The sequence below is a fragment of the Lagopus muta genome, chromosome 20 (genome assembly GCF_023343835.1).
Source record: "Lagopus muta isolate bLagMut1 chromosome 20, bLagMut1 primary, whole genome shotgun sequence".
In the NCBI taxonomy this organism is placed as follows: domain Eukaryota; kingdom Metazoa; phylum Chordata; class Aves; order Galliformes; family Phasianidae; genus Lagopus; species Lagopus muta.
Window position 1 is genome coordinate 9,940,851 of NC_064452.1, and position 59,487 is coordinate 10,000,337.

The 59,487-nt window shown below is 49.9% G+C and overlaps 4 protein-coding genes across 10 annotated transcripts in view; 1 reads left to right on the forward strand and 3 right to left on the reverse strand.

The window, feature by feature from the left end:
* Nucleotides 1-3,553, reverse strand: part of LOC125703019 (outer dense fiber protein 3-like) — a 3,571-nt gene extending 18 nt beyond the window's left edge. Inside the window, exons 1-7 of the mRNA XM_048966971.1 lie at nt 2,794-3,553; nt 2,359-2,488; nt 1,875-2,075; nt 1,384-1,485; nt 939-1,060; nt 632-772; nt 1-399 (exon numbers count right to left, since the gene is read on the reverse strand). The exon at nt 1-399 is cut by the window's left edge and continues 18 nt beyond it. Of these exons, the coding sequence (XP_048822928.1) occupies nt 319-399; nt 632-772; nt 939-1,060; nt 1,384-1,485; nt 1,875-2,075; nt 2,359-2,488; nt 2,794-3,276 (1,260 nt within the window). The 5' untranslated portion in view covers nt 3,277-3,553 and the 3' untranslated portion in view covers nt 1-318. The remainder of the gene's footprint in view (nt 400-631; nt 773-938; nt 1,061-1,383; nt 1,486-1,874; nt 2,076-2,358; nt 2,489-2,793) is intronic.
* A 4,359-nt stretch (nt 3,554-7,912) lies between these two features.
* LOC125703017 (outer dense fiber protein 3-like) lies at nt 7,913-11,911 on the reverse strand. The gene is made up of 7 exons (XM_048966969.1): nt 10,840-11,911; nt 10,405-10,534; nt 9,897-10,121; nt 9,406-9,507; nt 8,961-9,082; nt 8,654-8,794; nt 7,913-8,421 (listed from the first exon to the last, which is right to left on the reverse strand). The coding sequence occupies exons 1-7, from the start codon at nt 11,320-11,322 to the stop codon at nt 8,341-8,343; spliced, it is 1,284 nt and encodes a 427-aa protein (XP_048822926.1). The 5' UTR covers nt 11,323-11,911; the 3' UTR covers nt 7,913-8,340.
* Nucleotides 11,912-16,136: 4,225 nt separating this feature from the next.
* Nucleotides 16,137-20,938, forward strand: LOC125703187 (ATP-dependent RNA helicase DDX25-like). The gene is made up of 7 exons (XM_048967319.1): nt 16,137-17,545; nt 17,653-17,755; nt 18,119-18,233; nt 18,820-18,997; nt 19,328-19,565; nt 20,112-20,274; nt 20,778-20,938. Exons 1-7 carry the CDS (start codon nt 17,484-17,486, stop codon nt 20,936-20,938), a joined length of 1,020 nt encoding a protein of 339 aa, XP_048823276.1. The 5' UTR covers nt 16,137-17,483.
* A 5,756-nt stretch (nt 20,939-26,694) lies between these two features.
* On the reverse strand, nt 26,695-54,595 carry LOC125703016 (ATP-dependent RNA helicase DDX25-like). 7 transcript variants are annotated; one of them, XM_048966962.1, is made up of 12 exons: nt 53,481-54,595; nt 34,588-34,872; nt 33,986-34,033; nt 32,028-32,163; nt 31,865-31,957; nt 31,655-31,757; nt 31,177-31,291; nt 30,413-30,590; nt 29,845-30,082; nt 29,136-29,298; nt 28,444-28,632; nt 26,695-27,396 (listed from the first exon to the last, which is right to left on the reverse strand). In XM_048966962.1, exons 2-12 carry the CDS (start codon nt 34,820-34,822, stop codon nt 27,335-27,337), a joined length of 1,560 nt encoding a protein of 519 aa, XP_048822919.1. In that variant the 5' UTR covers nt 34,823-34,872; nt 53,481-54,595; the 3' UTR covers nt 26,695-27,334. The 7 variants fall into 7 exon arrangements, with proteins under 7 accessions (XP_048822919.1, XP_048822918.1, XP_048822921.1 ...); XM_048966961.1 differs by lacking the exon at nt 53,481-54,595 and adding an exon at nt 38,166-38,282; XM_048966964.1 differs by lacking the exon at nt 53,481-54,595 and having other exon boundaries at nt 32,028-32,197; nt 34,545-34,703.
* Between the last annotated feature and the right edge of the window lie 4,892 nt (nt 54,596-59,487).

Consider the following 59,487-nt stretch of genomic DNA (forward strand, 5'->3'; position numbering starts at 1 on the left):
CAATTGCTAACAGTTGTTCAAGTAAAATGGGCAAAAGCCCAAGTCCATAGATGGAAATGGCATCAACTCCATAGATGGAAATGGCATCAAGTCGATAGATGGAAATGGCATCAACTTCATAGATGGAAATGGCATCAAGTCGATAGATGGAAATGGCATCAAGTCGATAGATGGAAATGGCATCAACTCCATAGATGGAAATGGCATCAAGTCCATAGATGGAAATGGAATCAAGTGGAAACCGGCAGTTGATTGGTGTCTTCCCGTCCCCTGCCATGCCAGGAAAGCAGAGGCGGCCTTCCAGACGTGGCTGTTTTATTACACAATCAGAGGGGTTGTGTAGAGGGAATGCCGGATTCCAAAAGTGGATGCAGGCGCCCGGGGCTTGATCAGCGTCACCTGCAAGGGCAAAAAAAAGGAAAGGCAGATCAGCAAGGGCCCTTCTCTTCTCTGCTGCCCTCCCTTCCTCTGCTCGGAGGTGGCACGAGGGCAGGGAGCAGGCCTGCTCTCCGGCACTTGGTCCCTGCGGCCAGAAGCTCTTTGGCCGGAGGAAGCCTCAGGGCAAGGGGGAGAGGCGTGAAGGCTGTGCTTGTGAAACAGAGGGGACGAGCAGAGCAGCGAGCTGCCTTACCCGGCCTATGTTGTAGTCTGCGGGCCCGGGCTTCACTGCTTTGCCCTCTGCAGGCTTTGGTCGGGCCGCCATGGTGTACGCGGGCGCCCTGGTCTTGTAGGCGTCCACAGCTACCTTGGGAAACGCCGCGGGACCCGGAGTCTGCAAGAGAGTCATGGGTGCACGGGGCTGGGATCACACGCAAGGCTCTCTCTTTCCCTGGAAGCCTGCGTTGAGCAAAGGTGCTTGGGGCTTGGAAGCCCCCTGGCACAGGGAGAGCAGCCCAGCTTCGGATGCTAACATGGAAAAGAGGAGCAGCAGAGCTCACCTTGGCAAGGTCTTCGTCAAAGCGGCCGCGCTGGCTCCTTCCCCTCATGGAGTAGCAGGGGCTGGCCGCCGTGTAGGCTGTATTGGGGCCCATCAGCTTGGGCAGGTTGTAGGTGCCCGGACCTGCAGGAGGAGCAGCAGAGAGCGTGTGCGTGAGGGGCTGGAGGAGACGGAAGCAGCAGAGAGAGGCAGCCCGCCCAGCCTGCTGGGGGGAGGGCTCGCCCCTCTGCCAGTTCCTGCCTCTACTCCGGCACTGGGCCAGTGCCGGCAGCTCCGAGCCCGAGCAGCCGGAGCCGCTGCGGGCCGAGAGGTGCTGGTCACGCCAGAAAGCTTGCGGCCCCAGCGCTGCGCAGGCTGCGCGGTCGGCCCGCTGCTGGTGCTGAGCAGCAGCCCATCCCTGCAGGATGCTCAGGATGAAGGGTCTGCCTTTGCCGGGGTCAGCGTACCTGGAGGGCGGTCTGTGCGCAGGGGCTCCCGCCGGAAGGCCATGGACTGCACCGGTGGGCACTTGAAGATGTGCCTGTTGGCTGCCTCGGTGCGGTAGTCACCTGGGGTGGAGGAGAAGAGGAAGAAAGCCGTGAAGTGCTGGTCTCCTGCAGCCGCAGAGACAACGTCCCGAGGAAAGGGTCTTCTGAAGGGCTGCAGGATTGCTGAGGGGCGCAGGCAGCACGCGGGGACGCTTTTCCGTGCCCCGCCACTATGTCCTGCCTTGCTGTCCCTCCTGTCAGCCCCTGGCTCTCTGTTCTTTTCGGACGCGGGGTCCTTGTGCCCTCAGCCCGTTGTGCTGGGCAGCCGTCCTTCTCCGAGGGGAGGGCGTGTTTATCGCTGCTCACAGCGGTTTGTGCTCTCTCACAAAAGACCGACGGCTCCATCAGGGCACGAGCTGACCCAGGGCAAACGCCGCGTGTGGGGGAAGCGCTGCAGAAGTGGTACTCACTGGGTCCGGGGGTGACGGTGGTCTTCGTCGTGGGGCGTCCACAAATGTGGGCGCTCGGAGCCACTTGCTTCCCGTTCCTGGTGATGGCGGGCTGCACAAAGTAGCAGGGACCTGGCCCGCAGCTCTCGGCCGCAGGCGGCTTGGTCCCGCGAAACGTGTACGCGGGGGCACGGGCTTTGGTGGGGCTGTGGCCCACGAAACCTAGGAGGAAAAGCAGAAGAGTCAGTCCCTGAGCGCAAACGCCTGCGCCAGAGCCTTGCGAAGCCGCCGGAAGGAGAGAGCGGAGCTTTGGCCAGCGCGCTGCCTGTGGCCAGCAGTTTCCAAAGGCCTGCCCACACCACGCGCGCAGGCACTCCGCAGCGAGAGCCCCCAGAGCGCCGAGTCTGCGGGAGGCTCCGACGGCACGGGGAAAGGCTCGGGAGCTGCTCTGCCCCGCCACGGCCCCGACGCGCGTCCCCCTGCACCCCGGCGATGGCCGCCGTACCTGTTGTCCCCGGGATGGAGTACTGGGGCCCGGGGCTGGGGAACTGGGCCGAGATGAGGCCGCGCGGGCGATGCGGTCTCCACGTCCCCACCCAGGCTCCGTCCATGCTGGCAGGCGCGTGCCTCCAAACCTACAGGCAAGAGCAGAGGAGTCAGTGCCGGGCTGCCCCGGCAGAGGCCGCGGGTGAGCTCCGCTTGCCGCCGCCCGCCGCTCGGAGCCCGGAGGGGCCGGCAGGAGCGGGCTGTCTCCTCCGCTCAGCCGCGAGCTGTCCGCCGCGTGGCTTGCGGCTCCCGAGCCAGAAGGGCCGGCAGCGATTTCTGCTGCTCACGGCGGTCCTGCCGCTCTCGTGCCGCACGCCCCTCGCGCGCGGCGGAGCTCAGCCCGCACCCCGCGGCCGGGCTCTGCGGCCCAAGGCGTGCCGGAGCTCTCCCTCACCTCTGTGAGCCTTGGAGGACGAGCGCGACGAGGCTGAGCTAGTCTGCTGCTGGGGCTGCTCTCGGGCACGGGGCACGGCGAGCGGCTGCGGGCAGCGCAGCTCACGAATGGGGCGCCTGGAGCCGGCGGCCAGCTGCCCTCGGGGAGGGCCCGGCGTCGGCATTGTGACGGCACGCGGGCTCCGGGGACGTCATCGGTGCTGGGACGTCTCCCGGCCGGCCCGGAGCCGCGCCCTCCACGCCTTTTCGGCCGCGCACCCCAGCCCGGAAAAAGCTGGAGCGCACGCTGCCGACCCCTGCAGATGGACCGAGCTCTCAGTGCCAGCCCCGTGCCGCCCGGGGCTCCTGGGGCTTGATCAGCGTCACCTGCAAGGGAGAGAATCCCAGCGGGGAAATGCACTGAAAGGCCCTTCCGCCTGGGAAGGCGCAGCCACCAGCTTGATGATTTGGTTGCCCTCTCCTTTAGCTTGTTCCAAAAATACATCTAAATGAAGTGCACGTGTTGTTGCCGTTCACTCTGTTCTAGAGCGCATCCGTGGCACCAGGCAATTCCTCTTCGCCCAGTCCGGCCCAGACAGGCCAGGACCAGATCATAGAATCACAGAACAGGCTGGGTTGAAAAGGACCACAATGACCATCTCGTTTCAACCCCCTGCTGTGTGCAGGTCGCCAACCAGCAGCCCAGGCTGCCCAGAGCCACGTCCAGCCTGGCCTTGAATGCCTGCAGGGATGGGGCATCCACAGCCTCCTTGGGCAGCCTGTTCCAGTGCCTCACCACCGTCAGAGTGAAAGGCTTCCCCCTTACATCCAACCCAAGCCTTCCCGTTCGCCCTTCTCCTATCGCTAGGAGACTTGCAGACAGACATTCCCCCTCCTGTTTATACACTCCCTTCGAGTATTGGAAGGCCACAGTGAGGTTTCCCCCGGAGCCTTCTCTTCTCCAAGCTAAACAAGCCCGGTTCCCTCAGCCCTTCTTCATAGGAGAGCTGCTCCAGCCCTCTGATCCTATTAGCGGTCCTGCTCTGGACCCGTTCCGAGAGCTCTGCGTCTTCGTTGTGCTGGGGGCCCCAGGCCTGGGCGCAGCGCTGCAGATGGGGCCTCACAAGAGCCGAGCAGAGGAGGACGACCACCTCCCTCTCCCCGCTGGCCGCCCCTTTTTAATGCAGCCCAGAACACAGCTGGCCTTCCAGGCGGCGAGCGCGCACTGCTGGATCCCGCCGCACCCCCGCCTCACCCTGAAGAAGAATAGGATCCCCGATGGCAACACCGAGCTGTGCAGCCTTTCCCCGTTATTCTGAGGATGCCGCCACACCTCCTCAAAACCCTCCCAAAATGCCCAGGACGCCCCAAGCTTCGCCCCCTGCCCCCCCCAAAATCCCCAGGGGCCCATCCCCCCAACACTCCCCAGAGCCCTTCAGCTGGCCACAAATTTTCCCAGGACCCCAAAGCTCACCCAGGGCGCCCAAGCTGCTTCCAGCGCGCTTCTTTTCCAGCTCCGCAGGGACGCCTCCCCTGCCCTGAGCCACGGGCAGTGCTGCGGGGGCATCGCCCCGTGCTGAACTGCAGTCCTGGTTCTGCACCGCAATAGAACCGTCACAATCTGGTCCAGGCTTCAGAACAACCACCGTACTGTCCTATTCTCAGGACAGGTGCGGAACAAACGCTCGCTGTGCCAAGCGCGATGGAGAAGCCAGGAGTGAGTCGTCTCGCTTCTCAGCTTCTCCCCCCGCCAGCAACGCCCCCCCGTTGCTATTGGAGTTGCTGTTACTGGAACAGTTGATCAGTTAGTAGAGAGTGCCCCAAAGGCTGCTTGCCTCCAAACGACGTATGATAGAAAGCTGCAGCCACACGGTGAATCACCGGTGATGGTGCCTGTTGATCCTGAGAGGATGCCTGCTTTAACCTGGGCGCTTCAGAACCACTGAAAGCCATAGGCACACAACTGCAAGATGAGATACAGGCTACGTCTCAGGGAGAAAGAAGCCGGGCACTGTTAGAAGAGGCTGTAACCTCTAACCATCTGCAGTCGGGATACAAAGCACGGACGTGGGGGGAGGTTGCCCAAGAGTCAATTGACTACGGGAGAAAATATGGTTTCTTCCAGCGGTTTCTTCCTCCAGGAAATTGGAGCCAAGGGAAGTGAGGCTTGCCGCGGCCAGCCTTGCCCCCGGCCACCTAGCCCAAAGCTCAGTGGGACTGGGAGGGTCTCACTGTCAGTAAAAGCAGGGAGGCGAAATATCGATCATAAGCGTAGTTGTCTCTGGACACTGGGCTGGCACAAGGCTGTTCCACGAGATCTGATGAACGGAGCAGCCACTGCCAGGTTAGAGGCATTCGTTGAGCGGTGGCCGGAACAGAAGCTCAGGAATCTGGAGGAAAGCAAAAGCCCAGGTGCGAGGGCTTCTCCCGAGGAACCCGAGCGGCTCTCCAAGCCATTAGAAAGCTGCTGTCTTTGCCCCTCCCAGGTGAGGGGTGGATGCATGAGAAAGCTCACAGCCAAGGGAAACAAAGAGATCCTCGATGTAACACCTTCTGTGCAAAGGCCTCACCACTCTTGCCACTTATCCCTGGGAGTCACGGTTCAGTGGCTGAGAAGCTAGGGAAAGCCTCTTATCTCCCTGGCCAGCCTGTGTCGATTGACCCGGCTAACCTGCGGCCAGTTTCCCTAACCCTAATGGAATCCCTGAACGAATGTGCTTGGAAGGCTAAAGACACCCCGAGAAAGGAATAGAAAAGCAACACTTGCTGGACTGTGCCCTCCTTTGTTAGCCGTATTAACAAAGCCCCAGAAGGGCGAGTCGGTGTCTTGTTGTATGTTACAGAAGATCCCCGTGGGACCTGGATTGGACACAGGAAGGCTGATAGCTGATTTTAACAGCTGTGGTTTGTGACAGAAGATGCGATCACGCTAGAATCCTGAATACACCTCTTGATGACACGTTCTGGTTGCAGCAGTGTTATGTTTTGCGTTGCTGTGGGTGTGGGTGGTGATTGGTATCGGTCCTCGGACCTGTTAAACTTCACAACTGGCTTCAGAGTTCTTAGAGGTCATCCTAGCTTCCTGGTGCTCCCTGCACAGTGATAGCCTTTCTTTTGAGCCCTTCTTTCACCCCTTTTTATCAAACTGATCATGACTGGCATGTAAGTCCTCCGCAGCCTTTCCAAATTCCTAACAAACTGGGAAATGAATCAGGGGACCCATCTAATATCTGTCAGACGTGGGCACAAAGGAAACGTGTCATAAAGCCTTTTGCACTGATGCTTTTCAGTGTCACACCAGTCCAGGAGCTCCATCCAAAGCGTGGCTGTTGGAAAGCGCCTAAGCTTTGGTAGGAGACGTGTACGTCTCTGGGATTACTCCTCTTTGATGCTTCCTCCTGTGGGCTATCCTGCACACGCTCTCCTGTGAAAGCCTCTGTAGACTGTAACAGTACTCAAACTTGCCAAGCTAGGATTTCACTCTCCCAGCATTTGAATTGCTTTGGAAATGCTCAAGTGGAGAGTTCTCATGGCACGAAATCATCTCAGAGAACACTCCATGGCAAGTCCACATACTGTCAGATTGGACTAGGTACGCTTTTGGTGAATTAACTGAAGCGTGCTGTTGTACGGCTCCTGAGAAACACCACAGCTCTGCTGAAGAATTCCCACCTGGATCCTGGCTTCCGCTGGGAGTTCCTGGCTGCTGGGGAAAGCAGCTGAGCCAAATAGCTCTGTTTGTTTGGCTTACTGATTTGTCATTACTGGTTCTTGTGCAATGCATGGCTGTTGCCAAATGTATGGTTGTCCCTTTTCACTTTCTACCTTTTCTTCATTGCGTAACATTGGTGCCATCACTGCTGAGGAGTCACCGGGTGGTGTCTGTGGCAAATTGGGTGGCTCTAATTGTTGCCTACAAATTGGATGGCAATGAAGAGGTTGCTAAACAAATTGCCCGTGGGTGAAACGCCTCCTATTCTGTGTGCCGTTGCCACTCCCGTGTTTGTTCCTTGCGTGGTTCCATGGTGGATTCAACTTATACAAGGACTTGTATCCTCCATGTGCTTTGTAACCACTTCAACTGATGATGAACAAGTCCAACGCATCAGGGCAACCTTTGTAACCAAGCCCAAGAAATCCTTTCTAACAACTGTGTAACGTTTAACCCCCCTTCCTCCCCACCCCTCTTTTCCCTTCCGCTTACTTTTTCTCTTTTCTTCCTTTCTCTTTTCTCTTTCCTCACCACCACGAACGGTCGCTTGCACATCAGTTTCAAGCAGCCTTGTTCTGGCTCCAAGCTTGCTGCCAGGCGCATTTCTTGTGATGAGACTGACTTGTCTAGGAGATGAGTGATGGGTGTTGCCGTGGGGCAACCAACATCACTGTGTGGACAATTGTAGCTGTTTGCCTTCGCAAGAGAGTGCTCAGGACCGTTTGCTGGCGGAAGATCTAGCCTGTGACCAAGTGACTCCAGCTTGCCGTGGGAGACTGGGGGATGATCCCACTGTACCCTGCAGGTACAAGGCGAGATACAAGTGGGCGCCTCCCTGCTCCCTCTTATCTGCTGGCAAGGCCCGGAAGATGGGAACCAAAGGAGTTCCTGCCGAGATCCAAAAGCCAGAAGCTGTCACTCCAAAAACAACTGACTCAACCCCTCTGGACTCACAGATAAGGTGGGACTGCCACGTGGTCACCGTCGTCGTCGACAGAACAACAGTGCCCGACGACCCACCACCACTGAAGATCAAGGACTGAACTATGAACCACGCTGGATCCACGGTGGTGACCATCTATCTCCCTCATGCTTCCTGTAGAGACTCCTTGCTTCTCCTTTCCTATGTTTCCTATCGCCCTCCTTCTCTTCCCCATCCCCCTCATTCAAAATACTGTTCGTCCTCCCCTTCCCCACCTCCCTGATTAAGATCTCTAATAAACTGGTCGGAACAACATTTCAGCCGTTGTCCTGTAAGCCCCGGGCACCTCCCTAAAATCCTCCTGTCGGCGCTGGAAGGGATGCACTGCCCGCGGCCGGCCTCCCTTTGCTATTTCCTTCGTTTATTCTTTACTTCAGCACGTGGCAGACATCAGCACTGCAAACGGCTGATCAAGCAAGCATCGGCGGTTTCCAACGCACTGATGTTTGAAAGGCTTCGGGAAGCGCTGGCGCATTCCTGTGTGCAGCGGGGAGGAAAAAGGAGTAACAAGAAAGCACACATGTTGGTGTTGGGTTGGTTTTATTGATGACTTACTCCAATTGCTAACAGTTGTTCAAGTAAAATGGGCAAAAGCCCAAGTCCATAGATGGAAATGGCATCAACTCCATAGATGGAAATGGCATCAAGTCGATAGATGGAAATGGCATCAACTTCATAGATGGAAATGGCATCAAGTCGATAGATGGAAATGGCATCAAGTCGATAGATGGAAATGGCATCAACTCCATAGATGGAAATGGCATCAAGTCCATAGATGGAAATGGAATCAAGTGGAAACCGGCAGTTGATTGGTGTCTTCCCGTCCCCTGCCATGCCAGGAAAGCAGAGGCGGCCTTCCAGACGTGGCTGTTTTATTACACAATCAGAGGGGTTGTGTAGAGGGAATGCCGGATTCCAAAAGTGGATGCAGGCGCCCGGGGCTTGATCAGCGTCACCTGCAAGGGCAAAAAAAAGGAAAGGCAGATCAGCAAGGGCCCTTCTCTTCTCTGCTGCCCTCCCTTCCTCTGCTCGGAGGTGGCACGAGGGCAGGGAGCAGGCCTGCTCTCCGGCACTTGGTCCCTGCGGCCAGAAGCTCTTTGGCCGGAGGAAGCCTCAGGGCAAGGGGGAGAGGCGTGAAGGCTGTGCTTGTGAAACAGAGGGGACGAGCAGAGCAGCGAGCTGCCTTACCCGGCCTATGTTGTAGTCTGCGGGCCCGGGCTTCACTGCTTTGCCCTCTGCAGGCTTTGGTCGGGCCGCCATGGTGTACGCGGGCGCCCTGGTCTTGTAGGCGTCCACAGCTACCTTGGGAAACGCCGCGGGACCCGGAGTCTGCAAGAGAGTCATGGGTGCACGGGGCTGGGATCACACGCAAGGCTCTCTCTTTCCCTGGAAGCCTGCGTTGAGCAAAGGTGCTTGGGGCTTGGAAGCCCCCTGGCACAGGGAGAGCAGCCCAGCTTCGGATGCTAACATGGAAAAGAGGAGCAGCAGAGCTCACCTTGGCAAGGTCTTCGTCAAAGCGGCCGCGCTGGCTCCTTCCCCTCATGGAGTAGCAGGGGCTGGCCGCCGTGTAGGCTGTATTGGGGCCCATCAGCTTGGGCAGGTTGTAGGTGCCCGGACCTGCAGGAGGAGCAGCAGAGAGCGTGTGCGTGAGGGGCTGGAGGAGACGGAAGCAGCAGAGAGAGGCAGCCCGCCCAGCCTGCTGGGGGGAGGGCTCGCCCCTCTGCCAGTTCCTGCCTCTACTCCGGCACTGGGCCAGTGCCGGCAGCTCCGAGCCCGAGCAGCCGGAGCCGCTGCGGGCCGAGAGGTGCTGGTCACGCCAGAAAGCTTGCGGCCCCAGCGCTGCGCAGGCTGCGCGGTCGGCCCGCTGCTGGTGCTGAGCAGCAGCCCATCCCTGCAGGATGCTCAGGATGAAGGGTCTGCCTTTGCCGGGGTCAGCGTACCTGGAGGGCGGTCTGTGCGCAGGGGCTCCCGCCGGAAGGCCATGGACTGCACCGGTGGGCACTTGAAGATGTGCCTGTTGGCTGCCTCGGTGCGGTAGTCACCTGGGGTGGAGGAGAAGAGGAAGAAAGCCGTGAAGTGCTGGTCTCCTGCAGCCGCAGAGACAACGTCCCGAGGAAAGGGTCTTCTGAAGGGCTGCAGGATTGCTGAGGGGCGCAGGCAGCACGCGGGGACGCTTTTCCGTGCCCCGCCACTATGTCCTGCCTTGCTGTCCCTCCTGTCAGCCCCTGGCTCTCTGTTCTTTTCGGACGCGGGGTCCTTGTGCCCTCAGCCCGTTGTGCTGGGCAGCCGTCCTTCTCCGAGGGGAGGGCGTGTTTATCGCTGCTCACAGCGGTTTGTGCTCTCTCACAAAAGACCGACGGCTCCATCAGGGCACGAGCTGACCCAGGGCAAACGCCGCGTGTGGGGGAAGCGCTGCAGAAGTGGTACTCACTGGGTCCGGGGGTGACGGTGGTCTTCGTCGTGGGGCGTCCACAAATGTGGGCGCTCGGAGCCACTTGCTTCCCGTTCCTGGTGATGGCGGGCTGCACAAAGTAGCAGGGACCTGGCCCGCAGCTCTCGGCCGCAGGCGGCTTGGTCCCGTCGGCCGCAGGCGGCTTGGTCCCGCGAAACGTGTACGCGGGGGCACGGGCTTTGGTGGGGCTGTGGCCCACGAAACCTAGGAGGAAAAGCAGAAGAGTCAGTCCCTGAGCGCAAACGCCTGCGCCAGAGCCTTGCGAAGCCGCCGGAAGGAGAGAGCGGAGCTTTGGCCAGCGCGCTGCCTGTGGCCAGCAGTTTCCAAAGGCCTGCCCACACCACGCGCGCAGGCACTCCGCAGCGAGAGCCCCCAGAGCGCCGAGTCTGCGGGAGGCTCCGACGGCACGGGGAAAGGCTCGGGAGCTGCTCTGCCCCGCCACGGCCCCGACGCGCGTCCCCCTGCACCCCGGCGATGGCCGCCGTACCTGTTGTCCCCGGGATGGAGTACTGGGGCCCGGGGCTGGGGAACTGGGCCGAGATGAGGCCGCGCGGGCGATGCGGTCTCCACGTCCCCACCCAGGCTCCGTCCATGCTGGCAGGCGCGTGCCTCCAAACCTACAGGCAAGAGCAGAGGAGTCAGTGCCGGGCTGCCCCGGCAGAGGCCGCGGGTGAGCTCCGCTTGCCGCCGCCCGCCGCTCGGAGCCCGGAGGGGCCGGCAGGAGCGGGCTGTCTCCTCCGCTCAGCCGCGAGCTGTCCGCCGCGTGGCTTGCGGCTCCCGAGCCAGAAGGGCCGGCAGCGATTTCTGCTGCTCACGGCGGTCCTGCCGCTCTCGTGCCGCACGCCCCTCGCGCGCGGCGGAGCTCAGCCCGCACCCCGCGGCCGGGCTCTGCGGCCCAAGGCGTGCCGGAGCTCTCCCTCACCTCTGTGAGCCTTGGAGGACGAGCGCGACGAGGCTGAGCTAGTCTGCTGCTGGGGCTGCTCTCGGGCACGGGGCACGGCGAGCGGCTGCGGGCAGCGCAGCTCACGAATGGGGCGCCTGGAGCCGGCGGCCAGCTGCCCTCGGGGAGGGCCCGGCGTCGGCATTGTGACGGCACGCGGGCTCCGGGGACGTCATCGGTGCTGGGACGTCTCCCGGCCGGCCCGGAGCCGCGCCCTCCACGCCTTTTCGGCCGCGCACCCCAGCCCGGAAAAAGCTGGAGCGCACGCTGCCGACCCCTGCAGATGGACCGAGCTCTCAGTGCCAGCCCCGTGCCGCCCGGGGCTCCTGGGGCTTGATCAGCGTCACCTGCAAGGGAGAGAATCCCAGCGGGGAAATGCACTGAAAGGCCCTTCCGCCTGGGAAGGCGCAGCCACCAGCTTGATGATTTGGTTGCCCTCTCCTTTAGCTTGTTCCAAAAATACATCTAAATGAAGTGCACGTGTTGTTGCCGTTCACTCTGTTCTAGAGCGCATCCGTGGCACCAGGCAATTCCTCTTCGCCCAGTCCGGCCCAGACAGGCCAGGACCAGATCATAGAATCACAGAACAGGCTGGGTTGAAAAGGACCACAATGACCATCTCGTTTCAACCCCCTGCTGTGTGCAGGTCGCCAACCAGCAGCCCAGGCTGCCCAGAGCCACGTCCAGCCTGGCCTTGAATGCCTGCAGGGATGGGGCATCCACAGCCTCCTTGGGCAGCCTGTTCCAGTGCCTCACCACCGTCAGAGTGAAAGGCTTCCCCCTCACATCCAACCCAAGCCTTCCCGTTCGCCCTTCTCCTATCGCTAGGAGACTTGCAGACAGACATTCCCCCTCCTGTTTATACACTCCCTTCGAGTATTGGAAGGCCACAGTGAGGTTTCCCCCGGAGCCTTCTCTTCTCCAAGCTAAACAAGCCCGGTTCCCTCAGCCCTTCTTCATAGGAGAGCTGCTCCAGCCCTCTGATCCTATTAGCGGTCCTGCTCTGGACCCGTTCCGAGAGCTCTGCGTCTTCGTTGTGCTGGGGGCCCCAGGCCTGGGCGCAGTGCTGCAGATGGGGCCTCACAAGAGCCGAGCAGAGGAGGACGACCACCTCCCTCTCCCCGCTGGCCGCCCCTTTTTAATGCAGCCCAGAACACAGCTGGCCTTCCAGGCGGCGAGCGCGCACTGCTGGATCCCGCCGCACCCCCGCCTCACCCTGAAGAAGAATAGGATCCCCGATGGCAACACCGAGCTGTGCAGCCTTTCCCCGTTATTCTGAGGATGCCGCCACACCTCCTCAAAACCCTCCCAAAATGCCCAGGACGCCCCAAGCTTCGCCCCCTGCCCCCCCCAAAATCCCCAGGGGCCCATCCCCCCAACACTCCCCAGAGCCCTTCAGCTGGCCACAAATTTTCCCAGGACCCCAAAGCTCACCCAGGGCGCCCAAGCTGCTTCCAGCGCGCTTCTTTTCCAGCTCCGCAGGGACGCCTCCCCTGCCCTGAGCCACGGGCAGTGCTGCGGGGGCATCGCCCCGTGCTGAACTGCAGTCCTGGTTCTGCACCGCAATAGAACCGTCACAATCTGGTCCAGGCTTCAGAACAACCACCGTACTGTCCTATTCTCAGGACAGGTGCGGAACAAACGCTCGCTGTGCCAAGCGCGATGGAGAAGCCAGGAGTGAGTCGTCTCGCTTCTCAGCTTCTCCCCCCGCCAGCAACGCCCCCCCGTTGCTATTGGAGTTGCTGTTACTGGAACAGTTGATCAGTTAGTAGAGAGTGCCCCAAAGGCTGCTTGCCTCCAAACGACGTATGATAGAAAGCTGCAGCCACACGGTGAATCACCGGTGATGGTGCCTGTTGATCCTGAGAGGATGCCTGCTTTAACCTGGGCGCTTCAGAACCACTGAAAGCCATAGGCACACAACTGCAAGATGAGATACAGGCTACGTCTCAGGGAGAAAGAAGCCGGGCACTGTTAGAAGAGGCTGTAACCTCTAACCATCTGCAGTCAGGATACAAAGCACGGACGTGGGGGGAGGTTGCCCAAGAGTCAATTGACTATGGGAGAAAATATGGTTTCTTCCAGCGGTTTCTTCCTCCAGGAAATTGGAGCCAAGGGAAGTGAGGCTTGCCGCGGCCAGCCTTGCCCCCCGGCCACCTAGCCCAAAGCTCAGTGGGACTGGAAGGGTCTCACTGTCAGTAAAAGCAGGGAGGCGAAATATCGATCATAAGCGTAGTTGTCTCTGGACACTGGGCTGGCACAAGGCTGTTCCACGAGATCTGATGAACGGAGCAGCCACTGCCAGGTTAGAGGCATTCGTTGAGCGGTGGCCGGAACAGAAGCTCAGGAATCTGGAGGAAAGCAAAAGCCCAGGTGCGAGGGCTTCTCCCGAGGAACCCGAGCGGCTCTCCAAGCCATTAGAAAGCTGCTGTCTTTGCCCCTCCCAGGTGAGGGGTGGATGCATGAGAAAGCTCACAGCCAAGGGAAACAAAGAGATCCTCGATGTAACACCTTCTGTGCAAAGGCCTCACCACTCTTGCCACTTATCCCTGGGAGTCACGGTTCAGTGGCTGAGAAGCTAGGGAAAGCCTCTTATCTCCCTGGCCAGCCTGTGTCGATTGACCCGGCTAACCTGCGGCCAGTTTCCCTAACCCTAATGGAATCCCTGAACGAATGTGCTTGGAAGGCTAAAGACACCCCGAGAAAGGAATAGAAAAGCAACACTTGCTGGACTGTGCCCTCCTTTGTTAGCCGTATTAACAAAGCCCCAGAAGGGCGAGTCGGTGTCTTGTTGTATGTTACAGAAGATCCCCGTGGGACCTGGATTGGACACAGGAAGGCTGATAGCTGATTTTAACAGCTGTGGTTTGTGACAGAAGATGCGATCACGCTAGAATCCTGAATACACCTCTTGATGACACTTTCTGGTTGCAGCAGTGTTATGTTTTGCGTTGCTGTGGGTGTGGGTGGTGATTGGTATCGGTCCTCGGACCTGTTAAACTTCACAACTGGCTTCAGAGTTCTTAGAGGTCATCCTAGCTTCCTGGTGCTCCCTGCACAGTGATAGCCTTTCTTTTGAGCCCTTCTTTCACCCCTTTTTATCAAACTGATCATGACTGGCATGTAAGTCCTCCGCAGCCTTTCCAAATTCCTAACAAACTGGGAAATGAATCAGGGGACCCATCTAATATCTGTCAGACGTGGGCACAAAGGAAACGTGTCATAAAGCCTTTTGCACTGATGCTTTTCAGTGTCACACCAGTCCAGGAGCTCCATCCAAAGCGTGGCTGTTGGAAAGCGCCTAAGCTTTGGTAGGAGACGTGTACGTCTCTGGGATTACTCCTCTTTGATGCTTCCTCCTGTGGGCTATCCTGCACACGCTCTCCTGTGAAAGCCTCTGTAGACTGTAACAGTACTCAAACTTGCCAAGCTAGGATTTCACTCTCCCAGCATTTGAATTGCTTTGGAAATGCTCAAGTGGAGAGTTCTCATGGCACGAAATCATCTCAGAGAACACTCCATGGCAAGTCCACATACTGTCAGATTGGACTAGGTACGCTTTTGGTGAATTAACTGAAGCGTGCTGTTGTACGGCTCCTGAGAAACACCACAGCTCTGCTGAAGAATTCCCACCTGGATCCTGGCTTCCGCTGGGAGTTCCTGGCTGCTGGGGAAAGCAGCTGAGCCAAATAGCTCTGTTTGTTTGGCTTACTGATTTGTCATTACTGGTTCTTGTGCAATGCATGGCTGTTGCCAAATGTATGGTTGTCCCTTTTCACTTTCTACCTTTTCTTCATTGCGTAACATTGGTGCCATCACTGCTGAGGAGTCACCGGGTGGTGTCTGTGGCAAATTGGGTGGCTCTAATTGTTGCCTACAAATTGGATGGCAATGAAGAGGTTGCTAAACAAATTGCCCGTGGGTGAAACGCCTCCTATTCTGTGTGCCGTTGCCACTCTCGTGTTTGTTCCTTGCGTGGTTCCATGGTGGATTCAACTTATACAAGGACTTGTATCCTCCATGTGCTTTGTAACCACTTCAACTGATGATGAACAAGTCCAACGCATCAGGGCAACCTTTGTAACCAAGCCCAAGAAATCCTTTCTAACAACTGTGTAACGTTTAACCCCCCTTCCTCCCCACCCCTCTTTTCCCTTCCGCTTACTTTTTCTCTTTTCTTCCTTTCTCTTTTCTCTTTCCTCACCACCACGAACGGTCGCTTGCACATCAGTTTCAAGCAGCCTTGTTCTGGCTCCAAGCTTGCTGCCAGGCGCATTTCTTGTGATGAGACTGACTTGTCTAGGAGATGAGTGATGGGTGTTGCCGTGGGGCAACCAACATCACTGTGTGGACAATTGTAGCTGTTTGCCTTCGCAAGAGAGTGCTCAGGACCGTTTGCTGGCGGAAGATCTAGCCTGTGACCAAGTGACTCCAGCTTGCCGTGGGAGACTGGGGGATGATCCCACTGTACCCTGCAGGTACAAGGCGAGATACAAGTGGGCGCCTCCCTGCTCCCTCTTATCTGCTGGCAAGGCCCGGAAGATGGGAACCAAAGGAGTTCCTGCCGAGATCCAAAAGCCAGAAGCTGTCACTCCAAAAACAACTGACTCAACCCCTCTGGACTCACAGATAAGGTGGGACTGCCACGTGGTCACCGTCGTCGTCGACAGAACAACAGTGCCCGACGACCCACCACCACTGAAGATCAAGGACTGAACTATGAACCACGCTGGATCCACGGTGGTGACCATCTATCTCCCTCTTGCTTCCTGTAGAGACTCCTTGCTTCTCCTTTCCTATGTTTCCTATCGCCCTCCTTCTCTTCCCCATCCCCCTCATTCAAAATACTGTTCGTCCTCCCCTTCCCCACCTCCCTGATTAAGATCTCTAATAAACTGGTCGGAACAACATTTCAGCCGTTGTCCTGTAAGCCCCGGGCACCTCCCTAAAATCCTCCTGTCGGCGCTGGAAGGGATGCACTGCCCGCGGCCGGCCTCCCTTTGCTATTTGCTTCGTTTATTCTTTACTTCAGCACGTGGCAGACATCAGCACTGCAAACGGCTGATCAAGCAAGCATCGGCGGTTTCCAACGCACTGATGTTTGAAAGGCTTCGGGAAGCGCTGGCGCATTCCTGTGTGCAGCGGGGAGGAAAAAGGAGTAACAAGAAAGCACACATGTTGGTGTTGGGTTGGTTTTATTGATGACTTACTCCAATTGCTAACAGTTGTTCAAGTAAAATGGGCAAAAGCCCAAGTCCATAGATGGAAATGGCATCAAGTCTATCATTATTAGTCGTTCATATTTCATATCACTGTATCACATCAGATCACTATGTTGGCTTTTCATGAATTCATTCCATTTTTTCTCCCCAATTTCTTCCTGATTTTTTAACTTTTTTTTTCAAGATTTCATCATGAATTCACCCAATTCATTCACAAATGTGTGACCAGTTTTTGATACTATTCATTTTTTAAAGAATGCATCATTTTTTCACACATTCATTGAGTCCTATTTCACTTTCTTTTCACAAATTTACGTCTTTTTTTCATACAAATTAATTGAACTTTACCTTTTTTCAGTCTTTTTCTACATTTTTTACTTTTTTTCCACGATTTTTTTCACTTTTTCACAAATTCTTCACCTTTTCCTACGGATCCATGTATTTTCCCCTCACATTTATTTTTTTTTTCACCTGTTTATTTCTTTTTTCACAACCTTTTTCATGAATTTATTATGTTTTTCATTTTTCACCTTTTTCACATTTTTTCACTTCTTTCCAAATATATTGCTTCTTTTACACTAATTCATGCTCTGTTCTCCCTGTTTAGAAGACGTGAATGAGATCTTGCTGCTCACCAATTTTTTCTCTTTGTACACAATATTTTCATTAGGTTTTTCATTATTTTTTTCCAAACATTCCAAACATTTTTCACAATTCCATTTGTTTTTTCATGGATTCATCACTTTTTTACATGAATTTGTTGCATTCTCTTCAGAAATTTTGCAAGAAGTCATTATTTTTTCATGTTATTCTTTTATTTTACAAATTCATGGCGCTCTACCTAAGGAATTGTCACGGATATGTCTTGCTTTTAGTTGGTTTTGGCTTTTTTTTACTGAATCCCGTTTTTTTCTTCCACAATTTCTTCATGAGTTTTTTCCTTTTTTCTTTTTTCCCCACAATTTTATCATGAATGAACCTTTTTTTTTTTTTTTTTTTTTTTTTTTTCCAAATTTTATCATCAGTTTTTTTCATGCTTCTTTTTTTCCCATCTGATTAGTCCCTTTCTTCATGGATTCACCGCTTTACATATTCTTCTCACAAATTTATCCATTTTTTCCACAATTTCATAGTTTTCTGCTACGCACGTTTGTCCCCACTTTGCAGAGGACCTGGCTGAGAGTTCACTGCTTAACAAGCTGCTCCACACCTCGCTGGTAGAGAACAGCCACCACGTGGAGGTGCTGCAGCAGGACCCCTCCTCTCCGCTCTTCTCCATCAGAACCTTCGAGGAGCTGCACCTGTGAGTCCCCCAGCACCTGGCCTCGCATACCCCACTTCCTATAGAACGCCCTGGTTGTGCTTTTTCGCAGGAAAAAGGAGCTTCTGCAGGGCGTGTACACCATGGGCTTCAACAGGCCATCGAAGATCCAGGCTAATGCTCTGCCCATCCTGATGGCGCATCCGTGAGTCCTGACCCCGCAGGAAGGGATGAACCAGCCCAGCCCAGCTGCTCCGAGTCAGGTGCCCGCGCACAGACCCCAGACTTTTACTGCTAACGTTTCCCTTGCAGACCCCAAAATCTGATTGCGCAGAGCCAGTCTGGGACGGGCAAAACAGCAGCGTTTGTCCTGGCCATGCTGAGCAGAGTGAGAGGCACTGAGAGGTACCCGCAGGTGTGCAGCAGGGGCATGGCCGCTGGGAGGGGCAGAGATCTGGGTCTGCTGCTGTTGTGTGTGGCTTTGGGGTGTTGCAGGCAGAGCTCTGGGTTTGTGTCCGTTTTGTCATTGCTGTTGATTATAATCTCAAGTATCGTCATTGCTGCTCATCGTAAACTCAAGCATCCTGGTTACTGCTCACTGTAATCTCAAGCATCCTGGTTATAGTTTTTTGAAGTCTCTAATATTAAACATCCAAATTGATGCTCATTATAATCTGCAGCTTCCTGGTTGCTAGTTGCTAGTCATTCGTACTTTTCAATGCTTTTTGATGCTTTTTGATGCCTGCCCGTTGCCTAATACCTCTCCCCCCCCTCCCAGTGCCTTTGTCTGGCTCCCACTTATGAGCTGGCCCTGCAGATTGGCCATGTGGCAGAGAAGATGGGGCGGTTCTGCAATGACATCAGGGTCACCTATGCTGTGCAGGGCAACAGAGGTTAGTCCAGCCCTGATGAGTGATTACAGCAGTTAGCAATCCCTAAGTGAATATAGGAATGCCTCATAAGCCTTGAAGTGCCAGGGCTTGCTGAAGCTTGCAGAGCTTGCTGAAGGAGCCTGCATTCATGTGTGCTGCTGATAAGGAGCCACCCTGATGACTACTGTCTTCTTTTTGACACAGACACCCATTTTGCTGGTATCTAACCTCAAAAAGCTGCAGGCAAGCACTAAGCTTAAAAGTTGCTGCCTGCAATAGAGCTTCCCTTTGGAACTGAGAAAGTGAGGGACAAACTGACATGAAACACATCAAACTGACAGAAGCACATAATTTGTGGAGTTTCCCGCTGGAAACCCCTTTGCACATCGTTTTGCCCATGCCTTGTCCGTTCCTTCCTTCTTCCTTGTCCCTTTCTTTACTGTTCCTTGCTTGTTCCTTGTCCATCCCTCTTCTTGTTTCCATTCCCATGTCCTTCCCATTTTTTTTGCCCACCCCTCACCCGTCTCCCATTTTTTGCCTGTATCTTTTTCCTTTTTTTGGCACCCTTTGCCCCTCTCCTTCCCTTCTTTTGCAACCCCTCTGGCAGTGTCCCCAGGCACCGTGCTGGAGGAGCAGATTGTCATTGGCACGCCAGGCACCATGCTGGACTGGTGCTTCAAGCGGAGACTGCTCAACATGCGGAGGATCTGCATGTTTGTGCTGGATGAGGCTGACATCATGATTGACACGCAGGGATTCTCCTCCCAGAGCATCCGCATCCAGAGGTGAGTCATGGAAATCTGCTTTTGGCATGGGAAGATGCAAAAGGAGGGAGGAGGAAGGTAAGATCTTTCACAAAGGGCTTGCTTTCTCTAAAATGTGCTGGTTTGTTTGTGCTTTTCCATAAGATTCACATTCATTGTTAAATTGTAAAATTTTCACCAAAAAGTGCTAATGTACAAAGTCCTAGAGTAAATGAGTCCCAGTGCTATTGAATTCCATGGGCTAACAAACTATCAGTGCTCTTGAGTCCACTGTGCTATGTAGTTCCTCTTTTTAATGAATCCTTAGTGCTAACAAGCTGCTAAGTCTGACGAGTTCTTCTCCTGCCCCAGGGCTCTCCCCAAGAACTGCCAGATGCTGCTTTTCTCCGCCACCTTCAAGGAAAATCTCTGGAAATTTGCCCTGCAAATTGTCTCCAGGCCCATCATCATCAAGCTGCGACAGGAGGAGCTCACTCTGACCAACATTAGGCAGTACTATTTTGTCTGCAAGAACTGGGAGCAGAAGTATGAGGCCCTCTGCAACCTCTATGGCAGCATCACCATTGGCCAGGCCATGATCTTCTGCCAGGTACCTCTCATCTGCAAACTAGTGAGTAACTAGTATTCTGTCTGGCATGTTCAACCCAAGAGTGACCTCAGTGCTGCTCCATAGATTGCCACAATGAATGCAGGGGAAGGATGGAAAGCACACAGCATTCAAAAGTCAGTGTGGTAACAGTGCCTAATAGTTGAGACCACCAATGCCTTGGTGGGCATTGCATGGAAACCATGCTCTGTTTCTTTAACATTTATACTTTGTGTCTAGCAAAGACACTTTGTGATCCAACTTCTTGCCCTGCTGCTTCATTTTTGCTCCTTTGTGTCCCAACTTTCTGCTTGTTGTTGCCTTATTTCGAGGCTCTGTCTATTCCAAAGCACCAGGGGCTCAATGGAAAGGAGCACAGGCATTGGGAATGTGAAGGACTGGCACTGAGCAAGCAAGGATTTGGTAAAGTGATGTATTGGCATTAAGCTAGATGAGTGGTAGTAAGGATTTGGGGAAGTTGAAGGGTCGCTGATTGAGAGCAGCAGATGCAGAGCTGCTGGGAAGCTCAGCTTTTTCTCACGTACGCAGACCCGCCGGAGTGCAGACTGGCTCTCGGTGAAGATGATTCAGGATGGGCACCAAGTGGCCATGCTGACAGCAGAGCTGTCCATCGTGCAGAGAGCTGATGTCATCCAGAGGTTTCGTGATGGCAAGGAGAAGGTTCTCATCACCACCAATGTCTGTGCGAGAGGTCAGTCCCAAAAACAGACACACTGAAGGGTGAAAATCTGCTTGCTTCCCCTATGAAAATTCCTTTGCTCTGAGCCCTGTTGTGTGGAAATCCCCTCGCTTTGAACAGTTTTAAGCACTTAGGTTTCATGCTTCAAGTTTCCAACCATGCAGTGACAGGCAGAACTTTATCATGAAAGCTGAGGCTTTTCTCAGTATGATTCTGTGAATTAGGAAAAATTGACCACGATGGGGACTCGAAGGCAAAAGGGATGATAAATGCAAGTTTATTACAGAAATGATCACAAAAAGAAAACAATGATCAGAAATGCAAGGAAAAATTGGTCAGAAAGGCAAGGAAAGAGGGATTAGAATGGGAATTTGAGAGAAAAAGTGATCAGAAACGCAGGTGAAGCAGTGATCTCATCCAATGTGCACAGCAATTAAGAAGTAGCCTTCAGAAGGGGTTGGGAGATGGCTTTTAGGGTGATAAAAAGCTGTTTCTGAGAATCCTCTGCCACTCAGGGATTGATGTGGCCCAAGTCACGATTGTGGTGAACTTCAGCCTTCCCAAAGACAGCACGACCTGCCAACGAAAGCCAGCTTCCAGCGTCAGCGGGATGATCAGCAAGCAACAGCTTTTGGAAAGCCACCCTTACAGCATCCTGCACGCTGTTCCCCCATAGGCATCAGCATCGTCTCGGTACATAGTTTATATCCCAGGAATAAAAGCCATCACAAAGAGCAGCTGCTTACCTTTCCGTTTCTTGGATTAGTACTTGCAGCTGCTTGCTCCAGAAGAAGTTGGCCATCGTGTTTCGCTTTCTTTGCTGGAGGAAGCAAAGGAACCTCTGCTGCTTCTTCAGTAGCTTCAATACCCTGTTTAGATTTTTCTATGAAAAGAAGAACGCATTATTCAGGTTGACAGGAAAAAAAAACTAACATGACGTAACTGACCATTAGCTAAGGTAAGGAAACACACTACAAGCTTATTTCGGCAACAGTTTGCTTCTAAAATCTGAATTCTGATGACAACAGTAAAGAGAACATGGCTGTGAATTATCCAGAATGCCTTAATTAAAGCAAGTAAAACTACTTCAGGTCGCAGGAGTAAAGGCAGAATTACGTCCTTGTCTTCACACGTAGCAAAGGCTGTAGCTAAGAACCAAACCAGCATTCACAGAATGTTATCTACTGACCTTTCGTGACGATTTTCAGAGGAGTCTGGATAAATTCTGCTGTCAGCTTGTTTATTTCTGTTATTCCCAAGTCTGCCTAGGATTAAGAAGTCATAATATTGTCGGGATGATCAGTACTGCGAGTTTGTGATAAGTCAAAGTTGCAGGCAAAATCTTTGTAACTATTTCACACACACAACTGTCTAACATAACTGTATCTTCGCGTTCTTCTGCTGTGCTAAAAGAGGTCCTTCCTCGTTGTTCCGGACACAATGGATCTCGTGCCCTTCAGCGCCAGCACGCCCTGCTGGGCAGCTGTGAGCACGCTTCACCTACTACTCCCTGCTGCTCAACAGCACAGCAGTGCTTCAGCTTACTGAGAGGCGCGTGCTCTTCCAGAGGCCTAGGAGCAAACCCCCAAGGCGTGGGGCCCCGCAAAATGACTCCAAGGGAGGAGAGCAACCTTACAGATAGCAGGAGAGAAGGGCTGGTGCGTTAGGGAACAGCGACCTCCGTGTGTGATGATGGAGCAGCCAATGGAGAGCGATTATATCGTGTTTAGTTCTTTTTTTTCCTTTATGACCATCCCTGAAGAATGTTAAAATGCAAAGAGGACTGGGAGAGGTGTACTGGCAGAGGCTGCCCAGAGCATGCCCCTGGCTGTAGGGTGTATATGCACAACAGCCCTAGAAGCACAGCTGGGTCACCCGTCTGGGGTTTGTATACAATGCAGCACGGTTTGAGCCTCAAAAGCTACGCTCCTGAAGGTGCTAATGCTTGTATGCCCCTCACTGCCTTCCCAGGGAATCTGTCGATGGGCAGAGAGATGATTCAACAGGTTTCCAAGCTTCCCTCCTCCCACGCTTTTCCTTTTCTCCCCCCCAACATTTCTGGACATTCTGGAACGTCCCAACCAACACAGTCACATTGTTCACACTGTCGTGTTTTCAGAACGTGCTTTTCATGATCGGTATCGGCCGCCGACCTCCCCCAAAGCCGGGTAACAGCGAGTGGCAGAGGGTGTGGAGGAACTCAGGAGAAAACTCAGAGAAGCGGACGGACATTCCCGGTGCCACGGAACTCCCCTCCCAGACTCCCGCAGAACCCGGAGAGGTCAGGCAGGTATTGAAGAGAGGAGATTATCTGCGGCCCCAGCAGACCCATGGGGGCACAAATTATTTGGGGCCCGGCCCAACAGAGGGAGTTTGAGGAGCTGCTTCGTCAACAATCAGCACTGAAGCACGGCTCCCCTTAACACCTTGATTACCAGTTCAAACTGCATGTTTCAAGGAAAGGCCCCCTCCACACGACGTGCTTCTGATGCCACTTGGAGTAAGCGGCTGGTGGTGATTACACAGCGGGCTCAGAGGGGAAACCGTGACCATCCCGGAAGTCGGGAAACGGCCCGGGAGGTCTTTTCCAACCTCGGCGATCCCTTAGCATGAAACTAAGCAGGCCCGCAAAGCCGGGCAAGGAGCAGCACGAGCACGCAAACCCTGCAGGGGACACCGCAGCATCTCCTCCCGCTAAGCCTTAACAGTTCAGATCCGCGGGCACAACCCGCGCTATCGCAGCGGCGCTCCTGCGGATACACAAAGCCTTCGTCTCCTCCAGGAACGCACCGCGCGCCGGGGAAAGTTTCCCATTCGCGCCGGATACCTACCGCCACCGCCTCCTCCAGGACCTTCCGGCTTCCCCCTTCAGCTAGAAAGAAGACATCTCGGTTGGAAGCGTCGCTGCTGTCCGCAGCCGGGACAGCTCCCGCAGCGCCCGCAGCCCCGCCGTAACGCCGCCGCAGGAGCGCGCAGCGCACAGCAGGCGTTCCGGCGGCGAGCGAGCGGCCCCGGGCAGAGGGGGCGCCGCATCCGCCCGCGCCCACCCGCGTTCTGCTCGCGCGAGCCTCGCGCGCCGCGTCCCACCGCTCCTCAGCGACGGCCTCCGAGCGCCGCTCCAGGGGCAGCCCGCGCCCCCCGGAAATTAAGAGATTTCTTAAGGCATTACACATGGTTCATAGGGAACACTAGCCAGACAGATCAAATTTCTATTGAATTCATGAACTTTAGCTTGATTGGGATTTAGCTTTGTATTGCCTTTGGCTTCATCCCATTGTATTACTTACGGGTTAGGGTTAGGCTAGAGTTAAGGATAGGATTCGTGTTGGGATTGGGGTTGGTGTTAGGGTTAGAGTTAGGGTTAGGTTTAGCATTAGGGTTTGGGCTAGGCCTAGGATTAGGAGAAGGGTTACGGTTAGGGTTAGGACTGCATTGCATTCCACTGTCATGCATTTAACTGCCTTGCTGTGCGTTACTTTTCATCCCACTGTATTACTGGTTTGGTTTAATGCTTGTGGTAGATTACACGTAGTGAAAAGTTTAGGGTTAAGTTAGGTTTATGGTTGGGGTTGTGACTGTATTACATTCCATTATTGTTGCATTTCATTTCAACCCACTGCACTGTATTTCATTACACTGTATTGTGTTTGGTTTATGGTTAGGGCTAGGGTTACACTGGATTTCATTCCATTACATTGGATTGCATTTAATTTCGTATCATTACTTTGAATTGTGTTGCAGTTTGAAGAGTTAATCACGTGACACCCCTCCCAATGAGAGAAGGGTGGGAGATAGAAGAAAAAAAACAGCTGAGATAAAATTGATTTTTTAAAAGGATTGTGAGAGAATGTAGAGTAGTTAAGAATAATAAATCAAACAACAACAACAAAAAAAAAACTCAGAACTTCTGATTGCACTGCTCCCTGTGCTGCTGGAAACTGGAAAACAATAAAAAGGAGGAAAAAAATGGGAAACTAAGGAACATAGGGGAAAACGGCTGTAACGGTATAATGTGATAGAAAACAAAGCCATGATAGCAGGGTAGCAGAGTCCCAAGCTGAAGCAAGTGAGGATAAGCTTAAGTGCAGCAACTGGGGATGCAGAAGCAAAGGAAAAAGGCTGCTTACATTCAGAAGGTCTCAGGTAGGCAGAGATCTCCAGAAAAACATTCTTGCCTCCACTGCCAACCCTTACATGAGGTCTGGGAGGGGGGGGCTGCCACGTCCCGGCTGCATTTAAGAAGGTCGATCTTCCACAGGGAATATTTGCAGAAGAAATGTATTAGTTGGAGACAGGAAGGGGGGTTGGTCTTGGACCAGTGCTCTTTAATATCTTCATCAAGGACACAGATGATGGCACCAAGTGCAGCCTCAGCAAGATTGCAGATGACACCAAGCTGAGCGGTGCAGTCGATAACTGGAGGGAAGGGAAGCATCCAGAGGGACCTGGACAGGCTGGAGAAGTGGGCCCATAAAAACCTAATGAGATTCAATAAGGCCAAGTGCAGGGTGCTGCACTCAGGTCAGGGCAATCCCAGGTGTTGATACAGACTGAGGGAAGAACTCCTTGAGAGCAGCCCTGTGCAGAAGGACTTGGGGGTCCTGGTGGACGAGAAGCTGGACATGAGGCAGCAGTGCGCGCTCGCCGCCTGGAAGGCCAGCTGTGTTCTGGGCTGCATTAAAAAGGGGCGGCCAGCAGGGAGAGGGAGGTGGTCGTCCTCCTCTGCTCGGCTCTTGTGAGGCCCCATCTGCAGCGCTGCGCCCAGGCCTGGGGCCCCCAGCACAACGAAGACGCAGAGCTCTCGGAACGGGTCCAGAGCAGGACCGCTAATAGGATCAGAGGGCTGGAGCAGCTCTCCTATGAAGAAGGGCTGAGGGAACCGGGCTTGTTTAGCTTGGAGAAGAGAAGGCTCCGGGGGAAACCTCACTGTGGCCTTCCAATACTCGAAGGGAGTGTATAAACAGGAGGGGGAATGTCTGTCTGCAAGTCTCCTAGCGATAGGAGAAGGGCGAACGGGGAGGCTTAGGTTGGATGTGAGGGGGAAGCCTTTCACTCTGACGGTGGTGAGGCACTGGAACAGGCTGCCCAAGGAGGCTGTGGATGCCCCATCCCTGCAGGCATTCAAGGCCAGGCTGGACGTGGCTCTGGGCAGCCTGGGCTGCTGGTTGGCGACCTGCACACAGCAGGGGGTTGAAACGAGATGGTCATTGTGGTCCTTTTCAACCCAGCCTGTTCTGTGATTCTGTGATATGGTTCTATGATAAACACAATTAAGCAGTTGACTAAAGAGTTCATTAGACTTTCAAGATGGGACAAGTTTCTAACTCATACAGCAGCCAAATAGTTGGGAAGTATATGAATGAATAAAGAGAAAAGGGAAAGGAAAATGTGGAGAGCAGTGGAAAGGACATGCGTACAGACTGCCTGCTGAAAAGATACCCTTAACCAGAGTCAGGAGAGCTGGAAGCACCGCGAAGGTAAGGGAGATCATGTAAGCAGCAGAGTAGAGCTGAGGTGGAAGCTGAGTGTGGGTTGCAGGGCATGAACACTGGCCCCATGTGTCGGTGCCCCTGTGCCTGAAGGCATCTATGTCCTCCAAACACAGTGCTGGAAAACATTTTGTACTTTTTGTAAAATAAAAAAGAAAAAAAAAAAAGAGAAAGGAAGAAAAAAGACATTAAATCTTCTCCCAAACTATCGCCTCTGAGTCAGGAAATAACTGTCAGGGCGTCCTGCTGTACAACTGTTGACTTCCTGCTGACCTGTCTGCTGTTAGAGTACTGGGAGACAACGCAACTGGCAAAATGAAAGCAAACATTCAGTCCCAGAGGAAAAATTGTCTTCCTTCCCCTCCCTTAAAACCTAAAACTTAAAAAAAAAACAAACAAAACCTGTAAACGTTAACAACAATATTCTGAAGGTGAGAGATGCAGGTGCCTGGCATGCTGAAATTCAGCTCAGTTAGTAATCTCTGTCTGTATTTGCTAAGTCTGTTCTGGTTAAACCTTTATTATGTGACACTACCTGCCTTAAGATTGACAACCCAGTAAACAATGCACCACCAACAAAAAAGGTGAAGTTAATTCTCAATTAAAGTTTTGTAATAATAACTGGAGGGGTGAGAGCAGGTAACTTTTAGGAATTTCCTGCAGAATTTGTAGGAAATGCAGATGAAAGAGGCTTTTAGTGTTACTACCTTCATGTGGCCACAGCAGATTTCTGTGGTATAACCCCATTTATTGCAATACTGCAGTGCAAATCCATAGTCTTCCATTAATTTAATCCTGATGTCAGTGAGAGGAAAATCAGGCCCACCATTAAGAGCCGAGACTTACCAATAATGTAAAACATTTTGGTGCTGACCTGAGAAAATTACTGGAGTAACTGAATGCTTTTGATGTTGTATGCTGAACACCCTCTAAAACAAAGGGATCATTTAGCACCAAACTCTTTTATTTAAATGGAAAAAAAGAAACTAGGAAAAAAAATAGCATTTTCCCCTCGTGTTTATAATCTTTAATAAACTGTTTTTTGGTTCCCCAGAGTTTCCACACTCCTTGAAATTAACACATTCCAGAACAGTGCTTCCACTCTTCAGGACTACTTTCTGCACAAATCTTAGACACCAAGATGGCTGAACTGGGACTTGTCTGCTTTAAACTTATTTCCTTCAGAGAAAAAAACAACAACAACAACCAACAAAACAAGGAATTGTACCCTCAGCCAACAAACAGTGCCCCAGAACCACAAACCACCACCTCAAAACAAGGAACAGAGCTCAGAACAGGGCAGCAGTATCCCAAACAGAGCAACAGTGCCCAAAACAGGCAAACACTGCCCGAAAATCAAGGAGCATTTCCACAAAACACCAAGATTCCTTCCCCCAAAACACCAAAGAAACCAATCAGAATAATTTTTTTAGGCTGAGGGTTTTTTCCCGTACTCTCCTTCTAAAATGTCTCAACAAACCAAGCACCTCCAGGAACTCAGAAAACTGGGAGATTTTCTCCTGGATTTCCCATACACTTTAAACCAAAACGTGAGTTCTTTGAAGCTAAGCCATGTTTTTTGCTCAGTTTTCCAGCTCCTCAAGCTTGTCCATGCAATCTGGGTCCAGCCTCTTGATCTTAGTCTCTGTAAAAAGGAAAAAAATGTCAGTGCAAGAAGGAAAAATGTCCCGGGCAATGGCAAGGTGCCGCTGCTTTGGGGCTGCTAAAAAAAAGTAAGATTTGTACAGAGGGTTTAAGTGAAAAGCATCAGTTTGGGTTGGGGTGAGATGTGATCTGGGCTCCCACATCAATTTTCATCACTCACTAGGAATTAAGGCACAATTTTCGAAAGACTTTTTGTCCCCAAAACAACAAACATTTATACAATGTTTTAATCTAAAAAATGGAAGATTTGGAAGATGTTCTATCCTAAAAGCAAACAACATTTGGAAGATGTTTTATCCTTGTAAGACAGTCCTGTCCCTTCAATCTCAACATGAATATTGACTGTAGAGAATGAAGAAATAAGATCAGATAATTGAGGTTACTCCACCACTTGGGTTTTTCATCTTGCAAACTACATGCTGGTCTCTTTGCCACATTAAGTCTCATCTTTGGGAAACAAAGAGAAAAGGGGAAAAAAGAGAAAGAAAACTGAGAGAAACAAACAAACATCGAGACAACTACAAGGAACAAAGCTCATTCATTGTTGTTATTTAGGAAATCACAGGGACCACTCCAGGGGGCTCACCCTGCATTTTATAACTGGGAAAAGCGTGAGAAAAACACAGCTGTGGTGGGAAGGGTAAGGGAACTGAATCACAGAATAGAATTGTTAGAAACCTGTAACAGAATATGGATGAGGAGGCAGCAGGAAGAAACACAGAGAAGAGAGGCCAAAGAAAGCAGAAAATGGGACTGCAAAATGGGGCAGATCAGCGTGCTCAGCCCTGCTTCTAATCCTTGTAGTCTGTCTTCTAATTTTGTATCATTATATCTTATTAAATTATATATTCTTATTAAATCATTTCTCAGCTCTGTCTCTGCAAAGTCCCACTCCCTGTTTGCTTTTTTTAACCAAAAACGAAATTCCAGCTACTGCAGAAGAAGTGAGAAGTGGACGACCAAGTGGTGAGCTTGTAGTCCTTGGCTGCACTGGAGGAACAGAGGAACAAGGGAACACTGCACTCACGGAAATGCTCCTCGATGCAGCGCACGAGGTGCGTGCTGTGGCTGTCCACCATATTGAAGGCAATGCCCCTCTTCCCGAAGCGCCCTGTGCGCCCGATGCGGTGCAAGTAGGTCTCAAAATCTGGTTGCTTCTGACGGTTGACGGGAAGGCTGAAGTTCACCACAATCGTGACTTGGGCCACATCAATCCCTGAGTGGCAGAGGATTCTCAGAAACAGCTTTTTATCACCCTAAAAGCCATCTCCCAACCCCTTCTGAAGGCTACTTCTTAATTGCTGTGCACATTGGATGAGATCACTGCTTCACCTGCGTTTCTGATCACTTTTTCTCTCAAATTCCCATTCTAATCCCTCTTTCCTTGCCTTTCTGACCAATTTTTCCTTGCATTTCTGATCATTGTTTTCTTTTTGTGATCATTTCTGTAATAAACTTGCATTTATCATCCCTTTTGCCTTCGAGTCCCCATCGTGGTCAATTTTTCCTAATTCACAGAATCATACTGAGAAAAGCCTCAGCTTTCATGATAAAGTTCTGCCTGTCACTGCATGGTTGGAAACTTGAAGCATGAAACCTAAGTGCTTAAAACTGTTCAAAGCGAGGGGATTTCCACACAACAGGGCTCAGAGCAAAGGAATTTTCATAGGGGAAGCAAGCAGATTTTCACCCTTCAGTGTGTCTGTTTTTGGGACTGACCTCTCGCACAGACATTGGTGGTGATGAGAACCTTCTCCTTGCCATCACGAAACCTCTGGATGACATCAGCTCTCTGCACGATGGACAGCTCTGCTGTCAGCATGGCCACTTGGTGCCCATCCTGAATCATCTTCACCGAGAGCCAGTCTGCACTCCGGCGGGTCTGCGTACGTGAGAAAAAGCTGAGCTTCCCAGCAGCTCTGCATCTGCTGCTCTCAATCAGCGACCCTTCAACTTCCCCAAATCCTTACTACCACTCATCTAGCTTAATGCCAATACATCACTTTACCAAATCCTTGCTTGCTCAGTGCCAGTCCTTCACATTCCCAATGCCTGTGCTCCTTTCCATTGAGCCCCTGGTGCTTTGGAATAGACAGAGCCTCGAAATAAGGCAACAACAAGCAGAAAGTTGGGACACAAAGGAGCAAAAATGAAGCAGCAGGGCAAGAAGTTGGATCACAAAGTGTCTTTGCTAGACACAAAGTATAAATGTTAAAGAAACAGAGCATGGTTTCCATGCAATGCCCACCAAGGCATTGGTGGTCTCAACTATTAGGCACTGTTACCACACTGACTTTTGAATGCTGTGTGCTTTCCATCCTTCCCCTGCATTCATTGTGGCAATCTATGGAGCAGCACTGAGGTCACTCTTGGGTTGAACATGCCAGACAGAATACTAGTTACTCACTAGTTTGCAGATGAGAGGTACCTGGCAGAAGATCATGGCCTGGCCAATGGTGATGCTGCCATAGAGGTTGCAGAGGGCCTCATACTTCTGCTCCCAGTTCTTGCAGACAAAATAGTACTGCCTAATGTTGGTCAGAGTGAGCTCCTCCTGTCGCAGCTTGATGATGATGGGCCTGGAGACAATTTGCAGGGCAAATTTCCAGAGATTTTCCTTGAAGGTGGCGGAGAAAAGCAGCATCTGGCAGTTCTTGGGGAGAGCCCTGGGGCAGGAGAAGAACTCGTCAGACTTAGCAGCTTGTTAGCACTAAGGATTCATTAAAAAGAGGAACTACATAGCACAGTGGACTCAAGAGCACTGATAGTTTGTTAGCCCATGGAATTCAATAGCACTGGGACTCATTTACTCTAGGACTTTGTACATTAGCACTTTTTGGTGAAAATTTTACAATTTAACAATGAATGTGAATCTTATGGAAAAGCACAAACAAACCAGCACATTTTAGAGAAAGCAAGCCCTTTGTGAAAGATCTTACCTTCCTCCTCCCTCCTTTTGCATCTTCCCATGCCAAAAGCAGATTTCCATGACTCACCTCTGGATGCGGATGCTCTGGGAGGAGAATCCCTGCGTGTCAATCATGATGTCAGCCTCATCCAGCACAAACATGCAGATCCTCCGCATGTTGAGCAGTCTCCGCTTGAAGCACCAGTCCAGCATGGTGCCTGGCGTGCCAATGACAATCTGCTCCTCCAGCACGGTGCCTGGGGACACTGCCAGAGGGGTTGCAAAAGAAGGGAAGGAGAGGGGCAAAGGGTGCCAAAAAAAGGAAAAAGATACAGGCAAAAAATGGGAGACGGGTGAGGGGTGGGCAAAAAAAATGGGAAGGACATGGGAATGGAAACAAGAAGAGGGATGGACAAGGAACAAGCAAGGAACAGTAAAGAAAGGGACAAGGAAGAAGGAAGGAACGGACAAGGCATGGGCAAAACGATGTGCAAAGGGGTTTCCAGCGGGAAACTCCACAAATTATGTGCTTCTGTCAGTTTGATGTGTTTCATGTCAGTTTGTCCCTCACTTTCTCAGTTCCAAAGGGAAGCTCTATTGCAGGCAGCAACTTTTAAGCTTAGTGCTTGCCTGCAGCTTTTTGAGGTTAGATACCAGCAAAATGGGTGTCTGTGTCAAAAAGAAGACAGTAGTCATCAGGGTGGCTCCTTATCAGCAGCACACATGAATGCAGGCTCCTTCAGCAAGCTCTGCAAGCTTCAGCAAGCCCTGGCACTTCAAGGCTTATGAGGCATTCCTATATTCACTTAGGGATTGCTAACTGCTGTAATCACTCATCAGGGCTGGACTAACCTCTGTTGCCCTGCACAGCATAGGTGACCCTGATGTCATTGCAGAACCGCCCCATCTTCTCTGCCACATGGCCAATCTGCAGGGCCAGCTCATAAGTGGGAGCCAGACAAAGGCACTGGGAGGGGGGGGAGAGGTATTAGGCAACGGGCAGGCATCAAAAAGCATCAAAAAGCATTGAAAAGTACGAATGACTAGCAACTAGCAACCAGGAAGCTGCAGATTATAATGAGCATCAATTTGGATGTTTAATATTAGAGACTTCAAAAAACTATAACCAGGATGCTTGAGATTACAGTGAGCAGTAACCAGGATGCTTGAGTTTACGATGAGCAGCAATGACGATACTTGAGATTATAATCAACAGCAATGACAAAACGGACACAAACCCAGAGCTCTGCCTGCAACACCCCAAAGCCACACACAACAGCAGCAGACCCAGATCTCTGCCCCTCCCAGCGGCCATGCCCCTGCTGCACACCTGCGGGTACCTCTCAGTGCCTCTCACTCTGCTCAGCATGGCCAGGACAAACGCTGCTGTTTTGCCCGTCCCAGACTGGCTCTGCGCAATCAGATTTTGGGGTCTGCAAGGGAAACGTTAGCAGTAAAAGTCTGGGGTCTGTGCGCGGGCACCTGACTCGGAGCAGCTGGGCTGGGCTGGTTCATCCCTTCCTGCGGGGTCAGGACTCACGGATGCGCCATCAGGATGGGCAGAGCATTAGCCTGGATCTTCGATGGCCTGTTGAAGCCCATGGTGTACACGCCCTGCAGAAGCTCCTTTTTCCTGCGAAAAAGCACAACCAGGGCGTTCTATAGGAAGTGGGGTATGCGAGGCCAGGTGCTGGGGGACTCACAGGTGCAGCTCCTCGAAGGTTCTGATGGAGAAGAGCGGAGAGGAGGGGTCCTGCTGCAGCACCTCCACGTGGTGGCTGTTCTCTACCAGCGAGGTGTGGAGCAGCTTGTTAAGCAGTGAACTCTCAGCCAGGTCCTCTGCAAAGTGGGGACAAACGTGCGTAGCAGAAAACTATGAAATTGTGGAAAAAATGGATAAATTTGTGAGAAGAATATGTAAAGCGGTGAATCCATGAAGAAAGGGACTAATCAGATGGGAAAAAAAGAAGCATGAAAAAAACTGATGATAAAATTTGAAAAAAAAAAAAAAAAAAAAAAAAAAAAGGTTCATTCATGATAAAATTGTGGGGAAAAAAGAGAAAAGGAAAAAACTCATGAAGAAATTGTGGAAGAAAAAAACGGGATTCAGTAAAAAAAAGCCAAAACCAACTAAAAGCAAGACATATCCGTGACAATTCCTTAGGTAGAGCGCCATGAATTTGTAAAATAAAAGAATAACATGAAAAAATAATGACTTCTTGCAAAATTTCTGAAGAGAATGCAACAAATTCATGTAAAAAAGTGATGAATCCATGAAAAAACAAATGGAATTGTGAAAAATGTTTGGAATGTTTGGAAAAAAATAATGAAAAACCTAATGAAAATATTGTGTACAAAGAGAAAAAATTGGTGAGCAGCAAGATCTCATTCACGTCTTCTAAACAGGGAGAACAGAGCATGAATTAGTGTAAAAGAAGCAATATATTTGGAAAGAAGTGAAAAAATGTGAAAAAGGTGAAAAATGAAAAACATAATAAATTCATGAAAAAGGTTGTGAAAAAAGAAATAAACAGGTGAAAAAAAAAATAAATGTGAGGGGAAAATACATGGATCCGTAGGAAAAGGTGAAGAATTTGTGAAAAAGTGAAAAAAATCGTGGAAAAAAAGTAAAAAATGTAGAAAAAGACTGAAAAAAGGTAAAGTTCAATTAATTTGTATGAAAAAAAGACGTAAATTTGTGAAAAGAAAGTGAAATAGGACTCAATGAATGTGTGAAAAAATGATGCATTCTTTAAAAAATGAATAGTATCAAAAACTGGTCACACATTTGTGAATGAATTGGGTGAATTCATGATGAAATCTTGAAAAAAAAAGTTAAAAAATCAGGAAGAAATTGGGGAGAAAAAATGGAATGAATTCATGAAAAGCCAACATAGTGATCTGATGTGATACAGTGATATGAAATATGAACGACTAATAATGATAGAATGAAAAAATGTTAAATTCATGAAAAAAGTGAAAATGAACTTTTGCAAATTCTGTTTAAATGTATTTGTTTGGAAAATCTGAAATTTGACAAAACCGTGAAAGAAAAAAGATCAATTCTAAAAACAATTGTGAAAACAATGAATTTGACAGATTTGTGAAAAAAAAAATGAATTCACAGAACAAAAGGGATAAGCTTGGGAAAATATGTGAGAAAAAGCAAGAAATTTGTTTTTCAAAGTCTTGAAAAATGTCCCTGATCTGTGAAAAAGTAGTGGGACCAACGAATTCATTTAAAAAGCAAAAAAATGTTAAAACAGAAATTATTAATTCAAGAAATGAGAAATATTTGGGAAAAATACGTGGAAAAAAATCAATGAAGTCGTGAAAGAATTGTAAAATAAATTCTTGAAAACAGTGACGAATTTCTGAAAGCTGTGAGGAAAAAGAACGAATCCGAAAACAATCGGCAGAAAGTATTTGGGGGGGGGGGGAAGTGATGAAACTGAAGAAAGGCAACGGAGTCGTAAAAATGAAAAGGTGTGAAGCGATTAATTAACGGACAGAGGAGGCACAGCCGCCCGCACAGCAGCCGCCCGCCGCCCGCCCGGCCCCTCGCAGCGCGGCGCCCCCCCCCCCCCACTCCGAGGCGCGGTGCGCTCGCCGGGCCGCGCCTCCCCAACGCCCCCAAAGCCGGACCCGGCGCCGCGCGCACCTCTCTCCTCTTCCTCGCTCTCCTCATCTTCGCCGGTGCGGAGGGGCTCTGCGGAAGGGAACCGAAGGGGAGCGCTCGGCACGGCCCCGGCCGGGTGTCCGGCCCCGGCCCCGTAGCCCCGCGCGCTGCCCTCACCCCGACAGTGCCCGGGGAGCTCCCTCCGCGGGCACGGGGAGACGGACCCGTCCTGGCGCCGAGAAGCGAAGCCGTCCCGGCCGAGCGGCTTGGAGCTCGAGTAGCCGCCCGGGGACGGGCTGCGCCCCGGCGCCCTCGGCCGCTGCGGCCCTCGACCGCCTGAGGCCGCCGCCGCCGCCATGGAGCCGCCGTTCGACGGAGAAAATGGCGGCGGTGCGGCGGTCCCGGGAGGGGAACGGCGGCGGGACGGGGTGTGAGGGGTCAGGGACGTGACAAGGGACCGCAGCACGGAGAGCGAGGGAACGTGGAGACAAGGATACGGACGGAACCCCGCCGCGGGCTACGAGGGGTCACGGGGACGAGGGTAGGAACGAGGACTCCGTCCTGGGGCGTGAAGGGACGTGAGACAGGGAGAGGGACGCACCGTCGGCAGGGATGGCGTTTGGGCAGGGATGGGGCCTCAGTACCCTTCTCTGTCCCCACCCAGGTTACTGGGGGTGGAGCCGCTGCTGTCACCGTTGCAGGAGGGCAGCCTCTCAGCACCGCAGAGAGGCCACAGAGCATACGCTCTGAGGCCAGAAGTCCCCCAAAATGCTGGAAAAATGCCTTTGGAAATCTTCCCATCATCCAGGTCTGTGCTTCCAGATCAATCCAGCAGGCATGGATCTCATGTTTGTGCTCACTGTTGTCAACTAAACACATCAAGACATCTTTCTCATCATCTCTTTCCAGGCTCAAGTTTAAGTTATGGACTGTAAAAACAAAAAACAAACAAGTGTAAGAGTTCTGTAAAAATGTCATGTAGAAGAAATCTCCTCATGCAGTGTCCCTTTGGTGTCCAGGCACTGCCTCAGAATCCTACAACCCTAGAAGCTTAGAACCTTACAGTCCTAAAAATGTAAAAACTCGAATCCTAGAAACCTGGTATTAGGAAATCCTAGAATCTTAGAATCCTAATGTCTTAGAATTCTGGAATCATTTAGGTTGCAAAAAACCTCAAAGCTCATCAGCCCAACAAAGGAGATGCAATGACAGTCCCTCCAACTGCTACCCAGCAACACAAGCCCAGGGCCCAGCAGGGTGATGTGCCACAAAAAGTGGATGTTATGTCATGGATACAAGTGATGTGCCACAGATAGGGTTTAGTAGTAGAGTTAGTAGTGCTGGATTATTGGTTGGATGTACTGAATACACTACCCCTCCTAGACCCCATTTAAGCTCTGACCACCAGTGGGGAAGGATCTCTTTCTGGAGATCCCTCCTTTTTCGAATTTTCCACTGTGAGCCTAGATCCTCGGATATGAGTAAACATTTTTTCTTCGATTGTCTCTTTTCCACCATGATAATCTTTTTTCCACAACGATAATCCTAACCGCGCTATTCTTCCAACTGTACATTTGTTGACTGTACAAACGTATAGATCAGAGGCAGGAAACTCTTCCACCTGACTGCTCCCTGGACAATTCTCAAAGCAAATATTCAAGTGATCTTTTCACAAATGGCCCATCTCTTATGTAAATATCCACTCAAGCTGTGAGCAGATACATATTCTGTCAGATGTAACACTTAAAATTGGCATATCGTGTTTCCTTGAAGAATCATCAAGTCATTTACAGTTTTAAGTTATTTATCAGTGTTTCATTACTCCTCTCTCTTCGTCTGAAGATAAAATAAGACTCACTTTATTTGAAACTATGACAGGAGGCTTTCTTGTTCTCATAATGGGAACAAAACCAGTAGGACATCTTTGTTCTGCTGAAAGTTAGGCACATAGTCCAATGACTTCAAAACTTAATAACCTTTTCACTCTCAGCCTTTGATTCCCAGTCTGTGTATCCTAGTGACAGACAGAGGCATCACTATTTCCACTGCAGGTATGCGATACAGACTTCTGGATAGAACATGGTGATTTCTGACTGTCAGCTATTAAAAAAGAGAACATGTGACATATCTCCTGATGAGACTTTTGGAATCTCATCCCACCCATATGATTCACGATTCTGTGGTTTTATGATTCAGTGGTTCTGTGGTTCTATGATTCCATGACCGCAGGAATCTGAGATTTTATTATTCTAAAAGTTGTGGTACACTTCTGTTCTTCTGTCTTACAGTTTTCTTTCAGCTTTGTGGGGGGCTGCCAGGAGATTCTGTCAGCAGCATGGAGCAGGGACAGCACAGGGACAGGGGAGGGAAGGGGACAGGAGAGGGACAGGCAGAGACGGGCAAGATAGGGAAAAGTCTAGGGTAGGGACAGGGCAAGTGATAGGTACAGGAGCAGGAGATGGGCAAGAAAGGGAAAGGAGAGGGGCAGGGGCAGTGACAGGATAAAGAAAAGGGTGAGGATGGGTGTGGAGGTAGTGGTAGGGTAGGGACAGGGACAGGACCAGAACATGGGCAAGGAGATGGAGGATCAGGGACAGGACAGGAACAGGGATGGGTAAACAGGGAATGGGGGCACAGCAGGGCCTGGTCAGGGCTACATCAGAGGCAGGAAGGGACTTGAAAGAGGCAGGACTGGAGACAGGCACTGCTGGGACTGCTGACACTTCTGTGGTGGTGAGTATGAAGGGATGCCTGCTGTACTTCCAGTGGTGAGAAGTAGAAGATTGTGGGGATTTCTCACTTTTTATTTATTTTCTCCAAATAGCTTATTAATTGCTATGACTAGTGACTGTGGTTAATGCTCTGATTGATTGGGTAATGGCAGCTCCATTAGTAGACTGCAGGTTTGCAGGGGAATTTTCCACCAAGGAGGGATCTCCAGACAGAGATCCTTCTCCTGTGGCAGTCAGCCCTGAAATGGGGCCTAAGGGAGGTGCAGCCAGGCTCCAGCCCTTCCTGTTGCACAGCTGAATTGCCTTCACCTGTGCTCCCATGGCTGACCTGGTCCTTTCCACAGGTGCTCAACCAGTGGTTCAGGCTGGGACTCAACAGTTCCCATGCAGAGTCCTTCACAAGTCGCAGTGCAGGAATCTGCTAGGATGTGGTTCTTTAGGGTCTGCTAGGGGCAACCATGGTCTTCTTTACAGCTTGCAGGAGCAGCTCTGCTCTGACACTTGGAGCACTTTCTTCCTCTACTTCATCACTGACCGTGGTGTCTGCAGTATTCTTTCTTTCACATTTTTCCTCCTCCTCTCTCACAGCTGCTGCACTGCATCAGAAATAACTTTGATTTACAACTCCAGACTTGGCAAGGGCAAACAGTGGCCTTGACAGGAAAATGAGTGCTATATTTTCAGTTCTGAAATAACCAGCTAACATCCCTATGTTTAAAACTGGCTGCAGGAGCTGACAGCACTGAGGGTGCTCCACGTGGAGCCTGGATATTGTAAGCTGGAGCTAGCAGTGCAAGTGCTGAAATACAGGAAGAGCCATTTAAAGAAAAATCTCCTGAATTCTGCCATCCTTGCTAATTCCCACAGCTAAACCTCATGCCAAACAGCATCTTGAAACTGAACATTTTTTGTTCATTAATGTTTCACTTTTTCTTTCTATCCTGAAATATAATATCAGTAGTGGACATGCCAAAGAAGTTGCCCAATACATTCCAGCTGGACATAAACGCTCACTTGTGTGGTAAAGCAGTGCCTAGAAACCTGCAACGACTGCTCCTTATCCATGTTCACTGGATTTTTTTCCTGGTAAATGGAGTCTGAGTATTTTTACCTATAATGGCACCGAGTGTTGAACACTCACCTTTAATTTAGCATCAAAGATGGTTTTTCTGCTTCTATAAATGACCATTCACTCAAAAAATACAGCTGTTTCTCAAGCACAACTGCCTAACTCTATGGTTAAGTGCTGATCTCTGACACCTTGGGACCTTCTTTCCCGAGGCCAACCCAATTTAATTCACAAAAACTTACGTTAGGAGAAAAATAAATTAAAACAGTTTTGGTAAAACAGAGGCTTTTAGCAACCTCCTTTCAGTAGTCAAGAAGTAGCAAGGAAAACACCAATCCCCATTTTTTAATTGATGCTTATACCAAAATGCCTCCAGTATGTACAATCCCAAACAGAATCCTCTGGGGAAGTTCAGTCCCACCTGAGCTTGGCCAGCACATTCACCCCAAACACACACAATGGCTGCATTCATGAGGCCTTCCACAAACAGTTGGAAGCAGCGTCACGATCCCAGGCGCTGGTGCTTATGGGGGACTTCAATCATCCAGATATTTGCTGGAAAAGCAATGTGGCCAGGCATGCGCGGTCCAGACGGTTCCTGCAATGTGTTGAAGACAACTTCCTGATGCAGGTGGTGGAGGAATCGATGAGGAGAGGGGTACTGCTGGACCTTATTCTCACTAATAGAGAAGGGCTTGTCAGGGAAGTAAAGGTCGGGGGCAGCTTGGGTTGTAGTGACCACAAGATGGTGGAGTTCAAGATCCTGAGTGGAAGAAGTAAAGCAAAAAGTAGGATTGCTATCCTGGACTTTAGGAGAGCCAACTTCGATCTCTTTCGGGGCCTACTTGGAGCTGTCTCATGGGCTAGGGTGTTGGAAGGCAAGGGGGCCTGTGAGAGCTGGTCAGCATTTAAGCAGCTCTTCTTCCAAGCTCAGGATCGGTGTGTCCCTGTGAGGAAGAAATCGGGAAAGGGTGGCAGGAGACCTGTGTGGATGAGCAAGGAGCTTGTGTGCAAACTCAAAGGAAAGAAGAAGGCCCATGAAATGTGGAAAAAGGGTCTGACTACTTGGGAAGAATACAGGAATGTTGTCAGGGTCTGCAGGGATGCGACAAGGAAGGCTAAAGCCCGCCTGGAATTAAATCTGGCAAAGGGGATAAAGGATAATAAAAAAGGTTTTTTCAAGTACATTAACAGTTGTCATGGTTCTATGTTTTTTGTTTTTGTTTTTGGGTTTCAGTATTCCACATCAAAACATCATGTAGTGTACGGGGCATTAAAGTGTCACTGCCCAATCCCAGCTACCTATCCCTGTACATTACAGAAGTCACGGGATCTGGCCCTTCTGGGTGGGGGGGGCGCTCTCTTGCTGCCTGGCAGTGGGTGCTGGAGGGTGCTTTCCTAGCCGTTCCAAGCTTTCCAGGTTTGAATCGGTCCCGGGAACTCTCTCTCTCATCTTGTCTGATTTATTAATCTCAATTGCAATTAAATTGTATCTATTGTGTTATCTTGTATTCCAATATTATAGTAAAATAAGTTTTCCTCCATAGATTGTTGCTGCTGTTCTTTTCCTCCCTTCCTTCCTTCCCATTTTTGTGGGACTGGGGTGGGGAGGGGGGAGGGCAGAGGCCTGTCGCCCCTGTCACGGACATAGATTGATCTGGTCAAATCCGTGACAGATTTTTGGCGCCCAACGTGGGGCTCGACTGCTTTTTAACTTTTTGAACGAATCTCTTTTTTTTCTCTGCTCTTAGAGAGCTTCGTTAGGGAGCATTATCAGTAGTTCAGGTTTCTGTGCTGGAAAACCTGACCTTGAAAGATTAGGCGTACTGCCAGTGTTCTGGGATATTTGTAAACTTTGAGCACTACTTAGTCTGAGTAGTGCCTTTTTTCTTTTTTTTTTCCCTCCTCTTGTTAGTTTCAATTCATTAACCCTTTTTTAGCAAGCACCAGCGATGAACCCACTCGTTATCGTGGGGGTGCTGGGTAAAGGATTTAAAGCAATGGTGTTAGTCACAACCTACTGGCCAATAATCCATCTCACACTTGTGTGTTTTGGAATTGCATCCGTATATAACTATCTAAGGGCACTGATGGAGACACCTATGTTTTACCTATTTGCAATGTGGTATGATTTGAACTTTGACATCTACATTCCAGAAGGAATGGCTAATTTCACAAACAACTACATCCCAGAAGGAATGGCTAATTTCACAAACAACTACATCCCAAATGGAATAGCTAATTTTACAAACAACACGATGTTCAGACCAGTCTCCGGGTTTTCTTCTCGGTTTGTCAAACGTTTTTTGAATCCTGAATTAATAGTCATGTTGGTGTGCGTGTCATCAATTCTCCTGAATGTATTCTTTATTTGTAATAAGGGGAAGGAGTCTTCTCCAAAACTAGAGAATGATGACTGGCAGGGGATATGGAGAGGTTTAGGAAAGGTCTTAGAAGCATGGGGACCCGCAGTGTCATGGGATTTTACTCTTGAACACCTGTGGGATCCTGAGAAACTAAGCCAGTATTTGAGTCAGGGACTATGCGGCTTACATAAATCTAAGGAGGTACAACTTATTTGGGGTTTGGCTTGTGCTTACCGTGCTCTATATAATACCATTCGGGAGAGAGAGAGTTTCCGAGCTGAGGTTCAAGCCAAAGGGGAAAATCCCCAAGTCAAATCTAATCAATCACAGGAGACACCAGTAACAATACCGGTTGCTCCTGTGGAGGGCAAGAAATGGAAACGAGTGTCTTCGCGTCTTGAACGAAAAAGAGAAGAGGAGGAGGAGGAGGAAGATCCAGGCGAGGGGCCCTCCTCAGAACCACCACCATCGCGAAAGGCAAAAGCGAAAACTAAGAGACATGCAGAAGAGAGTGATGAAGAGGAAGTCTCTATTACTACTCGCCGGCCTCTAAAGATGACTGAAATCCAAGGTTCAAGAAAGGAGTTCACACGGCGCCTGAATGAAAGTATTGTTTCCTGGTTGGTTCGCTGTTGGGACAGTGGGGCCCATAGCTTGTCTCTGGATGGTAATGAAGCTCGCCAACTAGGTGCCATTGCCAGAGATCCAGCTATTGATAGAGGAATTAGTCGATGTTCGGATGAGGCTGCCTCCCTCTGGGAACGAGTGTTAACAGCTGTGAAGGAAAAGTATCCCTTCAAAAATAGCTTGAAGATTGCAATGAAAAAATGGGATACAGTTGAAAAGGGTATCCAGTATTTGAGGGAAATAGGCGTGGTGGAAATGTTGTATGACCCTGACTTTGTTCCTAACCACCCACAACAAAACCGCGACCCTGAAAGAGTGAGGACAACGCCTGAGATATGGCAGAAAATTGTGACAACAGCGCCGGACAAATATGCCGCTACACTAACGTCAGCGTGTGACAGATACCAGGAACAACAGAGAACACCCTTAATTTATGAATTAATTGTTACGCTCCAAAACTACGAACAATTGCTGTCTCCAATTCATTCTGCCGTTGCTGCAATATCAAGAATGACGGAGCAAGTGTCTCAACTGATTAACCGTGACAAACCTGTAGCAGTATCAGAGACGCTGGATGAAGATCAGGATAATCAAATGAGTCTAGCGAAGGAGGTGAAGGAGATGAAGGAGATAATCCGAGCCCACCTAACTAAAGACGATAAACCTTCCTTCTTACGTGCACGATCAAAAATCTCAGCTGTTAGAGGCAGATGCTCTCCGGCTCAAGTAAGGAATAATGCACCGCGAATTACCTTATGGTATTACCTACGTGACCATGGAGAAGACATGGGGAAGTGGCACGGTCAACCTACTCCTGTACTACGAGCCCGGGTGAAAGAATTACAAGGCAGATCTACCACCAGTGCAGTTGCTCCAGTTACCACAGGTAATGAATAGAGGGGCCCTGCCCTCAGTCAGGGGGGGGAAAGGGATAATAGAGTATATTGGACTGTGTGGATTCGATGGCCTGGCACATCAGAACCACTGAAATATAAGGCCCTGGTGGACACTGGTGCACAGTGCACTCTGATGCCCTCGAGTCATGAAGGGACAGAATCAATCCATATTTCTGGAGTGACCGGGGGCTCTCAAGAATTGACTGTGTTGGAGGCCGAGATAAGCCTCACTGGTAAGGACTGGCAAAAACATCCTATTGTGACGGGCCCAGGGGCTCCATGTATACTAGGTATTGATTATCTCAGAAGGGGGCATTTCAAGGATCCTAAGGGGTATCGATGGGCCTTTGGAATAGCTGCTGTGGACACAGACAACATTAAGCAGCTGTCTGTTTTGCCTGGCCTGTCAGAAGATCCATCTGTTGTGGGGCTGCTGCGAGTAAAAGAGCAACAGGTACCAATTGCTACAAAAGTGGTGCACAGGCATCAGTACCGCACCAACAGGGATTCTTTGCTCCCCATTCATAAGTTAATTCGTCAACTAGAGAGCCAGGGAGTGATCAGCAAAACTCACTCGCCTTTTAACAGCCCCATATGGCCAGTGCGTAAAGCCAGTGGAGAATGGAGGCTGACGGTGGACTACCGTGGCCTGAATGAAGTCACACCCCCACTGAGTGCTGCTGTGCCGGACATGTTAGAACTCCAGTATGAACTGGAGTCAAAAGCGGCCAAATGGTATGCCACCATTGACATTGCTAATGCCTTCTTTTCCATCCCTTTGGCCAAAGAACGTAAGCCACAGTTTGCTTTCACATGGAGGGGCATTCAGTATACCTGGAACCGTTTGCCCCAGGGGTGGAAACACAGCCCGACCATTTGCCATGGGTTGATTCAAACTGTATTGGAACAGGGCAGCGCTCCTGAGCACCTGCAGTACATTGATGACATCATTGTGTGGGGCGATACAGCACAAGAAGTCTTCACAAAAGGAGAGAGGATGATCCAAATTCTTCTGAGTGCTGGTTTTGCTATTAAGCGAAGCAAAGTGAAAGGACCTGCCCAGGAGATTCAGTTCCTAGGTATAAAGTGGCAAGATGGCCGTCGTCACATTCCGACAGACGTGATCGACAAAATCACTGCTATGTCTCCACCCACTAGCAAAAGAGAGACACAATCTTTTCTGGGTGCAGTGGGCTTTTGGAGAATGCATGTTCCAAACTACAGCCTCATTGTAAGCCCCCTTTATTATGTGACGCGAATGAGAAATGAGTTTACATGGGGCCCTGAGCAGCAGCAGGCTTTTGAACAGATTAAACAGGAGATAGCCCGTGCCGTGGCCCTAGGACCAGTACGAACGGGGCAGGGTATAAAGAACATCCTCTACACTGCTGCTGGAGAGAACGGTCCCACTTGGAGTTTGTGGCAAAGAGCCTCAGGAGAGACCCGAGGTCGACCCCTGGGATTCTGGAGTCGGGCATACAGAGGGTCTGAAGAGCACTACACTCCAACTGAGAAGGAGATCTTAGCTGCATATGAGGGGGTTCGGGCTGCTTCCGAAGTAGTCGGTACTGAAACACAGCTCCTTCTGGCACCTCGACTGCCAGTGCTGAACTGGATGTTTAAAGGAAAGGTTCCCTCCACCCATCATGCTACTGATGCCACTTGGAGTAAGTGGATTGCACTGATTACACAACGAGCACGGATGGGGAACCTCAGCCGTCCAGGAATCCTAGAAGTCATCATGGACTGGCCTGAAGGTAAAAAGTTTGGAACACCACCAGCAGAAGAAGTATCACGTGCTAAAGAAGCCCCACCATACAATGAACTACCAGAGAATGAAAAGAAATATGCCCTGTTCACAGATGGATCGTGTCGTATTGTGGGAAAGCATCGCAGATGGAAATCTGCTGTGTGGAGCCCCACACGACAAGTTGCAGAGGCCACTGAAGGGAAAGGCGAATCAAGCCAATTTGCAGAGGTAAAGGCTGTCCAACTGGCCTTAGATGTCGCTGAACGGGAGAGGTGGCCAATGCTCTATCTTTACACTGACTCATGGATGGTAGCAAATGCCTTATGGGGGTGGTTACAGCAGTGGGAGCAAAATAACTGGCAAAGAAGGGGTAAACCTATTTGGGCTGCTGAACTGTGGAAAGACATTGCTGCCCGAACAAAGACTATGGTTGTAAAGGTGCGCCATGTAGATGCTCATGTGCCCAAGAGTCGGGCTACTGAAGAACAGCAAAATAACCATCAGGTAGACCGAGCTGCCAGAATTGAGGTGGCTCAAATAGACCTGGACTGGCAGAACAAGGGTGAATTATTTCTGGCTCGGTGGGCCCATGAGACCTCAGGTCATCAAGGGAGAGATGCAACATACAAATGGGCTAGAGACCGAGGGGTGGACTTAACTATGGATGCCATTGCACAGGTTATTCATAACTGTGAAACATGTGCCATCATCAAACAAGCCAAGAGGATGAAACCTCTGTGGGAGGAAGGGCGATGGCAAAAGTACAAATATGGGGAGGCATGGCAGGTTGATTATATCACCTTGCCACGATCTCGCAATGGTAAGCATTATGTGCTTACTATGGTGGAGGCAACCACTGGGTGGCTTGAAACATATGCAGTACCCCATGCTACCGCCCGAAACACCATACTGGGTCTCGAGAAACAAGTCCTGTGGCGACATGGCACCCCAGAAAGGATTGAGTCAGATAATGGGACTCATTTCAAAAATTCTCTTGTAAATACTTGGGCCAAAGATCATGGCATCGAGTGGATTTACCATATTCCCTATCATGCACCAGCCTCTGGTAAAATTGAACGATACAATGGATTGTTAAAAACGATGCTAAAAGCACTGGGTGGCGGAACATTTAAGCACTGGGAGAAGCATTTGGCAGAAGCCACCTGGTTAGTCAATACCAGAGGATCTATTAATCGTGATGGTCCTAACCAATCCAGTTCCCTACATACCGTAGAGGGAGATAAAGTCCCTGTTGTACATGTAAAGAACATGTTAGGAAAGGCAGTTTGGGTTCTTCCAGCTTCTGGAAAGGGCAAACCTCTCCGTGGTACAGTTTTTGCCCAGGGACCAGGATCCACTTGGTGGGTAATGCAGAAGAATGGGGATGTCCAGTGTGTACCACAAGGAAACTTGATGCCGGGGGAGTGCAGTTACTAATTCTATGTATATGTATATAGCCATGTGTGCATTTTAATCATTTTTTGTTTGTTTGTATATATATATATATATTTTAAGCATGATGTAACGATGTAGAATAAGGGGTGGAATGTCATGGTTCTATGTTTTTTGTTTTTGTTTTTGGGTTTCAGTATTCCACATCAAAACATCATGTAGTGTACGGGGCATTAAAGTGTCACTGCCCAATCCCAGCTACCTATCCCTGTACATTACAGAAGTCACGGGATCTGGCCCTTCCGGGTGGGGGGGGCGCTCTCTTGCTGCCTGGCAGTGGGTGCTGGAGGGTGCTTTCCTAGCCGTTCCAAGCTTTCCAGGTTTGAATCGGTCCCGGGAACTCTCTCTCTCATCTTGTCTGATTTATTAATCTCAATTGCAATTAAATTGTATCTATTGTGTTATCTTGTATTCCAATATTATAGTAAAATAAGTTTTCCTCCATAGATTGTTGCCGCTGTTCTTTTCCTCCCTTCCTTCCTTCCCATTTTTGTGGGACTGGGGTGGGGAGGGGGGAGGGCAGAGGCCTGTCGCCCCTGTCACGGACATAGATTGATCTGGTCAAATCCGTGACAACAGTAAAAGGAAGACTAGGGAGAATGTGGCTCCCCTGCTAAGTGACGGGGGTGTTCTGGTAACGGGGGATGCTGAGAAGGCGGAGATACTGAATGCCTTCTTTGCTTCTGTCTTCAGTGAAAAAGCTCCCCCTCGGGAATCTCAGACCCTGGAGATTAGTGAGAGGATCTGGGGAATGGAAGACCCCCCTTCTGTCAGGGAAGAGGTGGTCCGGGAGCGCCTAGGCAACATCAATGTTCAGAAATCCATGGGACCCGATGGGATTCATCCACGGGTGCTGAAGGAGCTGGCAGAGGTGATTGCTGAACCGCTTTCTGTCATCTTTGAGAAGTCTTGGAAGACGGGGAAGGTGCCTGAAGACTGGAAGATAGCCAACGTCACCCCGGTCTTCAAAAAAGGCAAGAAGGAAGACCCAGGCAATTATAGGCCAGTCAGCCTCACCTCTGTCCCTGGAAAGGTGATGGAACAGCTTGTACTGGATGTCATCTCCAGACAACTGGAAGAAGAAGAGGTTATCAGGAGTAGTCAGCACGGGTTCACAAGGGGGAGGTCGTGCTTGACCAACCTGGTAGCCTTCTATGATGTTGCCTCTGGCTGGGTGGATAGGGGGAGAGCAGTGGATGTAGTCTACCTTGATTTCAGCAAGGCATTTGATACTGTCCCCCATGACGTCCTTATAACAAAGCTGAGGAAGTGTGGGATAGGTGAGTGGACAGTGAGGTGGGTTGAGAACTGGCTGACTGGCAGAGCACAGAGGGTCGTTGTTGGTGGTGCAGAGTCCGGTTGGAGGCCTGTAACTAGCGGTGTTCCTCAGAGGTCTGTGCTGGGTCCGGTCTTGTTCAACATCTTCATCAATGACCTTGATGAGGGGATAATGGCCACCCTCAGCAAGTTTGCCGATGATATGAAGTTGGGAGGATTGGCTGACACGCCTGAAGGCTGTGTTGCCATTCAGCAAGACCTGGATAGGCTGGAGAGCTGGGCAGAAAAAGACCGGATGAGGTTTAACAAAAGCAAGTGTAGAGTCTTGCATCTGGGGAGGAATAATTCCATGCACCAGTACAGGTTGGGGGATGACCTGCTGGAGGGGAGCTCTGCGGAAAGGGACCTGGGTGTCCTGGTGGACGACAGGTTGGCCATGAGCCAGCAGTGTGCCCTTGTGGCCAAAAAGGCCAATGGCTTACTGGGGTGCATTAAAAAGAGCGTGGCCAGCAGGTCAAAGGAGGTGATCCTCCCCCTCTGCTCTGCCCTGCTGAGGCCTCATCTGGAGCACTGAGTCCAGTTCTGGGCTCCCCAGGACAAAAAAGACAGGGATCTCTTGAAAAGAGTCCAGCAGAGGGCCACGAAGATGGTGAAGGGCCTGGAGCATCTCTGCTATGAGGAAAGGCTGAGTGAACTGGGTCTGTTCAGCCTTGAGAAAAGGAGACTGAGAGGGGACCTGATCCAGGTCTATAAATATCTAAGGTGTGGGGGGCAGAATGGCGAGGCCGGACTCTTTTCAGTGGTGAGTGGAGACAGGACAAGGGGAAACGGCTGGAAACTGCAGCATAGGAAGTTCTGCACCAATGTGCGAAGGAACTTCTGTACAGTGAGGTGACGGAGCACTGGAACAGGCTGCCCAGGGAGGTGGTGGAGTCTCCTTCTCTGGAGATGTTCAAGACCTGCCTGGATGCCTACCTGTGCGACCTACTGTAGGGAACCTGCTTTGGCAGGGGGGTTGGACTCGATGATCTCTGGAGGTCCCTTCCAACCCCTACAATTCTGTGATTCTGTGTGATTCTGTGATTCACACAGCAAATACCCAGGAGCAGGGTTTAATGAGAGCAGGAGAGCACAGTGATCAGGCAGCGTCTGCTCGGTGCAGCACTGACCAGATCCCTGCCCACACACAGCTGGACCCTTGCATTCAGCTCCTCATCTTTTCCACCGACCTTCATTCACTCAGTCCTCCCTCTCTCTGCTGCAGTCGTTTCCCATTATCAGCTCTCACATACTGTATTTCCACTTTCCCCTCGTTTGCTGTACCCATACTCCCATTTGGCAGTTCAGACACCATTCTGAACTGACCAGACTTCATTCCCTGGTCATCCGGACCTGAGATGGCATCACGGTGGGTTCCCTGAGCACTGCTGCCTTTGCAAGCCCTGACTGCCCACCAGGTCGCAGTGCTGCCTTCCAGCTCTCAGTGCCCTCTGTGCATTTCCCACCTCTCTGCCTCCTGATGCCATGCGAGCTGCTGCTGTCCCTCACAGCATGGCCTCTGCTCCCTTCTCACACTGCTCTGTGTCCCATCAGGCAGTGACCGTCCTTGTCCCATCCTTTCCTGCACACAAGTGGTGAGTTTTTTCCACTTCCTATGATGCAAATTAATAGAATCGCAGATTTGGATTGGAAGGGACATTAATAAACAGTTCCAAACCTCATACCATGGGCAGGGACACCTTCCACTAGTTCACGTCACTGAAGTGGCCAATAATAAGTCTATAGTTGTTTGATTTTATGACCTAAGAATGCAGACTCTGGGCAGGAAGTGTTCTGGTGCACTGTGTTCCATGAAATGCAGAATATTACACTTTTATAATTCTGCAGGGCTCAGTATTACAGATTTGTTTTTAGAAAATTACCCCCCCCAAAAAAAAAAAAAAAAAGTTCAAGAGGATTCACAGTACTTTAGTTGGGGCCTCATGAAGGCAGAGTAGAGAATGACGATCGCCTCCCTTGCCCTGTGTATGAGAACTGCTGAGTCACGGCCTGAACCTCTGATTAATCACCTGAGGCGAGCCATGAGTCAGCCAGAGGAGCACAGGTGAAGGCAATTAGAAAAAGTGGGCATTATAAGACCTGCACACAGCCCGTATAACTCCCCCATATGGCCAGTGCGAAAGTCGGATGGCACATGGAGGATGACAGTAGATTACAGAGAATTAAATAAGGTCACGCGGCCTATTCATGCGGCCGTACCCAATATTGCCTCCCTAATGGACACATTGAGTAGGGAGATAAAAACCTATCATTGTGTCCTAGATCTAGCAAATGCATTCTTCAGTATCCCAATTGCTGAGGAATCGCAAGATCAGTTTGCGTTTACGTGGGGAGGCAGGCAGTGGACCTTTCAGGTCCTGCCACAGGGGTACGTGCATTCACCAACGTATTGTCACAATCTAGTGGTGCGTGACCTGGCTGACTGGAGAAAACCTGATGATGTTAACCTATATCATTATATTGATGATCTCCTGTTGACATCCGACTCACTGGAGGCAGTAGGACAGGCAGCAGATTCATTAACTGCCTATTTACAACAAAGGGGATGGGCTATAAATCCCCAAAAGGTGCAAGGTCCAGGCCTGTCCGTAAAATTCCTGGGGGTGGTTTGGTCAGGAAAGACCAAAGTGCTACCCAGTGCTGTTATAGATAAGGTTCAGGCGTTCCCAGTCCCTACAACATCAAAGCAGCTGCAAGAGTTTCTAGGTATATTGGGTTATTGGCATTCCTTTATACCTCACCTAGCTCAGCTGCTAAGGCCACTATACAGACTCACAAAAAAGGGGCAGCTATGGGACTGGGGGAAAACCGAACAGGATGCTTTCCAACAAGCAAAACTGGCAGTTAAACAAGCTCAGGCATTGGGTATATTCGATCCTACCCTCCCAGCCGAGTTGGGCGTTCATGTTACTCAAGACGGCTTCGGTTGGGGCCTGTGGCAACGCCAGAGTTCTGTTCGGACCCCCATTGGTTTCTGGTCTCAGGTTTGGCACGGAGCAGAAGAAAGATACAGTATGATTGAAAAACAGTTATTGGCTGCCTATTTGGCATTACAGGCAGTAGAGCCAATAACTCAAACAGCTGCAGTTATAGTCAAGACCACTCTGCCAATTCAGGGGTGGGTGAAAGATCTGACCCACCTTCCTAAGACAGGGGTGGCCCAAGCACAAACAGTGGCACGATGGGTCGCCTATCTCAGCCAAAGGAGCAGTCTGTCTTCATCCCCCTTGAAAGAAGAACTCCAGAAGATCCTAGGCCCAGTTACGTATCACAGTGATGCACCAAAAGAAATACTGGTCGCTCCACCAGAGAAGAGTCCCATTCAGGAGGGAAAATATCCTATCCCTGAAGATGCCTGGTACACAGATGGGTCCAGCAAGGGCAACCTGAGCAAGTGGAGAGCAATAGCATACCATCCTTCCACCGAGACAATCTGGTTCGATGAGGGGGATGGTCAGAGCAGCCAATGGGCAGAACTGCGAGCCGTGTGGATGGTTATAACCAAGGAACCCGGTGATGGTATCCTGAACATCTGCACAGATAGTTGGGCTGTGTACCGGGGGCTCACTCTTTGGATTGCACAGTGGGCCACCCAGGAATGGACTATCCATGCCCGACCGATCTGATGCAAAGACATGTGGTTAGATATATGGAATACGGTCAAACACAGGAACTGTACATGTCTACCATGTTTCTGGTCATCAGCCCCTACAGTCACCGGGAAACGATGAAGCCGACACACTGGCCCGAGTTCGATGGATTGAGAATTCACCATCTGAGAACATCGCCCGCTGGTTACATCAGAAGCTACGGCATGCTGGACAAAAGACAATGTGGGCAGCTGCTAAAGCATGGGGACTGCCCATACAACTATCTGATCTCGTCCAGGCATGCCAAGATTGCGACGCTTGCTCCAAGATGAGACCGAGATCGTTGCCCGAAACAACAGCCCATCTTGCTAGGGGACACAATCCTCTCCAGCGATGGCAGGTTGATTACATCGGGCCCCTTCCTCGTTCCGAAGGGGCAAGATACGCCCTGACCTGTGTTGACACTGCAAGTGGGCTACTGCAGGCCTATCCAGTACCGAAAGCAAACCAGGCATATACCATCAAGGCACTCACTAAACTGATGTCTGCCTACGGGACACCTCAAGTCATCGAGAGCGGCCAAGGGACTCATTTTACTGGTGCAACGATACAGCGCTGGGCAGAAGAAAATAACATCGAATGGCGATTCCACCTGCCATATAATCCAATGGGGGAAGGCCTCATCGAACGTTATAACGGTGTTCTTAAGGCTGCCCTGAAGACAGACTCCCAGTCCTTGCAGGGGTGGACAAAAAGACTGTATGAAACCCTGCGGGACCTGAATGAGAGACCTCGAGACAGCAGACCCAGTGCCCTGAGAATGTTGCAGATGACATGGGCCACCCCGCTTAGGATCCAAATTACGGGCACTGATCATCAGGTAAGACCCCAGATTGGTAATGAAAACAATCTTCTGCTCCCCGGCCCTGAAAATTTAGAGCCAGGTACCCATAAAATAAAATGGCCCTGGAAGGTGCAGGTAGGACCCAAGTGGTGTGGCCTACTTGCACCTTGGGGGAGACTATTGGAGGTGGGAGGCTCAGTAGTCCCTCCAGTAATAGGTACATGGCCTACTGATATTGTGGTCAACACTCCGATCTTTATTGCTAAAGGGACCCCCATCATGTCCCTGTGGCAGATCAGGACACCTCCTTTGGTGCCTGATATTGTTATGCAGCCACAGATATCCGGCCAAAAGGTGTGGTACAGGCGGCCAGGACGTGCCCCAGTACAAGCGGAAGTGTTGACCCAAGACAGAAATACGGCCTGTATCTTGCCCTGGAGAGCAGACCTTCCCCTCCTGGTACCTGTAAAACATCTGTATTACTCCCCGTGAGTCTGTGAGCCTTCAGGACCACCGGAAGGAACAAAATGCCATCAAGCGTTCCAGTGTTGCTGTCAGATCACGTACAACACCCGGTGATGGTCTGCATGGGACTGATGGAACATAGAACGGACCTGCACCTCAGGACCTCATGCCTCCAGTCACATCATCGAGCACTGGCCCATAGAAGAATATGGACATCCACTGATCATCACTTGTCTTGAACTGTACCAACACACGTCGCGATAAAATTGTATAAGCGTCGCGATATACTGGATCTCTGTATTAGGGAAAGCTTACCCTTTTGTTAACCTGATCATTGGTTCATGCCGTGAAGGGGTGGAGTGTATGGGAACTGCTGAGTCACGGCCTGAACCTCTGATTAATCACCTGAGGTGAGCCATGAGTCAGCCAGAGGAGCACAGGTGAAGGCAATTCACCCGTGCTGCCGGAAGACCTATTTAAGAGCTCCTAGACGTATTTAAGAGCTGGCTACCAGAGGGGAAGGATCTCTTCTGGAGATCACCTGTCTTGATGTCTTCTGGTGAGCTCAGCCGAAGGGTAAGCTCTTCCACTTATTCTCTTTTGTGATCGTTGTTTACTTTGCCTAATTCTCTTGATTATATTGAGATTATAACATCTTGATATCTATTGATTATACAATTGTATTGTGATTATAACATCTTGATTATACACCCTGCTGCCCACCACTCTTTTGTTGCAGTCCAGAATACTGTTGGCTTTCTGGGCTACCAGCACACACTGCTGACACAGGTGAAGCTTTTTGTCTGCCAGGGAAGCCCAAGACCTTCTTGGCAGGGCTGCTGTCGAGGAGCTCTCCTGCCGTTTGGTAGTTGTGCTCTAGAATCCTGCCTTCAGGCATGAAAGCCAGGGAAGCATTGCTGGTGAAGACAGAGGCAAAGAAGCTGTGAGGTACATCAGCCCTCTCTGCTCCTGTGCTTATTAACACAACAGTAGGCCTGCACCATCCTTGTCTACTCTTTTACTTGTAAGGGAACTCTATCAGCTGGAGCCTTCACACTCCTCTGCAAGTATCAGGTCCATGTCAGGTGAAAGCAGCCAAAGCTGCCCTGACTATCACAGTCCTGACCAGCTCCCTATCGGCCAGTGTGAGACCCAGCTGAGCATCACCTGTGTTTCCCCCAGCAGCTGTGTGAAGAAGTTGGCTGAACTCGGTGGCCTGTTGTTCTGCTCGGCCAGAGAATGCCAGGGCAATTGTAGCTCCCATAGGCAGCTGCTCATTGATCTGCAGACACCTCAGATTGCTGACAAAAGACTTCTGCTTGCTCTCCTTGATCAAGCAGTTGGTAAGCAGCCTGATCAAGACCACACAACAGTTAATGATGTTATTCTATAATAGCTCAAGTAACCAAAATGAGAGAATCTTTTTCATGGTGTACTGCACGTGAGTCGTAGGCTCATTCACTTCTGGACACTTAAAGATACAGTTTGCGAAGGAATCCCTTATTTTATCTCCATCTATCACTAGCTGTATCCAATAAAGTCCTGCAAGAAGACACAAAAGCTCGGACAAGCTTGCTGATAACAGCTGCAGACATGCAGGAATGTCCATGACACAACAGCCACTGAAGTCAAGGAAGATCTAGAAAATACAGGTGATGAAGCAGAAGGGAAAGAAGGAGTCAGGGCCTTTATGCAAAGCAGAGCTGTCCCACTCTGTGGGAATGTTAGGATGCTGTAGGCAGGCTCCAAGATGCTCCCCTCTATCCTCCTTCCCAGCTTATCTCTATGCAAAGACAGACAGATGACCAGAATGACGACCAGCATAAAAGGCACAAATGCTAGAAGTAATTAAACAATTAAGAGGTTATGTTTCTGTTTATGTTGTAAAGCAGGCATCCAAAAGTTACAACCAGATGTTTGTTAAGAAAGCAATTAACCAATTAAGATATTTGTGTTTGGGTGGTAAGGATTTCTGTTTACATGGTATTTGTATGATTAGCAAAACGCCGTGAAAGAACGAGAACCTGCAGTACTCAGCCAAGGAGGAGCCAGGGGAGAAAGATCAGCGTCGGGCAGCAGGGGATAAAGATGGAACACTGTTTTCCGGGCACTCTCCTGCTTGCAGGAAGCCTACCATCACAACTGCACATGAAATCTGCTTTACCAGAGCATATATCAACGAATATACAAATGCTATACGTCTCCTCCGTGCAGGCCGCCGCCGCCTCCTCTCCCAGAGAGGTGAGTGCCGCGGGCTCGGCCGGCGCCCGGGATGGCCGGCGGGGGCCCGTGCAGGAGAGGCGCGGGGCCGGCCGGCTGGGCGGCGCTTTGCGGCCTCGTTCCTCGAGTACGGGGGAGGGGGGTCGCGGCGTTCTCGTTCCGGGGAGCGCCGGTGGGTCGGAGCTTACCGAGGGGCTGCCGGAGTCGGGCGGGCGGGGAGTCGAAGCCGGCGGAAGCGCAGGAGGGCGGGCACGGAGTCGCCTCCTCGAAACGCGGCTTGCTGCTGCTGCGCGCCTCTTAAAGCCGGTGAGCCCTCGGCGGCTTTCGAAGGAGTCCGGCGGCGTGGCGGAATTCGGCTTGCTCCAATTCCGTGGGCGCGGTCCCCGAACTTCCGGTCTTCCCTTTTTCAAGGAGCCGGGGAACGCGTACCGTTAAGCTTCCGGAGTCGTTTGGCTGCCGTACGGCTGCTGTTGCTGTCTCTGCGGCGGCGTTGTGAAATGCCGGTAGGAAGAGAGGGAGAAGCGGGGGGAAATGGCTTTGCCGCCGTGCGTCGGTAGTTGGGCGGCCGGGTGGTTCTGTGCTCTCTGGAAAACGCGTGCGGGTGGCGGTGAGCTGCCTGCTGCGGCTGGGAGGAGCGGCGTCACGCGGAAAAGTGCCGCTCTGCCGCTGCGGGGCTCAGCGAAAAGATATTCCCTCTCCTTTTGTCGTGCTCGAGGCCAGCTGCTGCGGGTTTAGTTTCATCTGTTTAGTGATGCTTACGACTGGCTGTGTAGCGCGGTCAGTGATGGAAGTAGCTGTTGGTTTTCCTGTTGTGTTGATTTTGGAGAGGAGGGTTGAGCAAGGCTGCCAGCATTTCTTTTGAAGTTTCTTTCCAGCCCCGTTTACAAGGAGGCGGGGCAGGCACGAGAGGAAGGTGACAGAAGCATGGACAGGAAGAGCTGGACTCTTAATTTATGGCATTTGTTTTCTTCTGCAACGTAAATAGGATGCAAGAGACACAGCTTATATGTAGCTGACCCCATTCTTTTCTCTTTAGTCAGAAGTGTGCTTGTGAAAAGTAACAAGTATGAAGACTTGCTTGCTTTGCTACTAACCTCAATTTTGCTTTGGTAGCCTTTGCCAGTTATTGGGAAGAAACGTTATTTTCTTAATCCTGTATCTTTTGAAAACAAAGCCCTGAGTGCAAGGAGTGAACTGGAGCTGATAGCTGTGAAGAAGCTTTAGGAAATATTGTGCACCCCTGAAAAGAAAGGTCTCCTTTATTTCCTACTCAATTACTTCAAAAGTACTGTACATCTAAAATGTACCTGTCATATTTTTTTTCCTTCAGAGATCGTTGAAAGGATTTTTTGCTAAGCTGTACTTTGAGATAAAAGTATACGAACTTGCTAAAAGGTAATAAATGTTACATATGTTGGTTGTTCTGTTCTTTAAAGTGTGATAGGAAAGCTAAAGGAAATAGAGTGGAGAAATCAAGACTGTTGCTGTGCTGTTTTAAGGTAGCAGTAAATGGGAGAATGTGGTGCCATTTAAATCTTCCTAAAACAGCAACTTAAAGGATGGGTAGTCATGTGCTGCTGTACAAACCCATCTGGTTGAAATGTCTTTTCTGCCATTGTATTATGTTCTTCTTCCAGTTTCTGTGAGCTACTGCTTTATTTAGTAAAGGCCAGTACTTGCAGGCAAATATGCAGCGTCTGTACGTGTAGAAATAATATTGTTCCTTACTTGAAGGTCTAGATCAAGCCCCTTGAACTAAATATGGCTAGATGTCCTGTATGACAGATTAAAGTCCCGCGTTAGCTGCAGGGTGTGGGGGGACTTGTAATACTGAGGAATACTGATCCTTCTGTTTTTTCTTTGTTTATTTACTCTGTAGATATACATCTATTTATCTCAGTGTCTGAGAGAAAGATCCCAAAGCTCACAGGTTTCTGGGACAGATCTACGAAGCTCAGGGTAACACAGAAAAAGCTTTTGGGTGTTACAAGGTAATCACCTCACTCGCCTCCCTGATGTCCTGCTTTATTCCTTTGTAAATGGACTTGATCTTTGTGCTTCCTTCTCTGATGGTCTTCTGCTTGCTGCCCTTTGGACTGAGAATCTGTGAGCCCTGTAGAATTCTGCCGTAGGGATACCACAGTGACAGCAGTAATCCGGCTGCTACTGAAAGACTGGACTGAGAGTGTTTTTCAGTTGCATTGTTTAGTTTGTTAGTGGTAGGCTTTTTTGTTTGTTTGTTTGTTTCCTCAGAGATAGAGGGAATGGGGCAAATGCAGTTCTGATTAGGCAAGCTCTGTATAAATGTGAACTTCACGGTGCACGTTTCATTGTTCGGGCACTGAGGAGGGAGAGGATACACACAAAAGTCTTGTTGCCAGCACAGTGGAGTGCCATCATTCTCTGTGACTGAATCCGGAAGACTCCATATTAGGTTAGGCTAGAGATGCTCCTACTCCTATTGATAGTTCTGCTTTGACTTCCTGGGTCTATTGAGTGGGGGGCATGTTTTCTTTCTAGTTCTATATAGACTGCAAGATCAAGTTGCTAGTAACCTTTTTTTCTTCTGTGTGTGCATGGGGAAAACCAGCGTTCTGTGGAGCTGAATCCCACGCAGAAAGATCTTGTACTGAAGATTGCAGAGCTGCTATGCAGTAACGACATCACGATGGAAGAGCAGAGTACTGGGTTGAGAAAGCTGCCAGGCTCTTCCCTGGGAATCCTGCTGCTTACAGGTTGAAGGTAAGTTCCAGCTTCTGATCTCTGTTCTGTGCCTAGAAGAAACTTTAGTTGCATCAAGTGATGGGAAAACAGTGGTAGTAACAGTATCCAAGAGGTCAAGATTAGATAGGTGATATTGCCTCTGTTATGTGACTACTCTGCTTTCTAGGTTTTTTTATTTGAGTTAAAAACTGTTGAGTATAGGAGATGCTCTTATATATGTAAATGCTTTCAGTCATATGATCTCACTTTTGCACAGGCGTTAGTTTTCTGGAGCACAACAGCAATGAAATTGAAGTCTTGAGAGGCTTGTGCTTCGGGGTTTTTTGTGTGGCTTTTTTTTTTTTTTTTTTAGACAAGCTGCTCTGTATCAGAGTGTGGCAAATTTGAACCAAATGGTTTGACAACTGAGCATCTAACTTAGCATCTACAAGATGCAAACTCTAGAGTTGTTTTTTTTTTTTTCTTTTCTCACTTCTAAAATGCTTTCCAAACTCTCTGTAGCACCTTTGAGCTTTGAAGAGCAGTTTGAGTAATGTAGTCTGTAGTGGCGGTGAGAAAGCAGTCATGTAATGTAGTTGCTGAAGAGGCTCTCATGGAGAATGCAATTTTAACGTGTTGCCTTTGTATTTGATAGGAGCAGTTGCTGGAGTGTAAAGGCTGGATGGCTGGAATCAGCTCTGTGATATGATTCAGACCGAGCTCTGTGCGAGACCAGACGATCCCTACCTTAACATCAGACTGGTTGCTCTCTACCGTTCAAATAACAGATTAAGAGATGCTGTGCTTCACTGTCAGGAGGCGGAGAAGAAAATACCTGTAGGCTCCAGCTTGGAATGGTGTTAGTGCGTCATAAAGACGTTCGAGGTATTTAATCATGTTTTGGTCCTGTCGTAATCTGCCATGTCCTTGAAACTAGTGTTATTCTCTTAGTATCGTACAATGATACAGCTAATTCTCAAGTGGCTTAACTCCTTCAAATGCAGTGTCTGCGGAAACCCATGATTTACTTAAGATTTTCTTAAGCCTTCCAGAGTTGAAAAATATGTTAATGTCTCACCTGGGAAACTGGATTATGTTACAAGGTGTTTTGGAGAACCTCTTGCCTTCATGTAAGGATGGTGGTTTCTCATTCTCTAATGAACTTTATTCTTTAGGAATACCTTGAATCAGTATGAGACTTGGAGCCTGGTAAAAATAATTGGAGAGCTGTCAAGAAGGATCATCTGCTGGCCTATTCTAGCTTGGTTAAAAATACACTTGCTTCTAGAGATGTTTGAGAAAGCAGAGGGGCCCTTGAAAGGTATTGTTTTAACTGTTCTATTAAAAAAAAAAAAAAAAGGAATATTTTTTCTGGGTCACAGAACTTCTAGCAGGCATCATTTTCAGTGATTAGCCATTTTGTGGATGGGAGAGGAGTTCCTCTGTACTAATTGCTCTGTACTAAGAAAAAGTGTTGCTAGGCTTGATCCCCAAGCTGTGTGTCTGAGCTACAGGCCTCAGAGAAGACTCGGTGATAGGGGTCTAGTGTAAATGGGAGGCCAGGACTTGGTTGAAAAGGAGTGTTTTCTACGTTCCAGTTTCGATTGTGTGCTTCACTCTGTGAGACCGTGTGTGAATGGACCTGATGAGCTGTCTTGTACCTTCCTTGGAATGAAAGGACATTTCTACATGCATGCTGGAACTTTCCTGCTGAAAATGGCACAGAACAGCGAGGCATGATGGAGAGATGCGTGTGAACTTGCAGCCTTGTGTTACCTGAAAAGTTTCCATGTAAGTCCCTGTTCAGTTTGTGCCTGTAGTGGTTGCAGTTGCGTGCTCTCGCTGTACGCACACTGAACACCTGCATTCCAAAAACTAGCTGCTGTTTTTAAGGCTGTCTCCTTGCCAAATCTTACTCTTCCGTACTTCTTTAAAAGATTTCAAGTGGTGTGAAGAAAATCTCATCTGTTTCACTTGTCAGAAGTAAATGACTCTTAAGGGCTAACGAGTGTATTTCCTGTAGGCTGTTCCTTTCTCTGTAATGCAGCTAAATTAACTAATATTAAGGTTATTGATACGGGAGGGAGGGGAATGACCTGAGTAGCTCTCACATACTTATTGCATAGACAGCAGAGCTTGATCAATTCTTTGCTTTATGGAATACAATCAGTTTTCCTTTTGCACAAATGCTTGCGCTCAAAACATCGCTTTGTCTTGTGCGCTCTTACAGCTGTTTGCAATTGTTCAGTTACTCACCTTGTGTCCTTTCCTGAAAAGAAACAAGCTTGTTTCCTGACTTTTAAGACTAAATGAAGTGATTTGCTTTTTATTGTCAAGAAGCTGTAGCAATTCTTTTCTTTCTTCACCGGATTCCTAAACCAAGGTCAAAACTAATGAGAGGAGATTGTGCTGGGCAAGATACACTGGAAACGTTGGCCTGTGACCGAAAAAGCCAGTCTGGTAATAAAAACTAACAATTACAAATGTTCCGTAGTTCCATTTTAATCTTATGAGCAGCTAATGTCAGAGTTAAAGGCTTGTTTAAGTAGCATCTCTTACCAATATCGTGTTCAGTAAGTGCGTGAGCACGTTTGGTGTCTTGGAACATGCCATAAAACGTTCTGCATTTTGGCTGCGTATGAAATGCAGAACAGCGGTTTGATCTTGACACGTACTGGGCTTTTTCTTTTTATCTCCAGGACATGAAGATAGAATTTAGCTTTCAGTGTCTCCTAGTCTGCTGGTTTCTGCCTACTAATACACTATTTGTAAGCACTGCTAGTCCTAAGTGTAAAAGAAAATACTGCTCTTTTCCTGTCACTTTTGTTCCCTTCTTTGTTCCAACAGGTTTGCTGCTTTTTTCTTTCTTGCTGCTTTTTTCTTTTTTTGGTAAAGCTGAAATAGTCATTTTCAGTCTTCACTATCCTATGGGCTGTAGATGAAAACAAAGAAAACACCAGGCATTGGGCTGAATTGTTCCTGAATAGATGAGACTGACAGCTACTTATTTTGAAGACAATTGCAGTGCCCTTATAATAAAAATACACAGTAACTGGAGAACTGGATTTATAAATGCCTTGGGACTTCTGTCAGCCCATATGCTAAAAGAGTGATTTAATTATAGGGAGAGTGTAAGTTAGAAATTTGCAAATATCATAAAGGGAAATCTTGCTTCCCAGTCTAAAGCAGCAGGAACAACCCACTGCATCAAACGTTGTCCTTGTTTAAGTTGAGTGTTCTTATGTGACATTATGTTTTTCTAGGTCATATGTTGCTGAACTTAAGCCACGGCAAGGAAGGCTTCTTGAAAGAGACTGTGGAATCTTTTGCAAACAAAAGTGGTCTATTTACACTGTTTGAAAGCCTCTTTGGGAGTGGAGCTTCTAAAGAGAGATCTTTTCTCGGCACAGATGATGTGGGAGATCAGTCCCCAGGCATCAGAGCAAGGAGAACTTACTGAACATGGTATTGGTAAGAGATGCTACTTAAACT

Excerpts from the sequence above, each read along its gene's own strand:
- LOC125703017 (XM_048966969.1), bottom strand. The coding sequence starts at position 11,322 with ATGTATTTTTGGAACAAGCTAAAGGAGAGGGCAACCAAATCATCAAGC. Across the intron at positions 10,122-10,404 it reads CTCCATCCCGGGGACAACAG|GTTTCGTGGGCCACAGCCCC; the intron begins GTACGGCGGCCA and ends TTTTCCTCCTAG. Across the intron at positions 8,422-8,653 it reads CAGACTACAACATAGGCCGG|GTGACGCTGATCAAGCCCCG; the intron begins GTAAGGCAGCTC and ends TTGCCCTTGCAG.
- LOC125703187 (XM_048967319.1), top strand. The coding sequence starts at position 17,484 with ATGGGCTTCAACAGGCCATCGAAGATCCAGGCTAATGCTCTGCCCATC. Across the intron at positions 18,998-19,327 it reads CAGAGCATCCGCATCCAGAG|GGCTCTCCCCAAGAACTGCC; the intron begins GTGAGTCATGGA and ends CTCCTGCCCCAG. Across the intron at positions 19,566-20,111 it reads AGGCCATGATCTTCTGCCAG|ACCCGCCGGAGTGCAGACTG; the intron begins GTACCTCTCATC and ends TCACGTACGCAG.
- LOC125703016 (XM_048966961.1), bottom strand. Across the intron at positions 34,034-34,587 it reads CTGGGTGGGGACAGAGAAGG|AGCCCCTCCGCACCGGCGAA; the intron begins GTACTGAGGCCC and ends TCCCTTCCGCAG. Across the intron at positions 28,633-29,135 it reads CACCAATGTCTGTGCGAGAG|GGATTGATGTGGCCCAAGTC; the intron begins GTCAGTCCCAAA and ends TCTGCCACTCAG.